Source organism: Benincasa hispida, chromosome 2 (assembly GCF_027475165.1).
Source record: "Benincasa hispida cultivar pf3 chromosome 2, pf3_genome.v1.1, whole genome shotgun sequence".
In the NCBI taxonomy this organism is placed as follows: Eukaryota; Viridiplantae; Streptophyta; class Magnoliopsida; order Cucurbitales; family Cucurbitaceae; genus Benincasa; species Benincasa hispida.
In genome coordinates, this window is record NC_143479.1 from 37,189,521 (window position 1) to 37,261,609 (window position 72,089).

The 72,089-nt window shown below is 33.8% G+C and overlaps 3 protein-coding genes across 4 annotated transcripts; all 3 read left to right on the forward strand.

Annotated features, from left to right (window-relative positions):
* The first annotated feature begins 39,809 nt into the window (after window positions 1-39,809).
* On the forward strand, window positions 39,810-40,875 carry LOC120072050 (uncharacterized). The gene is made up of 2 exons (XM_090311054.1): window positions 39,810-40,103; window positions 40,783-40,875. The coding sequence occupies exons 1-2, from the start codon at window positions 39,810-39,812 to the stop codon at window positions 40,873-40,875; spliced, it is 387 nt and encodes a 128-aa protein (XP_090167180.1).
* Window positions 40,226-54,023, forward strand: LOC120071737 (zinc finger CCCH domain-containing protein ZFN-like). Of its 2 annotated transcripts, none has more exons than XM_039024117.2 (8): window positions 40,226-41,026; window positions 44,378-44,535; window positions 45,369-45,431; window positions 46,859-46,978; window positions 47,751-48,038; window positions 52,625-52,669; window positions 52,788-52,952; window positions 53,315-54,023. In XM_039024117.2, exons 1-8 carry the CDS (start codon window positions 40,933-40,935, stop codon window positions 53,594-53,596), a joined length of 1,215 nt encoding a protein of 404 aa, XP_038880045.1. In that variant the 5' UTR covers window positions 40,226-40,932; the 3' UTR covers window positions 53,597-54,023. The 2 variants fall into 2 exon arrangements, with proteins under 2 accessions (XP_038880045.1, XP_090166823.1); XM_090310697.1 differs by having other exon boundaries at window positions 40,276-41,008.
* Window positions 54,024-57,879: 3,856 nt separating this feature from the next.
* LOC120071488 (uncharacterized) lies at window positions 57,880-59,027 on the forward strand. Its single transcript, XM_039023802.2, has 2 exons — window positions 57,880-58,339; window positions 58,440-59,027. Exons 1-2 carry the CDS (start codon window positions 58,247-58,249, stop codon window positions 58,689-58,691), a joined length of 345 nt encoding a protein of 114 aa, XP_038879730.1. The 5' UTR covers window positions 57,880-58,246; the 3' UTR covers window positions 58,692-59,027.
* Window positions 59,028-72,089: the final 13,062 nt, after the last annotated feature.

A 72,089-nucleotide genomic window follows, 5' to 3' on the forward strand; every position in this document is an offset into this window, starting at 1 on the left:
GTTACAAGTCTCACAACCAAGTAAAATAAGCCTCATCTTATCCCTGAGTTAGAGAAAACTTAATGTAGAAAATAACAATTTTTAAGTAGTTTTTTATTGGGTTTTTTGGAAATTTAAAGGCCCAATGGCATTATTGTAATTATTGAGCAGTGGTAAACTTGTAATTATCCCTATCTTCTCAAAAATTAAGGCATTTTCGTTTTGTCTTATTAGCTGAAGAGAAAATTGAGAAAGGCGACCGACTTGGACTTGAAGACAGACCTGTGGTCATCTGAAAGGGAGAGCCGAAAGCCGTCTGAAGCAATCCGTCCGCCGCTGTCCGTGGGTGACGAGTTCTGACGTCGGCGAGCGTCCGTGACGGTGGCGTGGGTGTAAGACAAGATTGTTGGGTGTCGGCTTCGTGGAAGTGCAACGGCCGGTCAAAGAGCCGCTTGGCTGGACGGTGGGAGCAGTAGCCAGTCAGATCTGGTTTAGCACGTGGGTGTGCTGGTCAGCTCCGGTTTAGCGTGTGAGTGGGCCAGTCAGTTCCGTTTTAGCGCGTGGGTTTGCTTACAGATCTAGTTTTGGTGGTTCGCTAGTCAGAGGCGGGTAGCACACTGTTTTGGGCTGTTTAGCAGCGGGTTGTTCTCAGTTTTCAGAGGCGACGTTGTGTACGGGTCTCTCTCGGTATCAGTTGATATTGAAATTACAGATTGGTGATTTCGTTGATTATCTATAATTTGAAATTCCTTTATTGATCACTAATAAATTAATTCAAGCTGGTTCTCAAAGTGGATGTAGACCAAACTGGTCGAACCACTATATATCTTGGCGTTCTTTACTGCTTTTAATTTATATCTGTTGATCGTTTGCGTCTTTTTGGCCATCTAAGTTAGGTTCAGAAACTCTCACAAGTGGTGTCAGAGCTCCAGTTGATCCAAAGAGGTTATGCGGTAGTGTGTTCTGACATATTCTTTGTTCAGGCTTTTTGTTGGAATTAATTTGACATATGGCTTCGATGTCTACACGGTTCGAAGTTGTTAAATTTGATGGGAAAGATGATTTCGGGTTATGGAGGAAAAAGATTAAGGTTATTCTGGTACAACAAAAGGTAGCCAAAATCTTAGATGAAGATACTTTCCACCAACAATTACAGAAGCTGAAAAAAAGGATATGGATGAGATGGCCTATTCAACAATAATTATGTATCTGCCAGATGGAGTGCTTAGGCTAGTAAATGAGGCCACTACTACAGTGGAGTTGTGGAAGAAATTGGAAAGTATTTATTTAACTAAGTCCTTGCCAAATAAATTATATTTAAAAGAAAAATCTTTGGATATAAGATGGACTCAAGTAAAGGCTTAGAAGAGAACCTAGATGAATTTCAGAAGATTATAGTTGATCTCAATAATATTAGTGAGAAGATGTCGGATGAAAATCAAGCAGTTATTCTTCTGAATTCTTTGCCAGAATCGTATCGAGAAGTTAAGGCAGCTATTAAATATGGACGGAATTCATTGTCCATGGATATAGTGTTAGATGCCTTGAGAACGAGAAATCTCGAGATTAAAAAGGAACGTAATGATGAAGAGTTACTCATGGCCAGAGGCTGAAATGAGAAAAAGAACGGAAAAGGAAAAGAGTCGAGATCCAGGTCGAAATCAAAGGGGAAAAGCAAAAAGTGTTTCCTATGTCATAAAGAAGGACACTTTAGAAAGAATTGCCCTTTGAATAAGAGCAAGAAAGCATCAAGTAGCAAGTATACAGGGGATTCTAATGCAGCAAATATTACTTATGGGTATGATTCAGCAGAGGTCTTGATGGTGTCCAGCAGGGACATTCAGAATGCTTGGATCATGGATTCAGGGTGCACGTATCACATGACTCCTAATCGGGATTTCTTGATTGACTTTCAGGAAAATGATGGGGGATCAGTTCTGCTTGGTGATAATGGTGCTTGTGATGTTAAAGGAATTGGGTCAGTTCGAATTACAACACATGATGGTATGATCAGAATTCTTACAAATGTAAGGTATGTTCCAGAACTCAAACGAAATCTAATTTCTCTGGGCGAATTAAACAGAGTAGGTTATTTTTATAAATCAGAGAATGGAGTTCTGAAGGTTATCAAGGGATCTTTGGTTAAGCTAAAGGGAACCTTGAGGAATGGTCTTTATGTGTTAGAAGGTACTGCAGTTTCAGGTAGTGCTGCTATTGCATCCGGGAAAGAAACAGATAAATCTATGTTATGGCATAACAGATTGGCTCATGTAAGTGAAAGAGGTCTGCAAGCTCTTTCAGAGCAAGGTTTTCTTGGAGGAGTTGACATTGAACTCCCATTTTGTGAACATTGCATAATGGGAAAGTCTACCAGAGTGAAGTTTGGGAAAGGAAAGCATTCTACTAAAGGAATTTTAGATTATATTCATTCAGATTTGTGGGGTCCTACAAAGGTACCTTCTATGGGAGGTTCGAGATACTTTATGTCAATCATTGATGATTTTTCAAGAAAGGTGTGGATGTACCCACTGAAACAGAAGGATGAAGCTTTTGGGAAATTTCTTGAATGGAAAAAGCAGGTTGAGAACCAGACAGGCAAGAAGGTAAAGTATCTGAGGACAGACAATGGTTTGGAATTTGTGAAACACAAATTTGATAAATTTTACAAATCTGAGAGAATTACGAGACATTACACTGTTACGTACACTCCACAGCAGAATGGTTTAGCTGAGAGATTCAACAGAACAATTATGGAGCGTACAAGATGTCTCTTGATGCTTCATTACCCTTGAAATTTTGGGGGGAAGCTACCCAAATAGCCTGTTATCTTATTAATAGGAGTCCATCTTCCGCTTTAGACCTAAAGACTCCTCAGAAGATATGGACAGGAAAAGCTCCAAGCTTGGATCATCTCAGAGTGTTTGGATGTTCAGCTTATGCTCATGTTAAGGAAGGGAAGCTGAACAAGAGGGCACTAAAATGTATGTTTATTGGCTATCCTCAGGGTGTTAAAGGATATAAACTTTGGTGCTCGGAAGAGGGCAGAAATAAATGCATTATCAGCAGAGATGTGACCTTTAATGAAACAGAGATGTCATTTCGTGTCAAAGAGCAGCAGAAATAGAAAACAGTTGATCAGATTGAGGCAGAGGTTAGAATTGACTCTAAAGCACAACCATCAGTTAATTCAGGTGATTTCAGTGATCAGTCATCCAGTTCTGATGGTAGACACCCTCAACTACAAAGAAATTTGATTGATGAGGGAGCTTTTGGTGAAGAAAGCTCAAGTGGCAGTGACCTACAGAACTATCAGCTTACACGTGACAGGCCTCAGCAGGTGAGGCAAGCTTCTACAAGGTATGGTTATGCTGATTTAGTTGCTTATGCTCTTACTTGTGCAGCTGACAGTATTAAAGCAGAGCCTCTTACTTTTGAGGAGGTTATTGTATCTGATTCGAAGGAACAGTGGAAGGATGCTATGGAAGCAGAATTGTTCTAATTGCAGAAGAATCAAACATGGTCATTGGTTCCGAGGCCTCCTAATCAGAAACTCATTCAGTCAAAGTGGATTTATAAAATCAAGCCAGGTACAGGAGGTGACAGCAAGCTTAGGTATAAGGCTAAACTGGTAGCCAAGGGCTACACTCAAAAGGAAGGAGTTGACTTTCATGAGATTTTCTCTCTGGTGATGAGGTATTCATCCATTCGATTAATTTTATCTATTGCTGTTCACTTTGATATGTTTGTTGAACAAATGGACGTCACCACAGCTTGTCTTCATGGTGAATTGGAGGAAGTGATCTACATGGCTCAACCTAAGGGCTATGAGGTGAAAGGAAAGGAAGACATGGTTTGTCGTCTTCACAGGTCCATCTATGGACTGAAGCAATCACCGAGATAATAGTATATCAGGTTTGACATCTTTATTCTGAAGCAGGGGTTTCACAAGAGCTCTTATGATGCCTGCGTGTACTGGAAACTATCTTAGAAAGGTACATATACTTATCTACTTCTGTATGTATATGATATGATTCTGGTGTCTAAGGATTATTCTGAAATCTGTGATCTCAAGAAACGATTGAGTAGTGAATTTGAGATGAAAGATTTAGATGAACTGAAAAGGATCCTAGGCATGGATATGAAAAGAGATAGGGAGAAAGGTTTGTTAACCATTTCGCAGGAGAGTTATGTGCATAAACTGCTTGAGAAGTATAATATGTCTAGTTGTCAGGCAGTTTCGACACCCTTAGCATCTCAATTCAGGCTTTCTTCATCTCAGTGTCCTGTTACTGAACAAGAAAGGTTAGAGATGGCGAATATTCCCTATTGTAATGTTGTTGGAAGTATTATGTATTTGATGATTTGTACTAGGCCTGACATGGGATATGCTATGAGTATGATAAGTAGGTTTATGTCAAATCCTGGGAAGGAGCATTGGAATGCAGTTAAATAGGTACTTCGATATTTGAAAGGTAATGCCAATATATCATTGTGTTTTAGCAGGGATTGTGATAAATCAGCACTGTTGGAAGGCTTCACAGACGCAGATTATGCTGTAGACCTTGACAAAAGAAGGTCTCTATCAGGTCACATTTTTCGTTTGCTTGGTAATGTGGTCAATTGAAAGGTTGCTCTACAGTCAGTTGTTGTCTTGTCTACTACTGAGTCAGAGTATATTTCAGTGGGTGAAGCTGTGAAAAAGGTAGTGTGATTGAAAAGAATAGTTGGTGAGTTGTTGTTGCAGGAGTTCATTCCTATCGTCCGTTGTGATAGCCAGAGTGCTATTCATCTTGCGAAGAATCCATCTCATCACGAACGGTCTAAGCATATCGATGTCAAATTTCATTTTATCAAAGAAGTTGTGGCTCAGAAAGATGTTGAACTGGTCAAGGTTCATACAGTTGAGAATTTGTCAGATATGTTAACCAAGGTTCTTCCAGCCCATAGGTTCAAATACCTATTAAATGGGCTGAATATTAAATCTGGATGATAGGAAGATTAGAAAATCAGCTTGACACTTAAATATTCTTGTTTTGAAGGAGATTTGTAGAAAATAACAAGTTTTTTAAGTGGTTTTTTATTGGATTTTTTGGAAATTTAAAGGCCCAATGGCATTATTGTAATTATTGAGCAGTGGCAAACTTGTAATTATCCCTATCTTCTCCAAAATTAAGGCATTTTCGTTTTGTCTTATTAGCTGAAGAGAAAATTGAGAAAGGCAACCGACTTGGACTTGAAGATAGACCTGTAGCCGTCTGAAAGGGAGAGCCGAAAGCCGTCTGAAGCAATCCGTCCGCTGCTGTCCGTGGGTGACGAGTTCTGATGTGGGCGAGCATCCGCGACGGTAGCGTGGGTGTCCGACAAGATTGTTGGGTGTCGGCTTCGTGGAAGTGCAGCGGCCGGTCGAAGAGCCGCTTGGCTGGACGGTGGGAGCAGTAGCCGGTCAAATTTGGTTTAGCACATGGGTGTGCTGGTCAACTCCGATTTAGCGTGTGGGTGCGCCAGTCAGTTCCGTTTTAGCGCGTGGGTTTCCTTATAGATCTAGTTTTGGTGGTCCGCCAGTTAGAGGCGGGTAGCACACTGTTTTGGGCTATTTAGCAGCAGGTTGTTCTCAGTTTTCAGAGGCGACGTTGTGTGCGGGTCTCTCTCGGTATCAGTTGATATTGAAATTACAGATTGGTGATTTCATTGATTATCTGTAATTTGTAAATTCCTTTATTGCTCACTAATAAATTAATTCAAGCTAGTTCTCAAAGTGGATGTAGACCAAACTGGTCGAGCCACTATATATCTTGGCGTTCTTTACTGTTTTCGATTTATTTCTGCTGACTGTTTGCATCTGTTTGGCCATCTAAGTTAGGTTCAGAAACTCTCACACTTACCTTGGCCACTCATAATGTGGTAAGATGAGCTTCAATGTTGACATAAATGCTAGGTATAAGAAGATAAAAATTGGGATTGAAAAATACAGAGAAAATAGTGTTGAAGGCGCACAAATTAAGGTCTGATCTAACGCAATAAGCCAAATGAATATTTATAAAAGTCTACTAGCGTCGCAGTGCTGATAGCCCTTGTCGAAGCACAGGCTTCCCGTAGGGTGAAGTGTTGTGATGCCTCGCGTGCAGCTCCTTTGTTCATCCATAAAAATCTAGTGTCGCGACACTAGCCCAAATGTTTGACTCTGGAAATTGTATCGGATGCAACAAAGCACGAACGCTACTACGCCAGCCACCTAAGGGAAAATCTATCATTTTGTTTCTTCTTTTCATTGTCCATGCTTTGGAGCTTCGTTTTGGTTCGTTTTCGTCTCGTTTCAACTTCGATGGTCAATTCTACCTCTTAGTTACTCAGTACTTGTTAGAAATGTGATAGCTAAATATATTTGTTTAAGATTTCTGGCATTGACTCTTTGGGCTTTTTGAAGTTGTCTTTGTTTTTTGTCTTTGGTGGATCTTGTCTCAGAGGATGTTCTTCTAGATGCCAAATCTACAAAATATTTCTTTCCTTATTTAACTTATTCTGTAAAATATTTTATTTGGAATGTTTTCCTTTTTGTTGAGCTGACGATTTTATAAAGGGATATTTTACATCATTCTACTGTGCTATTTCAGTTTAATAATCTCTCATGCTAGGGTTGTCGAACGTATTATGTAAGAGATCGTTGTGAGAATTCTATAGAATACATATTGCATTGCATTGATTTCAAGAAGAAGGTTTAATATTGTGTTCATGTTCTTCACTTACTTTTACACTAAGCATATCACAGCAACGAAGGTTGCTCGGTCTTAGGGGGAGTCCAATACTTTTTTGATCAAGAAGGATTTCTCAAACCTAATAAGGAGCCTAAGGTGTTATTCATCGAGAAGAGAGTTCTCAAGACTTAGTGCGAGCCTAAGTTCTCATGTGAAGGAAGTTCACAAGTAGAAGGAAAGATTGCATCAAGTGAGAGAGAATCTCACACACTTAGGGGTGCCTAAGTGTTTTAACATTAATATTCATATACTTAGGGGGAGCCTAAGTTTGAGAGAGAAGGAGTCTTACATCTAGGGAAACCTAGGTGATCAGCTAAGTCGAGTTGTACGGGTGTCACTGTAATTATTGTTATTTACAAATAAGTATAACGTTGTAATTACTTGACTTATGTATATTAGTGGAATCTCTTTCCCAGACATACTGCCTCCCAAAAGTAGGTGGTTTATCACCGAACTGGGTTACCAATCTCGTTGTATTTATTTTTTATTCATTCTCTGTTGTTTTACTGTTATTTCCAAAATTGCTAAGACGTCCTTGAGACAAGCATGTTGAGTTTGAATAACCAGTTTCCAAAATTTCAAATACCTACAAAATCATAGAATAAACGTGTAAAATCCTAAAATGAGTCCGAAGTACGTTAGAAAAAATAGTACTTTTACGGTGCTAACACATAGCCATTATGATTCCTAGGCTTCAGAGCTCCCTCCAATAAGCCTATAAATCATTTGATTCTCAGACTTTTGATTTTGCACCTGCACACCAAACGCCTTCCATAAGCCTTAACATTTACTTGTTTTGTAATTAAACACGTAACCATTGCACATGTTTATACTTCACTAACGGAACAGGAAAACAGCAAGTTGTTTTCAACCTTATAGTGGAAGTTTTTGTTCCGTCAATGAAAGATGTTGTCATTGCTGGGGGAAGCGATGTAAATAAAAATTGAAAAATACTAGCAAACTCAAGATCTTGTGGAAAGGTCAATTGATAGTTTAGGCACGCTTCTAATAAGTGTTGTTCTACAATAATTTACTTTACATGGGGCTGCAAGCATACTATAACGGTTGTCTCAGCAGGATACCACGACTAATTTTGATAGAATGGCAACCTCAAACTACATGGATCTGGCAGAATTTTTAGATAATTGCTCTCAGCTCAAGTCAATATCAAAAAGAAAGAAAGAGATAAGAGAAGAAGTATTCAAATTGGAATGAGATACTCTAAATGAAGAAACAAGTAGTTATTTATAGGCAAGCAACTTATTAACTCTCCAATAATCATTTATCTTCTAATTCCTCCGGTGAATCAAGACTAGGGGTGTTCAAATAACCTGACAACCCAAACAACCCGAACTACCCAACCCCAAATATAAGGGTTGGGTTGGGTTAGTATTGTTCTTGGGTTGGGTTGGGTTAAACTTTTTATATTTTTGTTGGTTTAGGTGGGTCGTGGGTTGGCTTAAAAAAAATTAAGTTGACCCAACTCAGCACGAATTATATATATGTGTGTATACATATCTTTGTTTAAAGTTTAATTACTTTGTATTGATTAATTTGTGAATTTTTTAATAATTTTTTAAAAAATTGTTATGATATTTGTCTTTGTTTAAAATTTGCAATAAATATCATACATATTTGGTATTTAGCATTTTAATTTTATGGGATTTTAGTTATTAGTCATGTGTTTTATATAAATTTACATATTTTTAATTTAAAAAAATAAGTTATAACCCGACAACTCAATCCAACCCGACCCGAATTTTAAGGGTTGAATTGGGTTTGGATGGAGACTTTATTTGGGTCATTTGAATTGTCAATCCAACCTACTCGAACTTTCAGAATGACCCTAAAATCACTATCAACCCAATCCAACTTATGTATATCCATAATCAGGACACTACTATAGTTCCCTAATAATCATAACCTTCATACCATAAAAAAAATGATCAACACCCGGAGGCAAAACTCCCTGAACAAGAGAATACTCCCAATTATAGGGACCCTTATTTAAGTTAGACGTTCAAGTATCAAAAGAAAAAAATATATGTGTGTGTGTGAAAATGCCTCAATGAATTGATCACCTAATTAATTTAGTTTTCATATTTAGATCTTTTAAATATTCGGTAGCTTTTTTAAATTATATGGTAGTTCACTCAAATTTCCATATAACTTCTACAATTTTTCAGATCTAATCATGTACGTTAGACATTTTTTGTTTGTTTTATATGGATCGCATCTATATTTGGATATATGCACCAATTCGATGTATAAATATCTACACTCGAATATGTATGTCTCATCAACATTAGTTACACTTATTGAACTTAAAAGAATGTCTATATTTGAATAACCATGTTCTATCGACGAAGAACAAAATATTTTAAAAACATGAACATTTAAACAGTCACATGTCATCGATAAAGGACATTTACTAATAGTAAGGGATAGAAAACCAAGGAAACGATTTTTGTCCTCTAGTCCCTTTTATATACCATTTTCATTTATGTAAGTAATAACTAAATTGTTTATTGAATTTCGGTGAGAGCTTTTAAGAAATACAAATAACCTTAGGTTTCTTTCTTTTCTAGATGTAGCAAGCCATGTAGAATAAATAGTGAATTACAACTTTACTTTATCGTAACGTTGTTTGTGTTGGTTTCGTAAGCATAAAGTTGTTCCAAAGTTCCAAGACATAGAATCTACGTTGAATAATCACTTTTTAGAGGGTCTACTAAGACTTTGGTCTTTCTCTACTCAAATATATTTATTGATTAAGCTTTACAAGCTTGCAATATAGTTCCATTAATACAAAGTTGTTGGTATATAATTAAATCATAAAAAATGTTAAAAGGAAAAAAAAAAAATACATGTATGCATGCGCTCTTTCTCAACATGCCATTTTTTTTCCTTTTTTTTTTTTAATCTCACTTTCTGCATAGTTAGGGATCACATACTATTTTATTTTAACAAGGCAATGCATTAAACAAAAAGTCACTAAAACAAATAATTTATTTCATCAATGCAATGCATTGAACAAAAGCCATTAAAAAACAATAATAATACTAATAAAAGATGGTTACCCATCATAAGCATAGTGAAATATATATTATAATGTAGAATTGACATCATTGTATATAATATTTCTCCTTTGGTTTGTTTATGGCATGTGATTTTGGCATATAAACTATAAAGTCAAGAAGTTGATTATAAAAGGAAACCTAAATGGTCCCATTGGACTATGGTGGGCACCAAAAAGTATGCTTTTTTAAAAAGAAAAAATATATATTATACACATGGAGTATTTCTTTATTATTCTTTATGTTTTTTTTATTCTCTTTTCTTTTGGAAATCACTAACAAAAGTTGAGATTAAATTTAGAGTCATGTTTGGTAGGTTTGGAAACATTCATTGAAACCATCCATTTTTAATTATGTTAGAAAGATATTTAATCTATGTTGTAAATGGTTTTTCTAGCACTAAAACTTTTTAAAATATTGGAAATACTTTTCTAATAATGTGTCATGTATCTTGGATATTGTTAAAAAAAATTAGATAGATGAATTTAAAGTATCGAATAGTTGGATTTATCTTGACTAATTCTTAAAACAATTAAAATATTGACTAGTGCGTTTTTTTTTTTTAGATCAAACCTTAGACTTTTAAGAGAAGGTATTATTGTTTTTAACCGGATTTGAAATGTTGATGTGACTAGAAAGTATGTCATGATTTTGATTTTATAGAAATGTCTATAATGATAGAAATTTCAAGAAATATATGTAAATTAAATTAATTATTTGAACATATAGCAAGAAGTGAGACTACAAATAGTGAATTAGTTGAACTATTATTAACCATTTTTAATCATTATATCTAAAAATATGTCGTATTTATATGAAAGGTATTCCATAAATGAAAACTTCTTTTGATTGGAAGATTTGTTTGAATTGAATTAATAAATGACAATTTAATCAAACAATTGTATTATTTTTCGTCATTTTCAATAATCATATTCGTATACTTATGTAATACAATATTTCTATCGTTATATAATCAAGAAAGATATGGATTTATATATATATATATATATATATATATATATATATTACTAAAAATCACAAGATTAAAATTGTAAACATGGATAAATGACAAACTTTTTTCTTAGAAAAGTTAATAATAAAATGCACAAACTTACGAAAAAAAAAATAATAATAATAATTTTATAATTTAAAAAAAAAAACTCACAGAAGCATGTACAACTTCACCATATATTTAACTTTAAAAATAGCTACATAATTGGTGGGGAGGTGGCCAGTCGAGATTTTGTAGAAATTATTTTAATATTTCTTTATATATTTCCTTGGTTTTTGTGAGAGCAACCATTAGGTACAATCTATGCTCCCATTTCTTTACCATACAAAAAAATAATTTTTTTAAAAAAATAAAAATGGTCGCCACATGACAGTATTTTGTTGGACTATACTTGGGATACATCAAGATAAGAGCATCCAAATTTTTCTCTGTTTGTAAACTAGTTAAAAAGCACTTGCCACGTAGGTGGTCAAAATTTTTTAAAACATAAGTTGAAGTTTGAATATTGAATAAATTATTTTTTATTTATTTTAAATAGTATATATTTAACATGGCAATAATAAAATAAATGGTAGATGGATTGTATATTTTTTCATATAGGTTAATTTACCATGTATATGAAAAGCGACAAAAATGAGTATAGCTTAATTGTTATAAAGTTTGTACTATTCGTGTTGAGGTTAGTGGATCAATTCTCCCACCTCACAAATTATTAAAAAATATATCACAAATGATTAAAACAACCAATATGAGATGCGTTGGATGTAGTCCAAAATCTATGTAACATAACTTGTATAGTTAAATATAAATTTTGAACGAATTTACATATTAAGTTTAAATTGTATATATTTTATATTAAATTTAAAAGTACGGAAAGAGAGATCTAAATGTAAGAAGAATAATAGAAAGATAGATTAATTAAATGTAAATACATATATCTGATATAATTAAAATAAAAGTTCAAGTTGTTTTCAAATATAGAAAATAAATTAAAATATTTATAAAAATAACAAAATCTCATTAACACAGATAGACTAGTTTATTGTGGTCTATTGCAAATAGACTGTGATATTTTGCTATTATTTATATATATTTTTAATAGTTTTATTATTTAAAATAATTTTCCTATAAAGTTATATATTAACTTGTATTATAAAAATGATATAATAAGATATATTATTGAGTAATTATTGTGTGCTTTCTTCGAATGAATTGATGTATGAAGAATAAAAAAAGAAATCAAAGAATAAATAAGTATTTTATATAAGAATGATAGACATTGACTTTTTCTACAGAAATGAATTAATATTTAATTAAAAAAATATTAAACATTCATAAAAAGGAACACAATAAAAGGAGAATAAATGTAATAAAATGAGATTATACATCACCATCAATGAAAAGAAGATGAAAAGAAATAGTTGGTTGGGATCTCAAATTAAGAATAAAACTAAAATTAAAAAAGATTTAAGTTTTATACTGAAGATGTTCCTAAAAACTTTAAGTCCCCTCCCCATATTTCTCTCTAACTTCTTAAAAAAAATTATATGAACATCTTCCAACCAAATAAAACAAACATACAAAAAAAAAAAAAAAACGATTGAACTTTGAAGTTATCGCTAATTAGTCAATTTTTATTTTCCTCTCAAGTTTCGATTATCATTTCAAGTAAAATTTATCACAAAACTTTGCACAAATCACAGGTCGGTTCAATATTCTCTTTCTTTATGTATTTGCACATGTTACTCTTCTTTTTTTCATTCTTATTTATTCATCGTATGACTCATACGATAGTGAAACAGTACATCTAGTCTATTTCTCATTCAAACTTAAATCTCATTCTAATTCTTCTATTTCTTTTTCCTTTTCAAATGAATTAACATCTTCAAGGAAAACTTTTCACTTAAAAAAACTTCTTAAAGTACACCACTAATTTAGCCATAAAGATAGATAACAATACATCCCGATCAACTAAACTGAGTTTCAAAATTTGCAAGGCCTCATTTTGATCGGGTTCAATGCTTTCCTTTTGAAACACAAAATTTGTTAACCCTCACTATTTTTTAAAAGATTTCTTCAATATAAGAACTTTTTATGGCATTATGTCAATATGAAAATTGGCAATAAGATTATCAATTTCTTTATTTTTATAGGTAAAAATCACACCCATACAATAGGTTGCATTGAGAAGTCGATTTTTTTTTCACCCACCTATTTAGTTGTAAACCATATGTAATTTTCATTTTTTTTCACAAAGATTATAAACAATTAAGAGGGCAAAATAACTATTATTGAAAAATGTAAAGACAAAAAGGAAAGGTAAAAATTATCCTTTATTGTCCCTAGTATTTAATTTAATATAGATAGATATTCTAAAGATAACTTTTTTTCGATATCTAACGAAAATGATATATCACCTCTCAAAGTGATTTCATATTAAACTCTCCAAACATCTTGAAATCTCGTTGGAAAAATTTGAAAACTTACTCGATATATTAAACATTAGTTTAAACCTATTGACCTATACTTAATTTGACATATCTATTAATTAAAAAATATATTACCAATTTAAATGTAGCTCAATTAGTTACGACAACATTACATACCTTCAACCAAGAAACAAAACAAAATGATTTTGTATGCTTATTAGAAAAATGAACTTGGGTTCTTTTAATATCAGACTTCTTAGTACAATCTTTTTTTAAATGGCTTTTACTGAATCAATGGTGGTATAGATTTTATAGATTTTCATGTGCCACATCCTAATTTTACCCTCTCTTTCTCAATTCATTTTTTATGCTCATAACACACTTGATTTAGGAGAACAGAAACTATCTAACTTTCTACAAAAATAGAAGAACATGTTAAAAAGAAATTTAAAAAAAAAAAAAAAAAAAAAAAACATCAAACAGCTAATGTTTGGACAAGAAATCACCTAATATGCAGTTTTAATAAATTATGTTGAAAATATATATATAAGCAACACATGCAATTCAAGTGATCCAACTGGTTAACTCGAGTACAATCCAACTAGTTAAGATATTTTATATATGTGTTTGAACATAATTCAATTAGTAAAGACATATTATTGACCAACAAATCAGAGATTCAAATTTCTCACTTCGACACATATTGAGTTCAAAAAAAAAAAATATGTACATGTGTTATGTTAAAGAGCATAGATATTCGTATCCTAACTCTCATTCTTATACTAAATAGAATCAAGTGATCCAAAACAAACTACAAATCTTTTATTAACATTTTGAGAAAATAAACATCATCGTTAAGAAAAATAAGTGATAATCAACCTGGATAATTCAACTAGTTAAAGCATATATCATTGACTAAGAAAATTAGATCTTCAAATTTCTAACCAAACATACTCAACTAAAAAGGAAAAAAATATAAGTGATGAGGTTGCCGTTAAAACTTAAAACACATTATTATTCTTTTTAAGTAATTAAAGTAAAAGTTCATATATATGTGTGTATGTCATATCCCCTCCCAAATTACCCTCTTAACCTAGGAAGGCATGTGAAGATAGTAAATGTCAATCCTCTTATGACATCCACTGTCCATTTGTTTTTTGTTAAACCTGATCACCTATTTGACCTAATAAGCATAATTATATTTACAATATGCATTCATTTCATTCTTAAAGTTCTTAGGCAACCAAAAGGTCAGCCCAACATACAAACACATTTACAGACCTATAAGTACATTTAGAAAGTTTCTCTCATCTTCAACTAATGTACAACAAACTAAGACAAAACAAGATACATGATTAAGATCTAGAAGAGGTTTAATCTATCTGACAACTGAGGAGGTGCTACAAAAGCATGTCAACCGTGCTTTCTTTTGTAGCAAAACTACACCCATGCTACAAAAGCATGTCATGCTCTTGTAGTCTTCTTAGCTAGAAAGCCCAGTATGCGACAAAGATCATACTTAATCATTTTTTAAGCTAAAAAATTCATAACACTCTTAAATAGACTCAAAATTTGCTCACCAACTCTAAATCCTCAAGTTAAGTCAATGTTAACATATGACAACTAGGTGCACAACCAGAGGTAGGATGACCATAGGTAAAGACCAGACCACGAAATGCTTAGTCTCATTATATAATGTCATTCATAATAGAGACTTTTATTTCACTAGGATGACCATAGATAACATGACCTTAATCCTGAGTGAGTTGTGAACTCCTACCTATGAGGGCGGTCCTTTGATTTGTATGGGTGGGAGTGGCCAAATTGCCAACTCAACAAGCCTACCATTTTGGGGATTCGTCTGATTGGGGAGCTGGGAACTCAGCTACACAAGATGGAATTCACTCCTTCCCCGTAGTAGAGGTAAGTAGATAAATTGCTCCCTTAAGGGTTGATTCCGGGTCTTGAACAATGTGGCGCCACACCCTCTCTTGGCCCAAGAGGGGTTTAGTCATAGTAGGACTATGATCTATTGTTCATTAGAGGAATCAGTGATACTTAAGGAGTTAGAGGCAACTACAGGGGCAAAACGGTAATTTGGCCTAACTATACTTACAAGCAATTTATGAAGGGTCATCGTACTGTTGATTGGTTATATCTAATGCACACATAAATATATTTGTAGAGTGTGAAGAGTGCAGTTGTCGATCTTTAGTGGAGTGCTCGACAGTTAACAGAGGGTGGATAATGTAATTAAAGAGTTTAATTAATTATTCACATACCCTTGGAGCTTCAAGCTACATGTCCATAAGGTCCATTTGGTAGCTCAAAAGGATTTAGTTGAGAATCAGTTTTTGGGTTAATTTGAATTGTTCAAATTAATAAGAGGGAATTTAATTATATATGATATAATTCAATTAATTCAATTATATATGATATAATTGACATAATGTATTTGATATATTATTGTTTAATTGGAGGAATAAATATTTGAATGTGGTTCAAATATATTTTCTATAAATGAGATTCATAGATGTTAAATTTAATAGAAATATGATTTATATTCAATGTCATAAAATAGAGAAAAAGAACTATATCTTATACTGTATATGATGTTATATTAAAACTATAGATTATAAACATAATATGATAAGTTAGTTATCATATTATTTATATTATTTATTTTTGGATAATAAACTTTTTTTTCTCTCTAACCACCTTAGTGGGTGGTTAAGCAGTTTTTTTATGGCAATAGAATAAATAAAATATGATTTTATTATTCCAGAATTGAGAGTTACATGATTTGTGAGAATGTACATGATTTCAACAGAGCCTATACGATAGACTTTGAGATCTACACGATTGGAGAAATTACTATTCGATAGTGTGTTCTTCTTCAATTGTCTTCCTCCACTAAACTCACAAACTCCCTTCTAACCAAAATAGTCAGAGTCCACCACTCCTAGGTTCTCACCCTAAAAATACTAAAGATACCAAGTGGTAGTGTCTTCTTTCTTTGGTTCGAGTTTTCTTGCTGTTCGAGGGATTTGTGAGTGTTCGAAGCGTTCGTGACAATTGAGGGATTTACACGAAGAAGAGTTTTTCAAAGGTATAATCACTTGAACCCTTTTTCTAGTTTAAAAGCATGTTGTAATTTTTATTAAGATGCATAATCTGTATGTTTGACTGTAAACTTGAGTTTTCAATCGAAATAGAATTTGGACGATCTGTTTCCACTCATGGATCTTGTAAATCGAGTTCCTTCATATACAAACACAATGATCCAACACATTCGTATAAATGACATACAAGTTGAGGTATTCTATGCAATGATTTTTCATAAGATTGGATCACGCAATAGTAACCATTAGATGTAACTTCGTTGACTTTTAAGTTTCTATTTCAATAGGATGACCTAGGCAACATAGTCTTAATCATAAGTGTATTATGAATTCCTGTTCACAATGGATTATCCTTTGATTTGTATGGGTGAGAGTGGGCAATTTACCGACTTAATATGCCTACCATTTTGAGGACAAGACTGAGTGGGGAGCTGGAAACATAATAACACGAGATGGATTTCTCTCCTTTCCAACTATGGGGTAAGTAGATTAGTGTTCCTTTAAGTGGTGTCTCTAGAACATAAACAAAGGCCCCTATCCTCTCACTGGCCTAAGAGGGTTTCTATTTAATGGTTGGACCATAAACAGGTTGTTCATTAGAAGGACACTGATACTTAAGGATAAAGAAGTAACCCAGAGATAAAATAGTAATTTTAACCTAATTGGTGTTAGGATCACTTGTGAAGGACTAACTTGTTGTTATTGGTCAATATCCATAGACACGGAAATATATCTGCAGTGAGAATAGTGCAGTTGTGGGTCTTTAGTGGAGTGTATCCACAATTAACGAATATTGATTAATGTGGTTAATGAGTTTAGCCAATTAATCTTATATCATTGGAGTTTCTGATCTATAGATAGGTCTATGAGATTCCCTTCCCTAGCTTCTAAAGAAAATTGAGGTAATTATGTCTTGAATACAGTTTGAAATGTTCAATTTCACTTAGGAAAATAATATATTATATAATGATACATTATAATATAAAGTTTATATTTTAATTAAACTTTATAATATAAACTTAATTTTGAATATGATTCAAAATTAATTAATTGGAGAATTAAATATTTAAAGGAGTTCAAATATTAATTTAATATAAATTAGATTAAGATTAAAACTATAGGTTAAAACTAATGAGTATTAGATGCACATTGTAACTATAGGTTATGAGAGAAATACAATTGAATGTGATTTAAATGTAGGCTAAATTAAATATTTGATATTTAATTTAGTAATTAACTAATTTGAGAATTATTTAATTATTACTTTAATTTAATTTAACTAATCTTCATTTAATAAAATTAATTGAATTAAACCTATAGGTTATGTGAGAGATAACTCATTTAAATATGTTTTAAATGAAATCGTTAATTAAATAGAATTTAATTAATTGTTAATTATTTTTAATTAATTTATTTGATTTTTTTTATTAAATCAAATGATAACTCACACATAGGGGAGTTATCTAAATCATGGGATAGCTCTCACATTTTCTCTCTCTTCTTTATTTAGTTAATATACCTACAAAACTTATGTCTAGGTGACATAGCTCTTCTCTACAGAGAATTGTTCTCCAAAAATTCTCTCCCTATCCTCCCATCATTCTTTTGGTTCCCACAAGCCAATATAAAAAAATCTTAGAGAATAGGGAGGTTGTCCATTAGTGGTGTTTGAGAAATCCAAAGGAGGTGATAATCATTCGAGTCCTATACGAAAGTAAGTAAATTTCTTTTCTCTATAAGATTTCTTTTAAAAGCATGTTTAACCTAGAATTTTACAGTAAGTTTATTTTTTTTTAGTCTATGTGATTTTCTGATTTTCCTAGTATACAGGGTATTTTGATTTCTAAATTAATTTCGAGAAAAGGTCCTGATTAATTCCATTGTGCTAGAGCTTTTATACTTATACTAAGATCCTACGTTATTTAATGTAGCTTAAACATGTATGCGTGACATACAAGTAGATCATGTTTAAGTAATAATCTAAATGGTCTGTAGAAGATGGATAAGGTTCGGTACCTTATCCTGGTGACACTACGGATACGACCAATTTTGTAATTGTTATAATTGTTTTAAAGTGTTACAAATAATCTGATCCTAATCATTCACACGAAGACATGTGAGTGGGAGTATCCTATATAAAGAGTTTGTATAAGACCAAACCACGAAATGATTAGTTTATAACACCGTTACTTGAAGAGATTTACATTTCACAATGATGACCATAGGTAACTTGACCTTAATCCTAAGTGAGTTGTGAACTCTTGAGTATAAGAGCGGTCCTTTGATCTGTATGTGTGGTCAGATTCACTGACTTAATATGTGTACTATTTTTGGGATTCCTCCGAGTAGGGAGCTGGGAACATAACTACACAAGACAAAACTCACTCTTTCCCGGTCATAGGTTAGGTAGATGAATTGCTCCCTTAAGGGTTGATTCCAAGTCTTAAACAATGTGGCGCCTCATCCTCTCATTGCCCCGAGAGAGGATTAGTTAATAGTTGGACCATAACTAATTGTTCATTAGAGGGATTAGTGGTACTTAAGAAGTTAGATGTAACTATAGGGTAAAACGATAATTTGACCCAACTATAGTTACAAGCAATTTGTGAATAGTTAATTAGTAGTTGATTGGTTATATCTATGGACACAAAAATATATCTACAGTGCGAAGAATGGAGTGATTGGGAGTTAATGAATGTTGATTATAATTTAATTAAAGAGTTTAATTAATTAATATTGTATTATTGGAGCTTCTAATCTGTAGGCCTATAAGGTCCCCTTGCTAGCTGAATAAGGGTTAAATGAAAAACAATTAAATTTGAATTGTTCAAACTAATTGAAGGGAAAATTGCATGAAATGCAATTTATATAATGTATATGGATACATTATAATAGAAAGTTTGATGAGAGAGATAAATATTTGAATATGGTTCAGATATTAACTATATGGATGTGATTCATATACAATAATAGGATAAGTTTAATATGAATATGATTCATATTAAAATTGTAGGTTATATGAGAGATTATTATTTGAATATGATCCAAATATTATTACATTTTTATTAAATATGATTTAATATATTGCCTTTAATTTAGTTATATTAAAATTTGTTTTAATTTACTTGAATTAAGAAATAACTCCCTTATTTCATCAAATAACTCATCCCTCCTCTCTGTAACATAACTTGGTAGGTGCATTTTTTATAGAAGAGAAGTACGTTGTTTTTGCTCTTTTCCTTTTGATACTTGCCCTAGAATTCTCTCAAGAAAACATCCTTCTCCCTCACCAAAATTAGTAAGAAGAGCCCAAAACTCCTTTTTGATTGCTTACCTTGAGAATAGCTAAGTAAGGTTTTGGTGGTGGTGTCCAAGAGAAAATCCTATATGTTGTTGTGTTCATGAGGAGGAGAAGAGTTTGTGATCTTCGGGAGAGGAGAATGTAAAGAAGTGTTTTTCATCAAGGGTAGGTTTCTCATCTTCCTTTTCCTCTTTGTACGATTTAGACAACATGCTTAGAATTATATTTATCTTTGTTCTATATTTATTTCTCTGTTTTTATGTGGTTTTCCAAAAAGAATTCACTAACACAAAGGCAATCACTCGCTTCCGCACTGAGGTTCTATCTCTACAGATATTTCAACAAGTCCAATAAAAATAGAAGAATATTTTTTTGGATTTTTAAAAGTTGAAGATACTACTGGAAAAGATTTATTTGATGTGCTTATAAACACAATTAAAGATCTTAAACTCGATATAACGAATATAAGAGGACAAGGATATGACAATGGATCTAATATGAAAGGAAAACAACAAGGTGTATAAAAAAGATTACTAGAAATAAATTCTAGAGCATTTTATACACCTTGTGGTTGTCTTAATCTCAATCTAGTACTTTTTGACATGACTAGCTCATGTCATAGAGCTATGACATTTTTTTGGAGTTGTGCAACATATTTATTCTTTATTTTCTTCGTCTATAAAATGGTGGAAACTTTTGCTATATCACATAACCAACTTGACTATCAAATCATTGCCACAAATATGATGGAAAAATACAATTGGAAGTGTTAAAGCAATAAGATTTCAAGTACCTCAAATGGGGGACGCTTTATTAAAATTAGGAGAAAGTGGTGAAGATACTAAAGTGAAAAGTGAAGCTAATTCTTTGACTACTTATGAAGTTTAAAATTTTAAATTCTTGTTAGGCATGGCTATATGGTATGATATCTTATTTGTTGTAAAATTCGTGAATAAAGTCTTACAACATAAAGATATGCATATTGATGTTGCTTTAGATCACTTGAAATGTTTAGTTTCATTTTTAGAAAAATATAGAGAAAATGAATTCACAGATGCTATGATTTCAGCTAAAGAAATTGCAAATGATATGGAAATACAACCAATATTTCGTGAAAAAAGAATGATTCAAAGACGAAAAAATAATTTGATGAGAAGGTTGACATTGAAGAAACAAGGTCACCTGAGATTTTTTTAGAATTGATTACTTTTACTATATTATAGATCAAGCAATTTCTTTACTTAAAAATAGATTTGAACAATTTCAAGTATACGAAAATATTAATAAATTCTTATTTGATATGAAATTTTAAAGTCATTAGATGATGATAATTGAAAAGATGTTGTATTAATATTGAAAATTCATTAAAACATGACACATTGACATTAATGGTTTAGATTTATTTTTTGAATTAAAAGTATTAAGAGAAGTCTTTCAAAATGAAATTGATTGTTCTATTAAAATATTAAATTAAATAAAAAATAGGTAAATATTTTTCCAAATGCATAATATTGCTTATAAAATATTATGAATAATACCAATAACGGTTGCTTCTGCTAAAAGAAGTTTTTCAAAATTAAATAATTAAATCTTATTTATGATAAACTATGTCACAAGAAAGATTAAATGGATTGACCAATATTATTATTTGAAAATGATATATTAATGAACTTAGATTATCAAAATTTAATACATAATTTTGCATTTCAATAAACAAGAAAAATAAATTAATATCTCTCTATCAAAGTTTTGCTTAAGGCTTCATATGATCTCGAACCGCTCTTGCAAAAATATATCCCATTTCCAACCGACGGTTGGAAAAGCTTACAAAAACCGATGCCAAATGTTGTAAAAAAGAAAAAAGAGAGTTAAAAAACCGTCCGAAAAAAAAAAGTTTTTTTTCGGTCTAAACAAGAGGGGAAAATATGTCAATGAATTTTTTAGTACATAATAATTTAGTTTTTCTTAATTCTAAAATTTGTAGCAATCTAGTCTTGATTGTAAAAATTATTATTAAAATATTTTGAAATTTCTTATATATACCATCAATAAATTGATTATAAACTAAATATGTTTATGTTCTACACAGGTTTAGTCATCACATAATAAAAATTGACATCTAATTTTGATAGAATTTATCATGATAGAAATTAAGTGTAGTTACTACAAAATTTTAAAGTAGAGGGATTAACTTATTGCATGCTAAAATTAGGGTGTACATTGTTAGAAATTTCAAAGTACATAGACAATACCGTCAAAACTAAAGTTCAATAATTAAATTATTACTTTTATGAAAATTTTGTTTAGGGATAAAACTATTCTTTAACCCCTAAAAAATTATCAGATGTTTAGAAGATTTGTCTTGAAATTTTAATTATCCTACAATGTGATATACTCCAAAAGATAACTTATTTGATGAGAATTATATGGTAAGTTGATAACTTGTAGATATACAAGTTATTATTGTTTCTTAATTAGAATAATTATAAAAATTCAAAGAAAAATGTATTAATTTAGAAAAAAATCAAGCAAAAAGATCATTCTTGCATTAACACTTGCAAAACTATTTATTCTAAAATATTACAATTCTAACCTCTATAAACATAGGAATTGGAATACAAAAGAATCAGAACTTAGTAGAAGCTTATGCAGGAACATGTGAATGCAAAAGAAGCCAGACAAATGCAACCATGCCATGGAAACAGAGTCGTGCATTGAAATGAAGTACACTACAAGAAGATGGCAAACGCATAGGCAGTGATATGTATAGTCAAAGCGCAAGTTGAGAGCTTATTTGAAAGAGATGCGTTAGAACGACCAATGAACTTATAACGCGAGGAAAGCGGCAGAGCTTTGAAAGACGATCAAGTGAAACTATAAATAGCTTAAGTCTCACATACTTTGGTTCTTCTTTTTCCCTTCTCTACTTCTCCATTAGTTTTCTCGGCTTTTTCGCTCTTCTTCTTCCTTCGATGCTAGAGGAGAAATTCTTGAGTTTGGAGAGGAGGAAGACAAGTGAGAAATCTATCGTTCGTTCTTCAGCACAAGTGCAGTGAACTAAGCATGATAGCAAAAGGAAGTAAGAGACTGTGATTGGCGGCTTAACACTTTCACTTCTCTAACCAAACTTTTTTCATCCATTTGTATGTTTTCCTTCGAATTTGTATTAAGACATTGATAGTGTATTTGTACTTCGTTCTTTATATAAATCATAATCTTTATCATCTCTCATCCATCACTTTCACTTCTCTAACCAAACTTTTTTCATCCATTTGTATGTTTTCCTTCGAATTTGTATTAAGACATTGATAGTGTATTTGTACTTCGTTCTTTATATAAATCATAATCTTTATCATCTCTCATCCATCCATGTACTTGTTTTTCTCCACAATGAGTAGATCAACATTTTAACGAGCTTTGCGTAAGTAGAAATTCATCTTGTTTAATGTATACATAATTTATTACTTAAATCCATCTGCAATCAGTTTAAGTAGAAATAGCTAACTACTTGAGAGAGTAAATAATTGTAGAAATCATTAAACAGGAAAAGTAGTGGTTTTAGAAATAAAGATAGTCTTTTGTTTGTTTAACTTAAGCATACATCTTAGAGATAAGATTAATGTGGCTTAAACACTAAGAAGTAGTTACCGTACTTTGCTAAGTTAAAGACATGAACGGATTCTTGTGTATAAACTCGAGTGAATGTTGATGAATCTTCTCAACCTTACTTTACCAATCGATTGTTATTCATTTAAATCAAGCCTACTATACTTGTGTTGCACTTCCAATATCAATGCACATCTATTTCCACGTTTAACGCATATCCACTTGCACCCTCAACACGCATTGCATTCTCATCATTACTCACTCCACTTAATCTTGTCTTTCTTTCCATTTGTCCTTAGATTGTCTTTCACCTTATTAGTTTAAATATACATCAGAATAATTGATTAACCTTGAAGTGTAAAATTATTCATTAAGTAACCAACCTTAATTAATTGCTATAGAAGTCTCTAAGTCGACCTGGTATTCATCAGAATACTCTAATCAAGTTTATATACTTCTTCATTAGGATAAACTTGTGTTTAATTAAAGATAACCTGAGCATTCAGTAGCAATAAAAATAATCATTCTCTCATCAAAGAACAAACAACATAAGTCAATACATAACATTACCTTTCATTGGATCATAAGTATATGGTAAAAGAAAGGGGAATTTTCAAAAATAGAAAAATAAATGAAACTATTTATAGAAAATATAAAAAATTTAATCTTCTTTTATAGATGCCAATAGAGATTGATAGAAGCCTATCAGTATCTATCAGTGTTTTTCTTTTACTATTTTTATAAATAGTTTGACATTTTTTCTATCGGTAAAAATTTTCCTCAAATAAATTAATTTAATGCCATTAGTAACTTGCGTGTATTCTAGATGTTAATTAGGGTAGATCTAATTATTTTAGATGCAAAATGATGGAGTTAGGTATATGTCAACTCTTAACTAAGTTAGATTTCAGGGTTAAAGTATTTTACCATATCTTGGTTTGACAACCAAGCTACCCTTCACAAAAAGACTAAATCTTATTTAATTGATTATCATTTGGTTCACGAGAAAATCTCATGAGATAATGTCTATCTAATATGTAAAATTGGGAGCGCAATTAAGAGATAAATTTTTAAGGACGGGTAAATAGAGTACATGTAGATTACCTTAAGAACAATTTGGATATGATTAACATAGATTTCCTAATTCAAGGATGAGTGTTATAATAGATCTTTATTTTTATTTTTACTATATTAAAACGTAGAATAATTAAGTCATTTTTGGACCTTCACTATATGATTTTAAAACGGGTTTGCCTAGTTATCCCCGATAATAATAATAATAATTTATAATATAATTATTTAGTTAACTTTAATTAAAATCAAAATAATATTTATGTATTTGCCTAAACTTCTTAGGATATCTATTTTTTTTTCACTATACTTTTAATTTTAGTTTCTATTTTACAAGCAAGAAGACCTTTATTACAAATTATATTGAATATACATCTAGAAATTTGAAAAGGGCAAGAAAAAAGGACAAAGGGGGCCTAAATAAAAAGTCCCTAAACTTTCATAAATATAATAATTTAGTCCTATAATTTAAGTTAATAATATTAACGATGTAGTTCCTATACTTTGAAATTATAACAATTTAGTCTCCTAATTATAATAAGTAATAATTTAGTTCCTATACTTTAAAATCTCATTGTAATTAACTACCCTACCAACTTTCATTACGTAATAACTGGGTTTTATTATTTATAAATAAATTTGATTTTTGATCGATTTATTCATCAACATGTGTTAGAAATTTCATTAAATCTTAATTAAAAAAATCATGATAAAGACTAAATCGTTACAAATGTAACGTACAAGAAACTTAATTGTTACTTATATATTAAAGTTTAAGGACTAAATTGTTATAATTTTTTTTAAAAAATGGGGCTAAATTATAGTTATAAACTAAAGTTGATTGACTAAATTATTATTTTCATGAAAGCTTAGAGAACAAAAATATTTTTTTAACTTTTATTTTAATATATGGCTACAACTTGATAAAAATTAGAAATAAGAAACTAAAATGAATAGTTTAAAAGGACACCGAGTAATTTATGAAAAGCTAATAGTATTATGACCAAATTGGATTCAATTTTTTTTTAATTTCAAACGAAGAGTGTTAGTGAAGACTTAAACTTTCAACACCTAAAAATGTTTATCAACATGAGCATAATTCAACCTGATAAATAATTCAATAGCTTATATTTAGTATTCCCAATAAATTTTGACTTATAGTTAAATAGTTTTTTTATTCGTGGTTAAATGAGTATAATGATTATATTACATAATACATTCTACAATATTATATTTAGGGAGAACTAATTTGAAACTATAAAAAATACTCATGTTAAATACTTGTATTATATATTAAATAAAATATTAATTATCTTTAAGAGTAAAACATGCATATACATAAATTTAATTAACCGTATTTAAAATACACACAATTTATAATTTTAGTTCTTTCGTATACAAATCTTTGTGATTGTGGTTATGAATATGACTCAACTGACATATTAAACTTTTAATATTAGTTTTGAGGTTCCATTCCTACTCTACATATTATCAAACGAATATTATATATATATATATATATATTCTTTTTTATTATTACTTTTACTCCAAAGTTAATGTGATTCATTGATTCCATGCACGATTGGTACAAAGTTCCACAAGACAAACTAAAGACGAGTAGGTAAAAAATTCAATGGTACAAAGCTTTTTATTTTACTAGTACTTAACCACGTGCAAGGCACGTGTGTTTAATAATTTTAAATAATTTGTGTAAAATATTGTTTAATATAATTATTTTTAGTTACTTATTAATTTTATATATTCCTATAATAGAATCTTATTAGTTATTCAATATTTGTATGATGTTACTGTATAAAGTGTATAACGTTTATGTTTTTATTTTCAATTTAATCTCTACTTTTTTTTTTATTTAAAAAGTTTTAATAGATGTCTATTATTGTTATCACTTATAGATACTGTCATTTTACTATATTTGCAAATAAGTTGGCCTATTTCCCTATATTTGAAAACAACTCTTCAAACTACTTATTTTAGTCGCTAAACTCATTAAAAAATTATGTTTGTTTTGTAGAATTCTTAAGGAATGTCTTGAATAACTGTGTAAGATTCTTCTTGGGAATGTTTTAAATTTACATAATGTTCCAAGATGCCCCTACAACTATTTATTAATTTATACTTGATTTGATATAATCTAAACTTATTCAACATATTTATTTTTATTATTTGGATTTATTATTTTATTTGTTTGATAAAATAATATATATTAATTTAATATTATTTTATAAAATAAATATTAATTTGAATTTGAATATCTCTAAAAAATAAAAACAACTACAATATAACCAAAGAGAGTGAAATATACCATTGACAATATTTTATTTAATTATAAAATGAAAATAAAGAAGAGTGATATTTATATATATGTGTGTATATATGGGGAAAAAAAAGAAAGGTCAAAAAATTAAAAAAGAGGATGCGCTCAACACGAAAATTTAGAAAAAAAAAATCATGTTTCAAAACAGTATCCAAAACACTCGAGATGACCTTCGTAAGTATATTCTAGGATGCACAAGAATCATCAAATGTTCGGACATTTTACATTATTGTAAAACAAATACAGTAATAATGGTCACTTCATTCCACGAAAATCTTGGATTCTCACGAAATAAACAATCCTTTAGAGTACTAAAAAATTATAAATATAAAGAAAAGAAATGTAACACCCTGATTTATTATGTGATTAAATATTATTTTATTTCGGACTATTTGGATAAATTGAAATTCAAGATTTAAGTATTTGACTAAGTTAAATTCAATTTGATTATTTTAAATTAGTTGAGATTTAATTTGGTCTGCAAATGGAGATTGGGTTATTTTATTAAGATAATTCGATTTGATTTGTGGTCTTTTGGGTTACACACTATAACTGATGCATGTCCCTTTGAGTTCATGCTGATTTGTGGACCTTCGAGATTCACACTATGACTGATACGTGTACCTTTGGGGTTGTGTTTATGACTGATAGGTGACCCTTTGAGATCACTACGACTGATATGATATGGGTGTAAATCGATGCCTAGATAAACTAGTTAATAGTTAACCTAGAGGGTCCAGTTCACTTGCTAAGTATTGTTATACTCACCCTTTCTTTCTTTATGTTTTTCAAACAACAATAGGAATAGACCGACGAGAGACAGGAGGACCCCGTGTATTGGGGTTGATGCCCTAAATCTCGTAGGGTCCTATAGTTTGTAAACATTGTATGAACAAACTCATTATGTATTTAATAAAATATTTGACATTTTATTCATTGTCTATAAATATATGTGATATTTTAGTTGCATTAACTATAAATCAATAAACTAACATCTGAGGCTATCTTTGTAACTTAAACATGTATGTGAAGACATACGAGTAGATCATGTTTAAATGATAACCTAAATGGTCTGTAGTAGTTGGATAAAGCTGGGTACCTTATCCTGGTGACACTACGAGTATGACCCACTTTGTAGGTGTTATAAATTTTGTAAAGTGCTGCAAATGATCTGATCTTGATCATTCATGTATTAGACATGTGAGCAAATATATTCTTAAGTTATGCATTTATTCTCATGCGTAGGTGGTCATACTACAAAAACTTGATGACGAAAATTAATGAACGCATATTTATGCGATGCATGTCTTAAGTTATGCATTTGCTCTCATGCATCAGTGGTCATGCGTTGGAATGAAAAATATGGTTGATCTCATATGCAATGACCATGCATTCCTACCACAAGTTTTCTTGTGCTCTCGCCAAGTATAACGAGAATGCAAATTTCTTGGATGATCCGAGGTCGAACTCATGGACTTGTAACTAAATGGTGTGTGGTGATGTGTATGCGGCAAATAAATAAAAGAATGATAAGGGTGATAAGCTATGCACTACTCCTACTCCTAACTAACAGATTATACGGTGGAAGTATGAATGAGAGGTAGAGACACGGCAACTGTTAACACGTATTAAATGCATGGAGAAATAGATGAAAAGGTGAGGATGTCTTCACTGCAACACTAAGCTAGACCGCAAGGGCAACCCCAGCCAACGCAAACTTATGCAATCATGCTATTAACACCCGACGCAGATGCACGCGATGTGTAATAATAAACGAAACTTATTCCTAAATGTCCATTCTTGCTTATGCGATCCAATCCGCTCTCCCGAGACTTAGATTTGGTTTTTAGACTACTCTCCCAAGTATGCCTAAATGATGAATGATGCGCTCATAAGACAAGATAATCGCATAAACCTGACTAACGTAAGATTATTCCTATCCCTAGTGAACACTTGCTTACATTACTTAATGCAACCAACCATTTACCCTCCCAGATAGTTAGTTGCTGCTGATTCTATTCATAGACAAACATTGTGTCCGCTTCTAGACAAGCGTTGCTACAACTTCACACTAAGCAAATAAGGTTTTCTCACAACACTCACGCAACGCACACCTCCCGATGGTTTGCTACATGCTTCATATTTCTATATCGCATGATTAAGTATGTGATACTCTAGCAATTTTACTCAATGAGGCAATGAAAGTAAATGATTCGAAGTAAATGAAGATGGAGATGGAGTCGAAGGAAAATACAGAAATGTATTGATCACAAAATGTATTAATTCCTTAAGCCAAAATGTAATACAATACAAGGAAAGAAGAGAAATGGAGGGCCAGCTGGAAGCAATATCTTGTTTCCAACAGATGTGATGGGTGGTGGAGCAGACTCTCTCGAGCTCTAACTCCGGCGAAGGCTTCGGTCGTCACTCGGAATGATTGAGGGGGATGAAGAACTCTCGAGCTATCTTCTCACGCTTTGGTCTGGATCACAAGAATCTGCCCTAAGGTAGGGAGCCTCAGGCGAAAAACCTTGGTGATTTGAAATTCTACTCAACGGCTTCTATTTATAGAGCTTAATCGTCGACAGCATTTATGGACCTGCTCTGAATCTGACACTCGCGGCGCGATGGTCCTTTTTTGAATCTCTGCTGCTAACGGCGTGGTAGGTGAAATGTCAACTTCATCTTTTGATACTCCCGAGGTATACATTCATGTTTGCATTCCACCAACTTTACGGTCATCCCTCTATTATGGTTATTATTATGTAGCTGTAATCTCTCTGCGATGACCGCATTCGCTTGATGGCCACAACTTCTATGCGATGGACGCATGCAGTTGATGGTCGCAACATCCATGCGATGGACGCATGAGGTAGATGGCGCAACATCCATGCATCGAGCGTATGCAATCGCGCATACGATCATCTCCTTGATAACCTAGATTCCGCGTATGCGATCGATTTCTGCGATTGCTACAAAAATAAACAATTGAACGCATAATAGTGGGTTAGCTGAGATTTTTAATGTCGATCGATGCAAACTCGTTTTCTTATGAATTCCTAACATATTCGTGCATATTTTATTTAGCAACCCTCATAATTCTAAATAAAAGGCCTATAATGACGTGCATTTCTGCCCGTCATCACACCCCCAAACTTAGAATCATGCTTGTCCTCAAGCATGCGTTATACTCAAGAAATTCAATATTCACCCTCTGGCTTTCCCTTGCGATGACTAACCTCTCAGAATATAATTTACTCATACCTCTAACCATGGCAGCAACGCTCTCCTCCACTTTGACTACTTCTTCAAAGAGATCTTTTCTAAGCTTAAATTCGGCAAGCCTTTGCTTAAAACTTTTTATTCATTCCCCGCAACTTTGCGTTCAGCTTTTAAGAATATATTCATTCAAAACAATTCAAAGCCTTGCGATTTCTTATTAGAATGCGGCGTTGAACCTGGTTACCCTCTTCGTTTTGGCTTGCCCCCACGTGTGTTATGCGGACAGCCAACTTCGGTTGCGTGCCATATTCAACTCAACTCTTGTCTTGCTAAATTTTGCTTGCGCCAGATAGAGAAGTTGCGCTTATGCGTTGATCCTGGCGACTTACTTTTATTTTGGCTTGCCCCCACGTGTGTCATGCGGACATCCAACCACGGGTAAGTGTCTTTCCCAACTTAAAACTCTTATCAACATGGGTTTCCCCATTGCGTTGACAGTGGAGTTGTTATTCCCATTTTTTTTTTTTAGAAAATGATCGCAATGTAGTGAACGCAATTCTCCGGGATCGCTGCCACCCCCAAACTTAGAGGTTGGCAACGCTCACCTTACTTTTAATAGCTTCTTCAAATTTTGACAGTTTAAGTTTTATTTTGTGCAAACCTTTTCTTAAACATTTAGCAGATGTAATGAATTATACGTACCATCATAAATGCATCGCAAAGGACGGCCATTCGGACAAAGAGAATTTCAAAAGTATAATGCATAAAAGATAACAAGAAAAGGACCTTGAGTAGGATAACACTTGCGATCATGCTTTAGAATTCATGTGGTCGAAGCCATGCGTTGAATGATGGGGAGGATTGTTGTAACTGCGCACCGAAGAGAATTATTGTCACATCTACAAGGAGCAAATGCACCACAACCAAGAAAGCAGTTGCATATCCCAAATAACAATAAAAATAAACTAAACTAAGAAAGCAAGGTAAAGATAGAGTAGAAGACGTCCCTGGAGAAATTGGAGTGATGTCACCGCAAGGAGTCTCCCATGCAGAAGATTTCTCTCAACTGCTTAGGTCAAGGGGCTCGCCCCAGCCATTGGAACTTCTGGCAATTGTTGAGCGCATGTTGGCCACCATGTGCTTAGAACTACCTTCAGCTCATACGATTGATGACCCTTCTATCTTGGGGTCAATAATAGTTTTTGGTATATCGCCTACACGTCAATATTGTTTGCAACTTGGTCGCACAAGCTACAATACTCCCAAGGTAAAAAGGTTGCTTGGGAAAACATAAAACTCAACAAACTATTAGCTGCCAAGTCCCCGGCAATGGCGCCAAAAACTTGATGACGAAAATTAATGAACGCATATTTATACGATGCATGTCTTAAGTTATGCGTTTGCTCTCATGCGTCGGTGGTCATGCGTTGGAATGAAAAATATGCGTTGATTTCATATGCAATGACCATGCGTTCCTGCCACAAGTTTTCTTGCGCTCTCGCCAAGTATAACGAGAATGCAAATTTCTCGGATGATCCGAGGTCGAACTCAAGGACTTGTAGCTAAATGGTATGTGGTGATGTGTATGCGGCAAATAAATAAAAGAATGATGAGGGTGATAAGCTATGCACTACTTCTACTCCTAACTAATAGATTAAGCGGGAGAAGTATGAATGAGAGGTAGAGACACGACAACTGTTAACACGTAGTAAATGCACGGAGAAATAGATGAAAAGGTGAAGATGTCTTCACTACAACACTAAGCTAGACCGCAAGGGCAACCCCAGCCAATGCAAACTTATGCGATCATGCTATACACACTCGACGTAGATGCACGCGATGTGTAATAATAAACGAAACTTATTCCTAAGTGTCCATTCTTGCTTATGCGATCCAATCTGCTCTCCCGAGATTTAGATTTGGTTTTTAGACTACTCTCCCAAGTATGCCTAAATGATGAATGATGCGCTCATAAGACAAGGTAATCGCATAAACCTGGCTGACGTAAGATTATTCCTATCCCAAGTGAACACTTGCTTACATTGCTTAATGCAACCAACCACTTACACTCCCAGGTAGTTAGTTGTTGCTGATTCTATTCATAGACAAACATTGCGTCCGCTTCTAGACAAGCGTTGTTACAGCTTCGCACTAAACAAATAAGGTTTTCTCACAACACTCACGCAACGCACACCTCCCGATGGTTTGCTACATGCTTCATATTCCTATATCGCATGATTAAGTATGTGATACTCTAGCAATCTTACTCAATGAGGCAATGAAAGTAAATGATACGAAGTAAATGAAGATGGAGATGGAGTCGAAGGAAAATATAGAAATGTATTGATCACAAAATGTATTAATTCCTTAAGCCAAAATGTAATACAATACAAGAAAAGAAGAGAAATGGAGAGCCAGCTGGAAGCAATGTCTTGCTTCCAGCAGATGTGTGTCAAGGCTGCCGATGGTGCCATGGGTGGGTGGTGGAGCAGACTCTCTCGAGCTCTAACTCCGGCGAAGGCTCCGGTCGTCACTCGGAATGATTGAAGGGGATGAGAACTCTCAAGCTATCTTCTCACACTTTGGTCTGGATCACAAGGATCCACCCTAAGGCAAGGAGCCTCAGACGAAAAACCTTGGATGATTTGAAATTCTGCTAAACGGCTTCTATTTATAGAGCTTGATTGCCGATAACATTTATGGATCTGCTCTGAATCCGACACTCGCAGCGCGATGGTCCTTTTCTGAATCTTTGCTGCTAACGGCGTGGCAGGTAAAATGTCAACATCATCTTTTGATACGCCCGAGGTATGCGTTCATGTTTGCATTCCACCAACCTTGTGGTCATCCCTCTATTATGTTTATTATTATGTAGCCGCAATCTTTCTACGATGACCGCATTCGCTTGACGGCCACAACTTCTATGCGATGGATGTATGTAGTTGATGGACGCATGCGGTAGATGGCGTAACATCCATGTGTCGAGCATATGCGATCGCGCATGCGATCATCTCCTTGATAACCTGGATCCCGCTATGCGATCGATTTCTGCGATTGCTACAAAAAATAAACAATTGAACGCATAATAGTGGGTTAGCTGAGATTCTTAATGTCGATCGATGCAAACTCGTTTTTTTATGAATTCTAACATATTCGCCACATATTTTATTTAGCAGCCCTCATAATTCTAAATAAAAGACCTATAATGACGTGCATTTCTGCCCGTCATCACATGCGAGCGGGGATATTTTATACAAAGGAGTTTGTATAAGACCAGACCACGAAATGTTTAGTCTCATTATATAAAATCGTTCATAATAGAGACTTACATTTCACCAAGATGACCACAGGTAACATGACCTGAATCATGAGTGAGTTGTGAACTCCTGCCTATGAGGGTGGTCCTTTGATTTGTATGGGTGAGAGTGGCCAGATTTCCGACTCAACAAGTCTACCATTTTGGGGATTCGTCTGATTGGGGAGCCGGGAACATAGCTACACAATATGAAGTTCACTCCTTCCCCGAAGCAGTAGTAAGTAAATAAATTGCTCCCTTAAGGGCTGATTTTGGGTCTTAAAAAATGTGGCGCCACACCCTCTTCTGACTCGAGAGAGGTTTGTCATAGTAAGACTATGATCTATTGCTCATTAGAGGGATTAGTGGTACTTAAGGAGTTAGATGTAATTATAGGGGCAAAATGGTAATTTGGCCTGGCTGTACTTATGAGCAATTTGTGAAGGTTCATCGTACTGTTCATTGGTTATATCCAATGGACACAGAAATATATCTTGTGTAAAGAGTACAGCTGTCGGTCTTTAGTGGAGTGTCCGACAGTTAACGGATGGTGTATAATGTAATTAAAGAGTTATTAATTATACCGTAGCAGCTTTAAGCTATAGGTCCATGAGGCCCCCTTGGTAGCTCAAAAGGATTTAATTGAGAATCAGTTTTTGGACTAATTTGGATTGTTCAAATTAATGGAAGGATTTAATTACATATGATATAATTAAATTGTTTCAATTATATGTGATATAATTGTCATAATGTATTTGATAGATTATAGCTTAATGGGAGAAAATAAATATTTGAATGAGATTCAAATATATTTTCTAGGAATGTGATTCATAATTGTTAAATTTAATATAAATATGATTTATATTAAATGTCATATAAAAGAGAAAAGTAACTATAGTTATATTGTATGTGATACAATATTAAAACTATAGGTTATATGTTATATTTGATATGACATATAATTTAATATAAATATAATATGATAAGTTAGTTATCATATTTATTTATATTATATTATTATTATTATTTGAATAATATGGAAGGGAGTTACAACTCCCTTCCCCATCTTTTCTCTCCACTTACTTTAGTGAGATGGTTATCTTTTCTGGCTAGAGGAATAAAAGAAAAATAGTTTTTCTTCTTCCTCTATGTTTTGCCAGTGTGTTGAACGATTGAGAGAAATTTTACAGAAGTGGTCTATGAGTTTGCCTTGTGTGAAATCTTTCTCAATCTTCTGCTTCCTCCACATTAATCTTCCCCTCTAAAACCAAAATAGTCAGAGCCCACCACTCCTTGGTTCTTGCACAAAGAATATCAAGGTAGCATTGTGGTAGTATTTGGGTTTTGGTTTGAGATTATTTCTTGAAGGTCTTCAAGTAGTTTGTGATCAGTTCGAGGGAAAGTCGTGAAGAAAAGGTTCTTCAAAGGTAATATTTCTTAAACTCTTTTCTTATAAAAGCATGTTGTAATTTAATTATAAATGCATATCTTCTTGTATGTTTATATATTCGATAATTTATGGAATTTGGTCGATCCGTTTCCACTCAAGGTTCTCCTCAGTCGAGTTCCTTCACCGTGATAAAGCCATATAGGGACAATAGAAATCTCTTCCACGCAGTTCATGTTTTGTTTTCATTTACTTATTTAGATATTTTATTTTCGTTTTATTTGAGTTTGTTGACAGATAATCGATTTTATTGTTTTGTTTTGGAATATTGTTTTTGGTTCAAACGTTTTTTTTTCTGAGATCCCAACTAAATGTGTTGGTCATTAGATTTGTTATTGAATTTACATTTCAGTTTAAAATGGTCATCCATGTTTTCACTGTATTTACATTATGTCGGTCAAAATGTTTTGAATGAAAATGAGTATTTCGACCTAACAGCCCATGTTAGAGTACTTGAAAGGTCGAGTCGTTACAGTTGGTACAGAGCCTAAGTTTTAGGTTCTATAGGCTGATTTACGATGTAAGTTTTGGTTTTGTGTCCCATATGGCTAACTACAGATCCCTCGTCCTCGCTAGGTATGTTTCTAGTTAAAGTGTTCTAGAACTTGTATATGCATGACATTACCTATTTTCTCTGAGGTTGGTAATAAATTATTTACTTTTACTGAAAAGTTAATTGAGGATTGACTGTGAATGATAGGAAATACCACCACGTCGAAGTACATGTAGGAGTGGTCGAGAATAGGGTTAGCAACGGGGCCGGGCTGGGGCAAGGGAGGGTCCCCTGTCCCCGACCCCGTGGGGGAAATTCCCCCCATCCTCGCCATTTGAAGGCGGGGACGGGGGTGGGGATTCCCTTACTAATTCCCCGTGGGGAATCCCTTATTAGATCCCCGCAGGTATTTCCCATTTTTTCTTTTAATTTTTTAAGTTTGAGCTTGACTTTTGGGCTTAAATTTAGAATTTATATATTCAATATTGGGCTTACATCATAAGTCTATAGTATATATTATAAACATACATATAAATAAGTTATTTTATATATTATAAATATATATTTATAAAATATTAAAAATATAACTATATAAAATCGGGGTTGGGGTCAGGGTCGAGGTAGGGATACTATCCCCGTCCTCGGACAGGGCCCCGAAAATTTTTTTCGATTTGACCCCATCCCCGATCAAACCAGGGATTCCCCGCCCTGATCGGGGTGGGGCCCCGTGGGGACCTGACCCCGCAGGGAATTTTACTAACCCTAGTCGAGGAAAAAGGACGGGTGGTAAGAGAGGTGGACATAACCCATCCGTCGAAAACATTGCAAATAATGAGGAATAAATATCGATACACCCACCTTTTAATGCACCCGTTACCCCGACGAAACTTGCTGTAATGTCGGTTCAGCTAGAGGAAAGATTTAAGAAGATAGTGGAGGAGGTGTTAGCTCGACGAGAACTGCCTCAGGAGGTTCCTACTCCTCAAGACACTACTCCATGGCAGAATTTGTAGGATCTGTTCGTTGAAGCTAAGCATCTGACAGATTTTCAAAAGTATAATTCCCGCACGTTTAATGGGTCATTAAAGGATCCTACCAAGACAGAGTTGTGGTTGTTTTCCATAGAGACGATCTTTCGATATATGAAGTGCCCAGACGACCAGAAGGTAAAGTGTGCAGTTTTTTTGCTTACAGATAATGTTGCCATCTGGTGGCAGTCCGTTGAAAGGATGATTGGTGCTAAAGCTGGAGCAATAACTTCAGAGCATTTCAAAGAATGATTTTATCTAAAGTATTTCTCTATCAATCTGAGGAACGCTAAAAATCAAGAGTTCTTAGATCTGAAGTAGGTTTGGATGTCGGTCGAAGAGTATGATCAAGAGTTTGACAGATTGGCTCATTTTGCTCTGGAATTGGTTGCCATGGAGGTGAAGAGAGTTGAAAAGTTTGTCCAGAGCCTAAAAAGTGAGATATGTGGTCTTGTACAGCCTTCAAGCTGACTACTCATGTGGAGGCACTCCGTTTGGCGGTAAAGATGGACTCTCTAAAGGAGGGGGAATGCCCAAGACCTCAAGGGTCAGGACCCTTATAGGACAAAAGAGAAAAGAAGAGCAGAAGGCTCCTGAGGCCCCACAAAAAGGCTCAGGAACGTTTAGACCATTACGACAGTATTAGCAACGAAATCCTGAGACAGGAGAAGCTTGGAAAGATAATCCTGTATGTAGATCATGTGGGAAGTCCATGTGGGGAGTTGTCTAGTCGGCACGAGAGTATGTTTTGAGTGCAAGTAGGAGGGATATAAGGCAGACAGATGCCCTAGCGTTTCTGTTGGAGGTGGTCAGAATCAGCCACAGAATGCCCAACACAATACAAATAGACAACAACAACAACACGGACAAGTTTATACCATCAATCGTCGTGAGGCCGGGCAGTTTGGAATAGTAGTGACATGTACACTCTCAATCTTTGGACATTATACCTTGCTATTATTTGACTCTGGATCATCCCCTTCTTTCATATCATCATCGTTTGTAAAGCATGCCATGTTAGCTCTAGAGCCTTTGAATTATGTCTTATCAGTTTCTACTAAGTCTGGAGAAATGCGAACGAGAGTATTCTATACAAAGAGTTTGTATAAGATCGGACCGCCAAATGAATAGCTCTATATAACACCGTTGCTAGAAGAGACTTACATTTCACTTGGATGACCATAGGTGACTCAACCTTAATTTGGAGTGCATTGTGAACTCCTATCTATGAGGACAATCCTTTGATTTGTATGGGTGAGAGTGGCCTTGTTAGCCGACTCAACAAGCCTACCATTTTGGGGACTTGTCCGAGTAGATAGTTGGGAATAAAACTACATAAGATGAAATTCACTCATTCCCTAACCTTAGGAAAAATAGATAAATTGCTCCCTTAATAGCTAATTCTAGGTCTTGAACATTGAGGTCTCAACCTTTTACTGGCCCCAGAGGTGTTAGTTTATAGTTGGACTATAAACTATTCGTTCATTAGAGGGATCAATGGTATTTAATTTTGATCCAGCTATAGTTATGAGTAATTTGTGAAGGGTCGAATCACTTTTGATTGGTTATATCCGTAGACACAAAAATAAATCTATAGTGCAAAGAGTGCAATTATCAGTCTTTAGTAGAGTGACTGGTAGTTAATGAAAATTGATTAATTTAATTATAGAGTTTATTAATTTTATATCATTGGAACTTCTAATCTGTAGGTCTATAAGGTCCCTTTGTTAACTCACTAAAGGATATATAAGAGGAATTGTTTGAATTATTCAAATCAATTGCATATTAATGAGATTAATATAATATGGTGAATTATAGATGTGATCTATAATTAAGAGAGAAAAATATTTGAATAAGATTCAAATATTAAAGAGATGTATAAATATAAATATGTGATAATTATATGTTGATTAATTCTATATTAAATATGATTTAATATAGTCGTTTAATTGATTAATTAATGGTTAATTAATTAATTAATTAATTTTTTAGAAGTAGAGATAAATAAACATGTGATGTTTATTTATTTATTTATTTATTATATATATTAAATTGGATTTAATATATATGTTTATTTAATTATTGGACTAATTAATTAAATAAAAGTTATTTAATTAAATTAGAACCAGAGTAAGAATAGGCAAGACTAGTAGAAGGGGGTCACCCTCTTCTCTATAAATAGGTCTCCGTGGCCCATGTTTATGACATAGTTGAATTGGGAATTTTGATTCCTAGTCTCCCACTACTTCTCTCAAAATTTCTCTTTTTTTCTCTACTACTTTTTCTTCCTCTTCCAAGCCTTAGAGACCACATATCCAATTCTTTGGATCCTAGAGAATAATAAGGTTTCACTTACAGTGGTGTCCCTTGATCATTGAAGAGACATTATGGAGAAGACGCGGAGGGAATCGGGAAGAATTTAGGAATCTATAAAGGTAAGTTTTAGCTCTTATCCATTTTTTCTCTTAAATGCATGCTAATCTTGATTATTTATCCATTATGTTATTATTTTTGTACTGTATTTTGTTTTTGTAAAATCGAAAACAAAATTTCAAGGCGAAACATGCTTCTGCTTGGGATTCAATCCTTTCACAGCCAACTTTGAGACAGAGGATTATTGATGCTCAATGGGGTGATCCGTACCTTATTGAGAGATTTTGTCAGGTGGAGCTAGGGCGGGATAATGAGTTCTCGGTATCCCAAGATCATGGTCTCTTGTACGAGGGACGCTTATATTTACATGCAGACAATGACATTAAGAATGGACTATTGATAGAGGCCCATAGCTCGCCATTTTCGATACATCCTAACAACATTAAGATGTATCAAAACCCGAAACGATGCTACTGGTGGAATTATATAAAAAGGGAAATTGTTGAGTTTATTAGTAAGTGTTTGGTGTGCCAACAGGTTAAGGCCCCAAGACAGAAGCCAGCGGGCTTGTTGTAGCCCTTAAGTGTACTAGAGTAGAAGTGGGAGGATGTGTCCATGGATTTTATCGTGGGCTTGCCAAAGACAGCTAAAGGCTATACAGTGATATAGGTTATAGTGGAAATACTCACTAAGTTGACACATTTTGTTCCAGGTAAGTCTACGTATTCCGTAAATAGGTGGGTGTAGTTGTATATGAAAGAGGTGGTGAGATTGCATGTGGTGTCTGTGTCCATCGTGTCTGATAGGGACCCTCGTTTTACATCCAACTTTTGGAAGAGTTTTCGGACAACATTGGGTACTCTTGGATTTCATTACATCTTTACACCAACAAATTGATGGTCAAACTGATTGTTTGAATTAGACCTTGGAGGATATGTTACATGCATGCACACTGAAATTTTCAGGGACTTGGGATTCTCACTTGCACTTAATGGAGTTTGCTTATAATAACGACTACCAGGCTACCATTGACATGGTGCCATTTAAGGCCTTGTATGGGAGGAGTTGCAGGTTTCCTATTTGTTGGGGCGAGGTTGGTCAATTGAAATTGTTGGGTCCGGAGTTGGTGTAGACCACCAATGAGACGATACAGATTATTAGAGCCCGAATGTTGACAACTCAAAGTAGGCAGAAAAGTTACACTGATGTTAGGCCTAAAGATTTGGAGTTTGAAGTAAGTGATAAAGTATTTCTAAAAGTGGCACACATGGGGGAAGTTTTGACATTTGGCAGGAAAGGTAAGTTAAGCCCTCGGTTTATTGGGCCATTTGAGATCTTGGAACGGATCGATCCTGTAGCTTATCACCTGACTTTGCCATCGTCTCTTTTTGCAGTTCATGATGTTTTCAATGTTTCTATGTTGGGGATGTACATAGTGGATCCATCTCATGTTGTGGATTATGAGCATTTGCAATTGTATGAGAACCTGAGTTACGAAGAGAAGCCTATTCAAATCCTAGCCAAGAAAGTGAAAGTTTTGCACAATAAAAAGATAGTATTGGTAAATGTTTTTTGGCGGAATCATTAGTGTGAAGAAACAACGAAGGAATAAGAGGACGAGATGAAATCGCATTATCCCAAACTTTTTTCAGGATTAAAACTTTGGAAGACTACAGGAAAAGAAAAGTGTGAAAGTAAAGAAATAATTGGAAAATTATAATAATGGTATAACTGTTGGAAGAAGGGGTCCGTAGGTGAGGGTAAAGGGAATGACCACGCGCAAGGAGAGGCGTGAGAAACAGTCGGTTGGGTCATCCACCCACTTTGTTCTTACAGATTCACTTCTCTTTGCACTTCCACCACTGAAAAAGAAAAAGGCTAAAATGTTAGCAGGAATCTGTTGAACGTGGCGGAACCAAAGCGAGAGTTAACTCCAAATCCTTTAATCGCGAGAGTCTTTCAAATCTTCGTCGTCCGTTTTTCCTCTCCAAAAATCGTCAGCAACAATGGAGGGACGGATGTTTTGGTTGGTTTCGTTACTCTTTTCTCTCTCTTTTTAGTTTTTTTGTGTGGAGAGGAGAAGACAACGCCCTTTTCTCTCTCTCTTTCTTTCTTTCTCTATCTCTCTCTCTCTTTCTAAAAAACCCACTTACACAAATCTTCATTCAATCTCGTATACATAAACTTCTCCTTTCTCTTTCTCTGCTTTTCCCCCTTTTGTGTTTTTGGTTCTGGGAAAGGTATTTGGATGGTGGGTTTTTGATTTGATCCAAATTGCTGCTCTGCAACTGCTGGGTTGTGGTGGAAATGGGGATTTGGGTGGTGGGTTGTGATGGGATGAGTTCTTCGCCGGCGATGGCGCGGTGATTTCAGGACGATGTTCCTCTGCGATGGAGTACGATTCTGGAATTCCGATGTCTGTGACGGAGGGGCACTCCTCTGCCCTCACACCATCTTTGCGCGAAGGTTCTCTTGCTAATTTCGGTATCGTTTATTTGTTTCTTCTTCCCTTTTCCCTTTCGCAGATTCCAATTTCTTTTTAATAATTTTGTTGTTTGTTCATGTGGGTTTTTGTGGTGTGTATTCGAGTGATCGATTTCCATATGCAAATGCTCTCTCTGATTGTCTTTTACGTAAATTCTATGATTTGCCCATAGCTTGTATCGAATTTCCATTTCGATCCGTGGTGTATGGTTTTGTTTTGCTAGTTTTTTGTTTGGTTTTCTTAGTTTCTAATGATACTCAGGAAGAGATTGAATTAAATTTCTGGAAAAAATTCCGGTTCATATGTTTGTCGCCCCCCTCTTCCACCTTGCAATCTCCACTGAAGGCTCGATAGTTGCTCTCATGATGGCTTATTCCATATAAAAAGTTATTTCGTAAGTTTTTAGCCATTCACCTTTTGCAATGCTTACGAAATTTATGTGGAATATAACGTGGCGGATCCATCTTATACCCCGTTGTTTTTCCGTTTCTGGTTTTTGTGGCGAAATTTTTGGGTTCTAGAGTTTGATAGTCGAGATTGAAGTTGTTATGAGTATCATTTTATGATGAATGTAACTGAAAAAAAAGAACAAATAAGTACTATAGCATTGCCCATGCCTGTTGAGGTCAAAGGTTTCAACTGGCAAAAAAAAATTTCTCGTCAAATTCTAGACCTCACCATCCTTCTGCTCATGGTGTTTAACAATCAGTATTGGAAATGAACGGAGAAGTGCTGGAACATGCGGAACCACATATTGGATTACTCAACTACTGCACGAATTTGCTGACGCTGAGTTGGCTTGCACATTTGCTTGGGGGTGGAAATAATAAACGTTTTATTGGAGAGAGAAAAAAAATGTATAAAACAAGAAAATGGTACATCTTTCTAGACAATAATTCTTAAAAGTGATAGTTAGTTCATATATCTGCAACCCCAATGTATATTGTATGTGATGAGATGGGAAAGGTTCAGATCATTTATTTGTTCATTGCGCCCTTTGGTTTATTTCGTTGAATGTAGATTTTTTCATTTATCTGACATGGCTCTAGTCCCCGACTGTGGAGAGGTAGGTTTCTGTGGCAGGGCCACCGCCTAATTGAAGAATTTTGAGAACAAATGCTTACTCCGATAGTAAATGTGGAGTTCAATTCTCTTAAAGGGGAGGGGGCTTGAGGTTTGCCCATTTGGTGCTAAAGCCATTGCAGCCTCTTTATAGTTTCACTCTGAATAAAAGATGCATGCATGTCTTGTTACAGAAAGAAAAATATAAAAAAAGAAAAAAATATACAAGATAAAGAAATAAAATAAAATAGAAACCACTTGGAAGCTATGAAACTTATAATCTCTACCTATTCATAAACGTCTCTGTTCTCTTCTTATAATAGTTTATTTCAAGCTATGGCTTCCAAGATTTTTATATATATAGAAACAGTTAATTTCATTGTAAAAAAAATGAAAGAATACTAGGGCATACAAAAAACCAAGTCTGTAAATACCCTTCTAAGGGGAACCAACTAAGTAAGATATTGCTTAAAGAATAATTACAAAAAGTCTTTGAAATTGAAGTCCAAAGAGAAACATGAAAATTTAACAAGGACCAAGTGTCACTTGGGTCCCTTCCCACACTTCTCTCTGTTATTTGTCTCACCCCAAAGGTCCCATAATAGAGCAAACACCCGGTAACCATAAGAAATATGACCCTTCTCTCTAAAAGGATAGATGGAGGGGGAACTCCCCGATCACATTGCCAACTTCCCTTTGGTGAGCCAATGTTAAACCAAACTCTTAGATGAAGTGATTCCACACCTACCTCACAAACTCGCAACTCCAGAGTTGAGACACCATATGATAGCATAGTGCATACACTAACTTATATTAAGAAGTAGGACCACTGGATGGAATTTAAGAATAGATTAGATGATTGTTCTTTTTTCCAAGTGAGAATAAGATGAGAAAGAACAAGTGATGGCAATATCCACAATTATGAAACTTGAGAATTTATCATCTGTTGCCTCTCTCGTAGTGAACTTTCTCTTAATGACTGTAGCTCTTAGAACACAGCTTGGTTGATACCTAACACTATGATTCCAAATGTATTTCCTACCTCTGTTATTTCTGGAATTGTACCATAATTGAACCACCTCAAAGGTTTGTTGGATGTCTAGCCTATGCTCATGGACAAGACATTACTTATTGAGATACCACATGGGTTCGTTACTGAATTACGTCAATACTGATCGTCTCATCCATGAGCCTGAATAAATGCCTTACCTTTCAACTTCTACAAAGTTGAGTTCTGAAGTGACATAGCAGCCCATCAAGCTATATCAATCTGCTAACTGCTGAGCAACACTTGTTTGGAAACGTTTCCAAGCATTAATATCTAGTTCTTGAGAATACAGAAGTGTCCACAAACTTGTGTTCATTGTCCATGTTGAGGTCCTAATAGACAGACAGACAGGTTTTTCTACTTCCAAAAAAGATGATCAGTGACACCCTAGGCCCTTTTTCTTCTTGCCCACCATAGACCCTATGGATGGTGAAAACTGGCAGCTGCCTGTGAGAGTACAGACATTTTTTCGGAAATATTAGTAGGATAGTAGTAAGGGCATAGTGATAATTTGTTCGTGTTGTCTTGGTTATAAATAAGGGGAGTTGGACACCTTAGAGGGGAGATCATTTTGGTAAGTCAGTCCCCAGTGGATTGTTTGTTGGAGAGACAGTCCTCTCGATAGACTATTCATATTGTAATTTCTTTATTGATATTGTAAAATAGTTATCTTTATTGCTTTCTTATATTTTCTGTGTTTGATTACCTAACACTATGTTGAAACATGTGTTAACATTCTTTTGTGCACTCTTCTCTCTAATCATGATCAAAATGGAATGTGTTCTGACCAAAGAAGTCAATGAGCTGGGGGAAGTGGGCAAAAGAGAGTTTTAAATTCAAAATTTTTAGGCATTAAAAGAAAGGGTTTTGATATATTAGTCTGTTTTACTCTGTATTATTGCCTCACAAGGATGCTTTTGTACTCATGTATTATTCTGTTCTAGGACTTTGATGTCTCATGCACTTTTCCGTCCAGGGGCTTGTATCTATTTATCATTTTCAATTCCATTTGGAAATGTGAATTTTCTCCATTCCTTCCCCGAACCATATCCATCCACATTTTAGTTTTTGTATGTAAGTGAGCTTCATGTATTTAGAATACTAGAATGGTATAGCTCTGAAGTTTTAAAGGTTGATTTTTCTTTGCTATTTTAGGTTCTTTATATTTCATCTCTCTTCGGTTTTCTTATCTATTTTTCTTCTTTATAATGGGAGATTTACTTATCTAATATCTTACCAGATGCACTGTGGCAAATGAACTTGGGATCAGGTGAAATAATGGGATCTGGATCTTATCCTGTGCGACCTGGAGAGCCAGACTGTTCTTATTACATCAGAACTGGCCTATGTAGATTTGGAGCTACGTGTAGATTTAATCATCCACCTAATAGAGAGCTGGTAATAAGCAGAAATTTGGTCTTTTCAGGTTTTTATTTTATTGATTTTTTTTTCAAGGTAGAGTAGATGCTAAACAGTATTTGGTTAATTCATATTCAAAATTCAAATATACAATCAGATTAAATATTTTTCAATTCCTTTTGCTCCTTGGAAACAATTCCTTCTATTTGACTTGGAGCATGTACCGTGGGATAACTATTTTCTCTTCTAGTTGTTAATGAGCAGCAGGTTAGGCACTAGGTAATATTATGCCGGCACAATCAATTAATCTCTCTGCACAAAATTTTCGTGTTTGTGATTGTGGAGGCAAGCTTGTGTGGTACATAGTTGTGAAGATACTATGTTCAGGTTCTTATAGAATTGTATTGTCATATGATGTTCTAAGCATGTTAACTGAACTGCTTCAGAGCTCCCCCTGAAGTTAATTATACTTAGCGGATAGAGCTATGAGAAGGAAATTGAAAATGGTGAAATTTCGTTGTAACCTTAATTGATAAACCTAATTGTCTCTCCTTTCATTCACTCACCTCACCCTGTACAAACCTGAAAGCTAAATATGGGGAATCATTTTATTTGCAGAATAGTTTTGTCCTTGCACACACGGTCCTTTTTCTTTTTTTCTTTTACTTGATTATGTGCTGAACGAAGGACATCTGAAATTTCTCCCAGAAATAATGTGCTTGCTTCATTTAATCTCGAAAAGAACAGATTACTTTTTCATGTTAATTCCAATTATTATCTGAAGATAACATGGAGTCATCTATAGTAGTTTAGAGTCTCATACATGGAAGTTTTACAAGTGTCTTCCGTGATTTAGTACACTTTACTTTCAGGCTATTGCCACTGCAAGAATGAAGGGGGAGTTCCCGGAAAGAATTGGACAACCAGAATGTCAGGCATGTTCTTATTTCATTATCTTTACTTATGTAAAATTAACATATTATATCATGCCTCATAGAGTTTCTCTTGACATTTTATTCATTACTAATCTCTATGTCAATTCTGATTGTATCGATTACTGATGTCTTCTGTGACATTATATTCTTATTGTACTTGAGATTTTTGACTGGTTTGGGGATTCAGGTCGTTTGTTTGAATTTGTGATATGATAAGTTTCTGTAATCCACCCCCAACCCCCCAAAGTTTTGGGAACTTCTTCTGCGGCCTTTTTTATACTATATCAATTAAAAGTTTTGTTAGAAGAAAAAACGGAAATTTAAACCTGCATATCATCATTAAGCTCCTAGCTCCACCCATAAGAAAACTGTAACATGTACAAGTTAATGTGAATATACTTTGACAGGAGGAAAGAAGGGAAAATTTGGGTGACCTTGTTTTCTGCTAGATGGTTTCTTGTAATTTTATGGTGTGTAGAGTTTGTAAGAACCTGAAAGCTCGTAGGCACTAAATTTTGTTTCACTTTGCTTTTCTTTCTTCTTTTTCGTCTTCTTCTTCTTCTTCTCTATTTATTTTATTATTATTATTATTATTTTTTTAATGTATTATCGTGGAAACAAAGTTAAGGTTTCTTTGTAGAATAATTTTATTTTAACGAGAGAGGGGGAAAATATTTTTCATTCAGGAAATGAGGGAAATTAAAGATAAGGCATCCTTGTACCCTTAAATTCAAAGAAAACTACAAAAGGACTTATATTTATTTTTAGCTAAGGAGATAAATTACCAAAATTCTTATCTAAGGGGGGTATATAAGACAAAGAGTATCCTTCCAGCTTTCATCCCCTTGAAAAATCCTTCCACTTGTTTTTCCGTTTTCCTCCTTTTCAATTATGATAGAAAACAATTTCCATATAACTCCCCCACACCAAAGAAAGAAAAATATGTTACTCCACATAGACTTCACTTTGTTTTTTTGGAGGATCATTGCATAACATGGAAAGCCATATACTTGTTAAATCACCTTCAAAACTTCCTCCAAGACTCCAAGAGACAGCTGAGAGTCCTTATTCAAAGATTACTTGGTTTGAGAATATAATTAGTTCTTTAGCTTATTCCATATATCTGGTATAAATGAATTATGGGATGAGCTTATTTTCTTAATCAGATTCAGTGATGAAATTTGGTTTAGTTTATACAAAACCCATCTTATATGTATCAGGAATATTATTTTTCATGGTATAGTTTTGGTTTAGAATAACGAGGTCTCTTGTTTATAATTATCCTTCAAATTTGATTTGCTTAGGTGTTATATTGTTATGCTGTCTTGATTGACTCTTGACAATTTAACTTTCAGATCAATTTAAAGCTTAGGATGTTTCCTTAATATTTTTACTATGATAATGACATTTTCATATGCATAATCCAGTACTACCTGAAGACAGGAACTTGCAAGTTTGGGGCTACGTGCAAGTTTCATCATCCTAGAGACAAGGCCGGGATTGCTGGAAGAGTGGCCTTAAATATTTTAGGCTATCCACTTCGCCCGGTTAGGATACTGCTCCCTTTTATTTATTGCACACTTTTTGCAATCCGTAAGTTTCTGTATATTCTTGACTCTCATGTTTATGTATAGACGAGAAGCACTTATGTTGATGAAAAGGTAAAAGGAAAGGGAACACTAGAAGGCCACCTCCGTTGTTCTAAGCTTAAGAGAATTTAACAACCTCAATCAGTCATAAATAATGATAAAAAAAGTGAAAATCAAAGAACTCGTTGGTGAAAATTTATATGCCTTTACCACGAATGAATGTAGGAAATTGGTACCTAAACACAGTTTATTGACGGGCTAATAGAAAATAACTATTGAGAGATAAGACTGGAGACCATCCCATTGTGCTGCTTAAGAGAATTTTTTTTTAAAAAAAAAAAAAAAAAAATCTACCACAATCAGTCATGACTCGTAACTGTGATAAAAAGGGAAAGTCGGAGAACTCTTGGGGTATCATTGTTGTCTTTAACTACAAAGGAATGTAGGAAATTCGTACAAAAACGCGCTAAACAATGAAGAAGGCATTTGACATGCTAACTTGCTAAGCTCAGATCTTACTTTGTCAATTTACCTATTCTTTTATGCTAAAAATATTTATTTATCCATTACCTATCTCACTCTGTCTTGGTGCAAATGTACATCTTTCTTTAATGCTTTTAATCTCACATCTCTTTTGACCGATTGGATAAGTCTCTTTAGCCCTCCTTTTGTAAATTTCATACATCAATAAAATTTGTTTCTTATCCCAAAAAAACTCTCAATTATGCAGAGTGAAACAGAATGTGCTTATTATTTAAGAACTGGACAGTGCAAGTTTGGAAATACGTGTAAATTCCACCATCCTCAACCAACTAATATGATGGTCTCACTGCGTGGCTCTCCTATTTATCCAACCGTACAATCACCAACTCCTGGTCAGCAATCGTATCCAGGAGGAAGTACAAATTGGTCAAGGCCTTCATTTATTCCCAGTCCACGATGGCAAGGTCCTTCCAGTTATGCATCTTTAATATTACCTCAGGGAGTTCTTTCTGTTCCAGGTTGGAATGCATTTAATGTAAGTCCTATTCCTTACCCATGTTTGACATAAATATGGTATATGTTATTCATGTTTGTTTACTTTATTCTTATTCAAGGTGTGAGTGTTGTGGAAAACGAGTCAATGCAAATGTTTGTTTTATTAAAGAAAATTGTTCTTTTAACTTTTCCCCACTCAAATTGGGGTGCTTGTGTTCCAAGTTAACATTCATATTTTGAATTGTTTATATGATTAATTTTCTTCCCAGACATCTTCTTCTGTGTTAAAGTTGCATTGGAGTTGAAATACCTGAAGTCGTTCTCCTGTGTTAAAGTTGCATTATTTCATGGGCAACTTGTGAGCGTATTGATGCAGGATGGGTTGAATAGTGAGCAAGTATTTCTTTCAGAAACCCAAAGAATGGGGGGAAAAGGTGGAAAGAGAGAGAAGTAAATAGATAGAGGCAAGAAATATTAGCGTTTCCAATGCAAATTAATTTTCTATTGTCCAAAGTAAAATAACGCTAAAAGTTGCATCCCAGTTATAAAGGTCAATCGAGATAAAGATAAGTAAAGCAAATATTATATCGTGTTAGTAGAAGTCTACTATTATTTTTTCTTTATGATAAGAATTTGACTTGAAAAAAAATGAAAGAATACACAAGCATATAAAAACGAGCCAAACAGCAAGAAGAGACTCCAGTCAAGAGAAATACACCATGCTAATAGTTACAAAAAAGCTTATAAATAGAGGCCTAAATAGAAACAAAGAATCTAACAAGGGATCAATCATGGGCATAAGAGTTCTCATGCCCTCTGAAGATTATGTTGTTTCTCTCTACCCAAAGTCCCCACAAAATAGCACACTCCAACCTGCTGCCAAAACTGTCCTTTATCACGAATAGCTGGAGGGAGGAACAACTCCTTGCAACTCCACTTGAAACTGAACTACCGAAAGAAGTTGCTCCAAAATGCATGACCAAAATCACAACTCCACATAGATATGATTCAGGTCTGCAACTCTTGCATCAAATACAACAAAGTGGCCCAACACTAAAGGCCTTCTAGTCAAAACTTGATCGAAGGTGTTAATTCTTCCATGCAACCCCTGCCATGTGAAGAGATCTTAACCTTGTTGGAAAATTTCACCTTCCAAACTGAGGAGAAACTAGAAACCTCCGTGGAGGAAGGGTTGGTCAAGCACTGGTGGAAAAGAACAGCAAAAAACACCTTTGGAAGAACAAATTCCAAGTGTGGGGATCTCTCCTCTTAGGCCTAAAAGGAAAAAAGGAGAGGGAGGATAGAAGGGCCACCAGCCAAGCATCTGACGTTTCCTTATCAATCAATGAAGATTGGAAACCTAGAAAGGAGATGGTGGCAAATCTGTCTGATCAAGGATTGATGCTCTCAAGTGGTTTCGAAGGAGGATAATCAATATAAATGAGGGTATAAGGAGACGAGGCGTCTATCCCCCAACCACTTGTCCTCCCAGAAATAGATATCCTACTTGTCCTCAATGTCATTATGAATAAACTGGGAAAGTAGAGGAAGACTCGACATAATTGCTTTACACAGGTTTCTATAAGCTTCTCTCAAGTCCTCATTGATCCACTCAAAGGGATGTGGCCCATACTTGCTTACATTAACCTTGTACCATAAGGTATCAGCTTTATGATAGAATCACTAGAGCCATTTAGCCAACAATGTTGTGTTTCTCGTCCTTTCCCCAGTCGAGGGGCATAGAGACCACCTCCCAACACACCAGGTCCAAACCCTTTCCCCTCTTCCACCCCTTTTCATTAGAAAGATTCTATAAGTTTCTCCATCTCCTTTCCAATCAAACTCGGAACTCTAAAAAGAGACATAAAGTAAATAGGAGTACCACTCAAGACTGATTGAATAGGTCTTCTCCCTAGGATAGGGTCCCAAAGGGAATGATGTCTAGGGGATTGGCCTAGGAGGACACCCAAGTAGGATGAAGGGAAGACTGCTAGCTCACAGTTACAACCTAGAAAGTTAGCGCACCTTCGGAGCTTGAAAGAGTAGCAATTAATGCTCAAAATTTGCATTTTCCTTCATCAATCCTAAGGCCAGAGATCATCTCATAATAGGCTAACATACGATTTAGATTGAGAAAGGATTCCTTTTTATTCATAGTAGAAGATGGTAGTGTCATTAGCGAAATTGGAGGTTAGAGAGGTGTACCTTGTCCTTTCCGATTTGAAAATCCTCAAGAATATTATCTTTCACCACCCCTTTCGAGACCATTTACTCAAAATGTCTACCACCAAGAGAAAAAGAAAAGGAGAGAGGATTGCTTTGTCGAATACTTGTAGAGACACAAATCCTGCCCTTCGACTTCCATTGAGCAAAATGGAATTGTTCATATTCTTGAATCAAGTCCTCATCCAACATCTCCATTTAGGTCCAAAACCCTTATTTGCCATCACCTTGTGATAAAAATCTCATTCCACGTGACCATAGGCTTTCTCAAAGTCAATCTTGAAGATGAATCCTCAATGGCTTCATTCGCAATCAAGGCTTGGTCTAAGATCTGTTTGCCCACTAGAAGGTTCCCTTGAGTATTGAAGATCATCTATAGGAGGACCTTTTTAAGCATGTTCATCATGACCTTGGAGATAATCTTATACACATTGGTATGGTATAAAGTCTTTACCTTTGTGACCTTTTCCTTTGGGATTAAGAAAACGAAGGTTTCGTTTAGTGCATCATTGAAGATTCCTCTCGTAAAAGTCGCTTAAGATTTCCTAAATATCCTCCTTGATAACATCTCAGTTGTAGCGCCTCAGGCCTAGGATTCGGACCAGGATTTGGCACTTGATGGCCTCGTCATTCTCCTGCATACCCTACAACCTGGCAACGTCATCATTGCTTGTTTTGATGATTCTAAGAGTGAAAATTATCCCCACAAACCAACACAGGTCGTTTCAGCATGCTTTTTCCTCTCACTCACGTGCATCCTAGGAAAATTCCCAGGAGATCACTTAACATAGGATTGTCCCAGGCTAAGCATGCTTGACTTTGGAATTCTTATGATTGAGCCACTGAAAAGGATGGTGCATCTTATTGGTATAGGTAGTAACTTTCAATTCTTTTTAAGCCTTTCTTAATCATACTTTTCATATCCTTAGGATTTTTCTCATTTAGACGTGATTTCAGTTCATTCATATCCCCTTTCTAAACTCGGGGTGTCACATCAGTTGTCTTGGAAAATGTCAGGGAAAATTGTTATATTTGTAAATATTACTTGAGTGATTAAGACTTTCTGTGATTTGTATTATTTATGGTGTTATAGACCATTGACATTTAGATCTCTTAACTACCATTTTCAAAATCAAATTGCGATTAATTAAAATTTAAAAGATGTTATCTTTGCAACTAATTCTTACAGAATGTTATGTTTGTAGTTACTTCTATGAAATTGTATTTCTATGTACTTCAGAAAATGAAGCTATCAGTTTAAATTCTCCTATATTTTGTGATCTAATAAGTGAAGAAAAGTTAAGGGCTACCGACAAGACAATCCAAAGGGGAAAGAGATCAGACAAAGAAAAGGTTGTGTAGTGGGGTTGAATGGGATGAGGAAAAGTTGTGTATTTTATATTCTAATAAGGGAAGAAAGTATCTATAAATCCATCTTCTCAAAATAGAAATTGTCTGGTCGTCAAATCAATATGTGGAAAATGTTTTAAGTAGTCTGCTCATCATATTTTAAGATTTATCACCACTGGTTATTTAAATTTATTTATGTACAGCTGAATTCAACCATAGTTCAATAGATATAGGTACAAATTACAATTTTAAAGGTCGAATGGTTCAATCTTCTACTTTGCAACTATTAAGCTCAAAAAAGGAAAAAAAAAACTATTGATGTTCAGGCATTTTTGGTGGGGCCTTTTTCTTTGTCCACTGCTGAATATGTTTTAAAAGGGTTCAAAGTTGGCTGCTACTCTCTTTAGTGCGTTGAGTGTTCGGCAGTTTTGTAGGGAGTTGTAGCGGCCTCTTTTGCAGATTCTTCTTGGCTTTGATGTTTCACTTGTGGGATAATTTTACTACTTGTCTTGTCTTGTTTATCAAGAAAGCGAAAAGCTTTTGCCTTATTGGAGTTTGGGATTTAGGGTTGAAGTCCTCGAATTTTCAGCTTTCATTGGCTGCAGCTTTTGCAATTCGTAGTGCAGGTTTTGGTTGATTTTATTTAAAATTATGATGAGAAATTTGCGTAAAAGCAGTTTAGAAATGTTAAATAATTGGCTCATTCTACAGGGTTTAGCCTCTCCTTTTCTGATTTTGGAGACAGAAATCGTGGTTTATCTTCATGACAGTACTATAATATTTAATTATCTCTGAGCTCTCGTTGTCATTCTATCTCATGTAGATGTTCTATTGAAATTTCATATTCTGATTAATTATTTATATATGTTGGTTGCTGTGGAAGTAGGATAAATGTTCAGTTTTTATACTTATCTATATTATATACTATATTCATCGTTTGGCTATATGGAATCCTTATATTGCTGTTTTTTTTCACCCTCAAGTTTTTTTCTTTCTTGAAATTCTTGAGCAATACACAGCCAAAGTTTACACATAAAATGGTGATTTTTACAGGATCAGCTAGGATCGGTCTCGTCTTCAGAAAGCCCACAACAAACGGTGGGACATAGTCAGATTTATGAAGCTTAATACCAGAGTGAATGAATTGATGCAGCATCTGTAGCACTCTTCTCTAATATGTTCTAACTATCCTTTTTGGGGGTTCTTGGCATTGCAGAGGGAGAATGTATTTCCTGAGAGGCCTGGCCAGCCTGAATGTCAGTTTTACATGAAGACTGGAGATTGCAAGTTTGGTGCTGTTTGTCGATTTCATCATCCCAGAGAAAGAGTACTTCCTGCCCCAGATTGCGTCTTGAGTCCAATAGGCCTGCCATTACGTCCGGTGAGTTAACTGTGATGAAATGGCTAATTTGATGTTCTAATTTTCCAGGTGATATGGGGATCTGCAAGATTAGAGACCCTTTTCCAGCTTTTTGATTCAAGTATGTTTTAAGAATAACAACATATTGTCACTTGAGCCTTGCAGATTGGGTAGTGGAGTTTATGATGGTTTTTTAAGAGCTGCATTAATCCTAATCAAATGCTGGATGAAACATTACATAATTTAAACTTCGCTATGGTTTTTGTACATATGTCATAGTTTTCTGTTGCTATTATCTTGTATTTCTCAACCAAAAAAAGGACCTCCTGATTTCTTAATATGAGGAAAGCTGTAGAGTTACCAATTTTGTTTTCCATGAACAGGGAGAACCTTTGTGCATCTTTTATTCTCGTTATGGGATCTGTAAGTTTGGTCCAAGCTGCAAGTTTGATCATCCTATGGGAATCTTCACATACAATCTCTCTGGAGCATCATCAGCCAATGCCCCGGTTCAGCATTTGTTTGGGACGTCTTCGGGAACAACTGCACTGAACCTATCATCTGAGGGGCTAGTCGAATCAGGACCTGCAAAGCCGAGGCGGCTATCAATCTCTGAGACTCGAGAGATGCCATCTGACGATGAAAATATTGACGCCGAGGGCTGAATGTTGCAGCAGCTCCATTTTATTACCCCTTTTACAATCTTTTGGAAGATAAAAAGATGGAAGAGCTATTTGTAAATTCATTATGCCTTGCCTTGCTGGAAGGAAAAAGATGTACAGGAGGGTTCATGTAAAGTTGATCCTGTTTTTTCTGAAAACGCATTTCAGATGGCAGCAGATTAATTCCTCTGAATTTTACTTTTTATTTTTTTCTTTAATGTTTCTGCATTGTATAAAAAGATCTGCAGATGATGTCAGTTTCACCTTTGGTAAAACAACAATTCATGAACTACTCATTTGTCCCCAAATCTTTCTGATATTTGGGATTTTAAATTCTTGTAAAGAAAAACCCTTGCTATTTCCCCCAAATTTTGATGGCCTGTTTGGCTCTTCAATGAATGAATAACCATGTTCATGATGCTTTCAGATATTTTAAACACCCCCACCAATGCTTGTGGATGATATTCCTGTGGTTTCTTCTTCCTTTCTACATTTTGCTCGACTCTATTGAAAAGTACTGAAACAGCTTAATGCCATAGCTCGTCTTCTATGGCGGGGTTCTAGTAGAATCTATCGAGCCTAATCTCCGACTTTGAATTGGCATTTCTATCAAGTGATCATCATGGTTATGCAAGTTTTGCTGTTACAATTGCTCTAAATTAGAAGATCTAAATTCATCCAGTCATTTCCATTGAAGGAGAAAGAGTTTTAAGTAGAAAGGCAAATTGTTATTGTGTTTTGAAGTTATTATTAGAATAGTATTATTCTCCAACTGGACGTTTTGGATGGTCTCATGTGTACTCATTATGACTACTATTTTTATACACATCTAATCATATCATATTCTCCACTTTATTAGATCAATATTTCATCTCCCATTCCATAATTATTTCATTTTTTCTTAATAATAATTGTAATTGTTTTCTTTCAATTTTTTTACAACATTATTCATTTTTCTCAAAGCTAAATTATAAATGCAAAAATCAACTTTTGAAAAATTAATTTATGCTTTTCAAAATTTGGCTTTGAAAATAGAAACTCACTAATAGAAATAGTGTTTATAGACTTAATTTTTAAAGATAAAACGATTAAAATATTGGTTAAAAATATCATTTTGGTATTTATATTTTAGGTTTCTTTCAATTTTAATTTATATACTTTTAAATGTCCAAAATAGTCTATATACTTCCATTGAATCTTAATATTGGTTCTTACAACTTAATTAGGTCAAAATTGGTTAATTAATAATAATTATCATGGAAGCAAAGACACAATGAGAAAACGTTTCAAAATTAAAGAGGGAATGCTAATAGAGAATTATTGCCTGTTTTTTATTTAAAAAAATAGTATATTGATTAAATTTGGATATTTGAAAGTATGTGGACTAAAATTGAATAAGTTTAAAGTATCCAAACTAAAATATTATTTAACTAAATATATTAGTATCCTTCTTTATAAGTTAAACGTTCATTTCCGTTCTTGCACTTTGGAATTTATTCAATCTTAGCTTCAATACATTCAAATTTTCAATTTTAATCCATATACTTTATGTATAAATTTAGTCTCTACTACTAGTTTATTATTGATTTTTCTAAAAGTTTTTTATTCTATATGAGTCTTTCCACTATTAATTTACAAAGCATATATACGTAATATATTTTCTTACTTGAGAATTATTATAATTATTTAACTAAATTTGATAAAAAAAAATAATTTTGAAAGATTAAATTTAAGATCTATTGAAAGTATAAGAATTAAAATTAGACATTTAAAAATAAGAAATCAAAATTCAATAAATTCTGAAATGAACGAGAATATAATGGAATTTTAATCTTAAAATTTGAATTTCAACCTACAATTATATAATGGTTTATAAGAATAATATTTAAAACGTCATAAAAGAGAAAATTGTTGCCATAATTTGAAGGATGTACATTTAAGGTAAAATAATCAATGACTTGCCTTAAAAATTGAAATTTTATTGAGAAAGAACCAAAGCATTTAACTTTATAGACATCAAAATGGAAAGAAGTTAAACATAACTACACAACATTAATTGAAGATTCTGACAAAAATCCTTTTTGGATACAACAAATGAAGATTTAAAGTTGGGGTTAAAAGAATGGGATCTCTTAACATTGAGAATAATAATACAAATACTATGTTAGTTCAATTATTTTCATCTTCAACAAACTGATAACTTTTGAATCATACTATTTTTAAAGTTAAATAATAGCAATAACTCTGATTTTAAGAAACTTGATATATAAAATGATAGTAAAAAGTTTATATAATATTTTTTGTCTATAAAACTTTTTTTTCTTTAGTTCCAACTTTAAGTAGTAAAATTGAAGTTCTAAAAGTTGGGAATTGAAAATATTATGATAAGAAACTCAAAAGATCTAGATTATGATTTAAATTAATATTGAAAAAAAAAGAGGCTAAATCAATATTCAGACGAACCATGAACTTTGACATGATGTATTCAATTTTTACCATAAATTTTTAACTTTATCCAATTAAACCTAAGAGTTGGATAAATGTGGTTGATTTTTCCTTTAATTCAAATTAATTTACAATAGCTACCTTTTGAAAGATTCATTAGAAGAATTATTAAAATAATCATGCTTACTCATGTTGACACAAAACTAATAGGACAATAGAGAAAAAAAGAAAAACATAGGACTTTAAAGAAAGACAACATTAGAGTTTAATTTTAGTTGAAGTTTACAAATGTTAGAAGACTTTCCCAATAGTAATCTTAATCCAACTTAATTAGGAAAATAAACGATAAGAAATCAATTTTTAACTTTTAAATTTGAATAAGTGTTGTAATTTTCACCTTTGGATAAATTTTCGTTTATAAATTTGTTAACAAAAAAAGTATAAGAAATTTTCGTCTATAAATTTGTTAACAAAAAAGTATTCTTATAATAAAACATATGTATGATATAGAAATGTTAAGATAACTACATTAAAACTAAACTTTCAGTAAAATTTGTAAGTTTTGAAAAAAATTATTTAAGGGTTAATTTTTGCATCAATTCAATTTAAATTTGTATAAAAATTAATAGAATTTAAATTAGCGAGCTTCCAAATATTCTTACATTGTTTTTTTTTTTTTTTGGTTAAAATTAGTAGGTGAATTATGGTGAAAATTTATTTTTTAAATGAAGGAAAAGAAAAGTTTTATATTGGAGAATCGCACATTAGTCGGGATAACAAGAAAATGTCTCTTCATTTACCCATACCTTTCTTTGTGAGTTTGGGCTTGAAGGGGTACCTAAGTTTTAGAAGATGGAGGGGGTAAGCCGCATTGTTGCCTTTTGGTTGGGCATGGCGAGGCTATGGAATCATATTTTTTATTACCCATTTTTTTTAACAATGTCGTTTTAGCCCGTTCGATGGTCATCCGTTATAGTCGTTCGTTTTACATGTACGCACGAACGTTACCTCATTTTGCGCATTCTCCGTTGGCCTTCAAAGCCTATAAATTGCGTTTAGTTCTTTAGAAGGGAGATGAAAAAAATCTCCATTTGCTCTGGTTTTTTCTTTCTCATCTGCATCATTTTTTACGTTTTTCGAGCATATCCTAGAAAGGAGTTAGCATTTCTGATTCGCTTCCAGTGCAATTCCGATCGACATGGAATTCATCTAGGCTATTTTATCCTTGAGACGACATGACATTCTTTCCGAACTACTTGCACAAAGAGTAGAACCGCGAAACGTTTTAACGAGAGGGTGATCCGCGACTCAGCCTACATGAGTTTCTATTTTACAAGTTTTTTTCATTGCATTCCTATCACTATTTGTCGAGTGGCTATTCCAACAACTAACAAACATTAAATGATAGTTAGAACAAATTCAACCATATTTAACTAAATAAATGGATAAATTTGATAAAATTAAAAATTTAGGGTGAAAATCGATATAGTGCGACAAGTTCAACAATATGTAAGATGAAATATTCAAACCTTCGATTTTGAGGTCAATAATACAAATTTTAATTGTTCCTTTTAATTTAAAGGTCGATAGTTCAAACCTGATGTCGATTGAAGCCTCTGACAACAAAGTACAATCTTCATATTGGCCTCACACATACACTTTTGTCAGCTAAGGGGTAAAAAATTGTTTTTTTAAATTCCAATTGTTATTTAATTAGTCTGTTGCAATTTAAGTATTTTCTTACAAGTCACAGGGTAACAGTTGCAGCTGATTAATGATGTCGGATGACTTTATTTTAAAGCAAACAAATCTACTGAATCAGATTTTTCACATAATCACATTTCTTACATTTATTCTCAGCCGAAAGCCCATAACAAAGATTTACCAATTTTTTTTTTCAATTTTTTATTTTTTTGATCTCTAACAATAAATCGAAAGACATTCCCCCAGTTCCAGCAATGGGCTTTGTGGTTCACTCACTATCAACATCAACATCAAAATCTCTTCTATAAACCCTTCATTTCCATAAATTTTCTCCCAAAATCCAAGACCCCATCTCAAATTTCTCTGTGAAAACATACACTTCTTCCAAATCTATATTCCCAATTCAATCCTCTCTCTCAAAACCCCTTTCATTTTCTGAATCGATCTAAAACCCCCTCATTTCACTGTTGTTCTTCAACAGTTGGAATTCCTCTTTGGAGTTGCATGATGATGTCTAGTTATGGTGCTGGATTCTTCCTCGTTTTTCTGCTTTTTCTCGCTGGTTTAGCTACTGGAAATGAATTAAGTTTCACTCAAGTGAGTACCCTTTTCACCATTTCGCTTAATTCATCGATCCCATTTGGTCTTTTTCTGAGTTTAATTTGATGGGGTTTTCTTTGATTGTTTTGTGTTTCAGTCAAATGGGTCTGTAGCAGAGATGGTGCCACTGATTGAGGAAGGGAAAATGAAGATTATAGAGATGAATGAGACTAGAAGGAAACTGGGGAGCTTCCAAATATGTGCTCCTTGCACTTGCTGTGGTGGAGCTAAGGGCTTGTGTTTGCCTTCTCCTTGTTGCTATGCCATCAATTGCAACATCCCCAATAGGCCATTTGGTTTTTGCTCATTCACTCCCAAATCTTGTAATTGCTTTGGATGCAATCTCTAGCCTATATATATATATATCTATAGATATACATCTCTCTCTGAAATTTCTTTGGATATATATGATATTATTGGTTAGATTTGGAGTTAGGGTCATTTGTCATCTCTGTTGCTCTGTTCCGAAAAGGATTGATTTCAAGAAATCTCTCCTAATATTTAATTTTTTTTGTCTATAGTTGAATGGAATTACGTTTCTCTCAGACCTTCTTAGTTCCAGGATTTATCCTAGAGTTATGAAATTAGTCGTTCCTGAAGATAGGATTGTGATGTTTGGTCACCATTTTTTCTTTTCTTTTTTTGCTGTATTTCATTTGTTAATGGAGTTGTTGCTTTTTGTTTATTCTGTTGTAATTGAGTGCAAATTGCAGTACAAATTCGGATGATAGAGTATGTTTAGAAGATGAATGATATGGAAGACCTTGATGTTGTAAGATGATGTATAGATTTCCGTGAAGTGACGTGTTTGTTCTCGTTGTAAAAATTGTTAGCTTATTCAAATTTCCATGTTACTTTTTCTTTCTAAAGTTATTTGATGATTGATTTGTTGCTCGTTGCAAGTTGTTTACTTGATGAATTTGGGGTGTTCTGTTCACAAACCAAACGTTTGATCCATACCTCTTCTTTCTTGTTTTAATCACAAACTCTAAAAGGTTGAAAAAGATTGTTCATATTGCCCTTGAAGTTTGCTTTCTTTTGTTGCTTAAGAAAAAAGAAGAGAAGAACATAAGTAATCAAGGTTTGATTAGACAACCAATCAACTCCTCTCCATTTCTTTAAAAAATGGAATAAGAATATGCTTATTTTCTTTTGTGTTTATCCAAATCTTTTGTTTTGTGGGGACTGAGTTGAGTGTGGTTTAACTTTATCTATGTGCAACTTTTTTAAGATATGTGGAACTAATCTATAGCTATTCTATTCATCTTCTGTTACTTAATTCAGTCGGGCATCTTCTTCGAGACTCCGAGCATGAAGTATTCATAATGTTACAAAGTTTTTGGTTTCGTTTTCGGGTAGGAAAAGAACGGGAAATGATATATTTTTTTTTCCTGCACATTTGTGGGTTGATGTAGGAAAGAGACAAGGATGTACAACTTAGAAATTATATCAACATTAACTGCATTGAGAAGAGTGTTTTGAAGAATCTAATTCACCTCTTTCTTTGATGCAACATCCCATGTGATGCCTTGAGGACAAATTACTATTAACTTATTGCTCTTTCTTATTCTTGTTTCCCTTATTTTCTTCTGTGCTTGATTTATGCCCTACATACCCTTATTTGTTATACTACTATTCCAAGATGCCTCATTTCCATATGTACATACGAATTTGTATGGTATTTGGTACGAACATGGTACTTGGTTGATGATTACCCTACAACCCATTGACCACTCTAGGCCACAGATCCTTGTACCTGTTGTTTTTCCCTAGTCCCGAGCCTGGTTGCCTCGACCCTTTTGAGTATTTTTTTCTACATGGTGCTTATTATGTACTTCTATGAAGCCTTGTATGTGAGTTTGTGACTCTCATACGACTAAACTACAACCAGTTTGTTGAGTTTGTGATTGTTTGTATGTAGACCTGTGAACGAAAACTGTGCTATATAGAAGCATATGAGATGTTCATAGATAGAAGAAATGTGATGCAGGAAACACAAGAGAGGACACGTTGAGTCGTCGACACACATTCAACTTGGTTGAGAGAGAATGGAAAAATAGTGAAGAGGGTTGTAATGAGAGGCTTGACTGATTAGAGTTTTGAATTTCTTACGCTAGTTTTTGCCATTTCTATAAGTGGACCTGTTTGTTTGAAGAGTACGATTAACACGGCTTTTTCTTCTCTCTGTTCTATCCATCAACTTCGAGACACGAGTTTATTGAGTTGATACATCTACTTTCAAACCTAACAAGTGTCTAACACAAATCTGATTCATCTACTTTCAAACCTAACAAGTGTCTAACACAAATCTGATGTGATTACTAACAAATATTTGGTACTTATCTAGTGCGTTTAATAAGTGTTTGACACGCTTCAAAGACGAATACGCCCTTTTGAGCTAACGTGTCTGTGCTTCATAGATGCGCTTTTGAATAGTGGATGATTTTTAGTCTTATTTCTTGCACAGAAGTGCTAGTCTTAAAGTTCATGTAGTTTTCTAATATAGGAACTGATGGGAAACATCCAAAGTTGTTTCTGTTGAAAATGGACAGAAGAATCCTTTTTTCTTTATTATTATTTTGCTTGCTTACCTACCCTTTGTTCAGATTTGAAAATACAATTTTGTTTCATTCATCTCTTTTCATAATTTTTTTCTAAAAAGCAATATATATATTTTTAAGTTGAAAATAATTTTTATATTAATTTGAATGGATGATATAAAGATGGTGATGCTCTTCTTTCTATCTTTTGGTATTAGAGTGGGAACCAGTTGTAAAGGTTCAAAAGGAATAAATTTGAATTTGGAGGGCAGAAAAGGAAGAAAATAAAAGAAAATTTTAAAAAAGAAGGTTTGACTGCTGGAACTAAGAAAACCATTGTCACATATGCCCTGGCTTCTCACAATCAAATTGGTAAATTAAACCATTAAAATCATTGGGATATTCTCATTTTTTATATAACTAAAAGCTTCGTTTTATAACTATTTAGGAAGCGTATGGGGACAAAGAGTTGGTTATTATAGTCCTATGTTATTATAGTTAGTTTATTATAGTGTGTTTTAGGCGTAGATTATTTTAGTTTGGGTTATAATAATATGTGTTTGAAGTCTAAACTATTTTAGTTTGAGAAGCAAATAATAAACACTGTAGCAAAAAATAAAAAATTATGAATATAAAATAGTAAATACTGTAGCAAATGAGGGTATTGAAATAGTATTGACTGTAGTTAATTGGGAAATACAAAATAGTATTTGAGTAGGTTATTATAGTCTTAGGGGCGTTTGAGACAAGAAGTTAGTTATTATAGTTCTAGATTATTATAATTGTATTATAATAGTTTGTGTTTAGGGTATAGATCATTTTAGTTTGGGTTATAATAGTATATGTTTGAAGTGTAAACTATTTTAGTTTGAGTTGGAAATAGTAAACACTGTAGCAAAGAATAAAAAAATGATGAATATAAAATAGTAAAAAATGTAGCAAATAGTAAATACTGTAGCAAATGAAGATTTTGAAATAGTGTTGACAGTTGCTAATTGGGGGTTTTGAAATAATATTTATTGTAGCAAGAGATGGTTATTATAGTCTTAGGATAGTCCTCGTCTCAAATTGGGGTTTTAAGTCTATAAACAATTCTATCACTCCATAGTTGCTACAGTTTGTTTTCAACATGTTAAAGAATATTTTCAAAATTCAACAAAAATATAAAAACTAAGAAAAATAGTTTTTAAAATTTCGCTTTTGTTTTTAGAACTTGGCAAAGAATTCAAATGTATGAATGATAAAAGCCATAGTTAAGAAATTGTGAAAAGACAAATCCAATTTTCAAAAATTGAAAATTTAAAAAACCTAATAATTATTAAGTGGGCTTAAATTATACGGTTTAGTTATCTCCTTTTTACCCATGAGTTAAAAAACCAATTCAAATTTCGAAAACTAAAAAAAATCGCTTTTAAAAACTTGTTTTTGTTTTTAAAATTTATCTTAGGATTCTACTTTTGTATTCAAGAAAGATGCAAATCATGGTAAGAAATGAAAAGAAAATAGACTTAATTTTCAAAAATTGAACATGAAAAATAAAATAATTACCAAAGTTAAAATTGAGTGATAATGAATTGACCATAATATATTAGTGAAACTGTTGAAACAGGCCAACTAAAAGAAGGAGGAAGTAAGCTACATGAGAAAGAGAAGGTCCAAATTTCTGTTCATTTATTAAGATTTTGTGGAAATTAAAAAACTTTCCTTTGATTTCTTAATTCTTCATTTAAATTTTATTTTTATTTTGATTAGTTTTTTACATTAACATGATTACTTAAATATTTATGTGGCACATAATATATAAGAGAGGTTGTTGATGGAAATGTCAAAAAACTTTAAATCCATAAATTTAAATTCACTGATTTATTCGTCATTTCAAACTCAAAAAATTAAACTTTAAAAGCATAACTATATCCATTACAAAATGTGAAATAATAGGTAAATGATATATCACATATTTCTTTTTATACTTTATCTCCTTAAGTTATCCCTCCTTTTATAGGAAGAAGAAGCAATTTTTCCTAAAAGGGATGACAGAAAAACACACATAAAATCTATCTGCTATTGAGGATCGTAAATTATTTCTGATTGATTAAACTAAATGAAATAAAAAACTATTTGTCGACTTGTTATAATTTGATTCTAATTTGGTCCCTCATGAAATTAGAATCAATAGAGTAAAAATATCTATACGTTTTTGTCCATTGTTCACTAATAAACATTCTTCTGTATAGATGTATGTAATTAGTTAACTTAGACTTACCTTACATTAATTGAGATGAAAAAATAAAATAAATAAAACACATTATTTAATAGACATGTGCGGCCCCATAGTAAAGAAATTTCTAACAATCTCCCACTTTGTAACATTTGTCAATTAACAATGTATTTGACCTTATGAGTTAAAAAATTGCTAATCTAAAAAGATTTAACTTAAACAATCTAGTCCATCAGTTATATTAGTAAGGATCAATGAGGTTTTCGTTACAATTAAAAGCAACTAAACCTATTAGTGGTCACAATACCAACATAACTAAATGACATATATCAAACCATGGATGTATAGTATGTACGTGCGTATTTCCAACTGGTTCATCATTACTTGAGTGGGATCAAAACTTTTAACATAATGAGACATATTAATCGGAACTTAATTTATGATCATAATAATTATCTAAAATTACATGATAGATATGTCCAAATCAAATACAAAGCAATACAAACTCTCACTAAAACATGATATCTTCGCGTAAAACAACTCCCATATGAATAGTATGCTCATGGAAGACCTTGAGTGGTAATCGCTTTGTTTGTGAACTGCTAGCATTGGGTTTATATCAATGTGCTCTATGAATTTGTGTCCATTATGGATTCTTTCCTTGACAACTAGGAACTTAATGTTCATATGTTTAGCCTTAGTCAACCTTCTATTGTTATTCGAATAAAGTACCACTGATTTATTGTCATGATAAATTTTGAGTGGTCTTTCAACACCTTTTTAGAATATGGAGACCTATTACAAAATTTTGTAGCCATATTCTATGATTAGATGCTACAAAATTTGTTGCCATTGTGGAAGAAGTTATACTTGTCTGCTTAATACTTCTCCAAGATATAACTCCACTAGCCGACATATAAATATAGCCTAAAATGTATCTTCTTGTGTCATGACATCCAATATAATTAGAGTAGAGTACCTAATGATTTGTAATTGGTTTGATCTTTTATATGTGAGCATGTAATATTTTGTCCTTTACAAATACCCCTTAACCTGTTCAGTTATTTTCCAATATTCCATACTAGCATTACTCAAGTATCGGCCTAAGATTCCAATAATATATGCAATATTTGGACATGTACATACTTGAACATTCATCATACTCCCAATTGTAGATGAATAAGGAATCTTTTACATTACTTTAACTTCTAGATTGTTTTTATGACATTGATTTAGACTGAATTTGTCTCCTTTAGCGATGGAGGTGTCACAAGATTTTCGATGTTGCATCCTAAATAGTTTAATTAGTACTTTATCAATATAGCTTATTTGTAGTAGTCCAAGAACACCCAAAAACGATCTCAATTTATTTAGCTTCTAATACAAAAAAGCTTCACTAAGATCTTGTTGGATTTAGTGTTCTAAATCTCGTGGATCTTGTATTTTGTAATTTATAAATACAAATTATTTATTTAATAAAATCAGCAGTATTTTATTCAACATTTAGAACACATTAACTCAATCCAATAAACTAAGATCCATGGTTATTTTATGTAGTTTGAACAGTATGTGGTAAACATACAAGTGGATCATGTTCAAGTAATAACCTAAAAGGTTTGCAATATATGGATAAGCTTGGATGTCTTATTCTGGTAACATTACATATACAATTCACTTTGTAAATGTTACAAACGATTTTATCCTATACAAAGAGTTTGTATAAGACCGAACCACGATATGTTTTGTTCTCTCTTTATAATACCGTTAATTGAAGAGACTAACATTTCATAGGATGATCATAAGTAACTCGATTTCAATCCTGAATGGGTTATGAACTCTTGTCTATGAATGCAACGACTCGAGTTCAAGTAGGATACATGATCGAACCAATATCACATCCGAATGAGAGGGATTTTGAGAACATGAAAGTATATTTTGAAAGAAACCAAAACAGAGATCCTTTGAGTAGCGGAAGTGGATTGTTCCAAATTCCGTTCAGAATGAACATAAAACAATTACAGTCTTAAACGAAAACGAACAGATTATGCATAAACAGAAATTACAGCATACTACAAGAGGATACAAGGGATAGAGTATGCGTGCCTTTGAAGAACTAGTTTTCAAATATCCCTCGATCAGTTTCCAATGCATCCAAAGCAACACTTGAACGCAACGAACAAAACACCACCTCCACGAATGTCTGAATGAGCCTCGACCCCAATCGAGTCCAACTCGATCCACGAACTGAATAGGAACACCACCACAAGTGTTATTTTGGTATTCTCGGTAGGAGATCCAGGAGTTGTGGGCTCTGTATGATCTTGGATTGAGGAAATCAGGAGGTAAACGATCGAGTAAGTGGGAGATGAAGATTGTCTATCGTATAGACGACGTACTCGATCGTTTTAAAGGTGAAGCCTATCGTGCTACTCGATCGTGTAGAAATGATCAACGAGTAACTATCGTTTAGTCAACTTGTAGCTCGATCGTGTATGCTCTCAATGACCATCGCTTAGTAAAAACATTTTTTACTTGATAGCCTTTTTTCGTGAGATTTTTCCGAATGAATCAACTACTAAAATTGGAAACCAATTTTCCTTTTATCTCACGGTTACCATAAAACTTCCAATAACCTCTCACTCAAAACGATTATTAGAGAAAAGGAATTAATTATCATATAATTAATATGTTATAAATAAATATGATAACCAACTTATCATATTATATTTATAACCTATAGTTTTAATATTTCATCATATGAAACATATAAACCATAATTCTTTTTCTATTTTGTGGTACTTAATATAAATCATATATTAATTCCTCCAATTAATGCATCTAATATATCATATCAATTATATCACATATAATTGAATTTCCTTTTGTTAATTTGAACACTTCAAACTAACCCAAAATCTGATTCTCAATTTGAACCCATTGAGCTACTAAGTGGACCTCATGGACCTGTAGCTTGAAGCTCCAACGGTATGTGAATAACTGACTAAACTCTTTAGTAACGAGATCCACTATCCGTTAACTATTGGTCACTCCATTAAAGACCGACAACTGTACTTTTCGCACTACAGATATATTTATGTGTCCATATAACCAATTAACAGTGTGATGACCCTTTACAAATCTCTTATAAGTACAACTAAGCCAATTTACCATTTTGCCCATTGAAGGAAATCTAAACCGAGATCTCCATGAACGGAAGCAAGATCTTTCCAAGCTAATTGTGCAAGAATATAAAGCATTAAAAAACATACAGAATAGTTAGGCATCTTAGAACAAATTATAACATGCTATCTTAAACAAATAAACAAGGAGAGAGACATACCCTTGAAGAACTCTTCTTCTGGAAATCTCTCGCCCTCGCTGTCTAGCCAAACCTTTCGCTCTTGTGAGCAATGGAACAATGATCTCTTGTTGTCACTCCAATCGTCTGGCCAGCAATCTCTCGTTGTCGCTTGCAATCACAAACAATCTGCTCCTTGAACAAGCACCCTTAGACACTACCACTTGGCAACGTTGGTATTCTCGGAGTGAGAATCCAGGAGGTGTGGGCTCTGTGTGAATTTGGTAGAAGGAAGGAGGAAACCATGATCAAACTACACAATCAAGCAAGTGGGATACGGGTTCTGTCTATCGCATAGACTGAGAATGCTCGATCGTTTAGTAAATCTCACTCTCGTGAGAATCGTATAGTCGATCGCTTAGCAAATATCACTTGATCGTTTACACGATCGTTTAGTAAATCTCGTTAGCAATACGATCGTATAGTAAATCTCGCTTACCGATTATTTAGTAAATCTCACTAGCAACACGATCATTTAGTAAATCTCGCTTACACGATCATTTAGTAAATCTCGCTTACACGATCATTTAGTAAAACTCACTTGATCGCTTAGAATCTCGCTTACGCGATCGTTTAGCAAATATCTTGTTGTCGTTTAGTCTCTCGTAAGGGTTATCATGTAGGCTCTCGTGAGTAAATGATTAGTGATTTACTATAATGAAGCAATGTCTTGTAAAATGAAAACTCTTTTCATTTTATCCTTTAGTTATCAAAAACTAAAATTAACCTCCCATTTGTATGGTTAATGGAGAAAAGAATAACCAATTCAACAATTGTCTCATCATTGTTTAATTATAAATAAATATAGTAACTAACTTATCATATTATTATAACCTATAGTTTTAATACCACATCATATGTAATATTTAAAACATAGTCTTTTTCTCCATTATTTAATATAAATCATATTTATATTAATTTCCTCCAATTAATGTATCTCATACATCAAATCAATTATATCTCATATAATTGAACCAATTTAATTATATCATATATAATCAAATTCCCTCTTGTTAATTTGAACACTTCAAACTAACCCAAAAACTTATTCTCAACTTGAATCCATTGAGCTACCAAGGGGACCTTAAGGACCTGTAGCTTGAAGCTCCAACTGTACGTGAATAACTGATTAAACTCTTTAGTCACGAGATCCACCATCCGTTAACTGCCGGACACTCCACTAAAGATCGACAGCCGCATTCTACTCACTACAGTCAATCTGTATGGAGGAAGAAATTTCAAAGCAGTCCACAAAACATAAGGAAAAACAGAGATACATGCATTTTTTTTTTCTAAATATTGAAATGAAATAAAATTAAATAAGAAATCATATTTATGTGTCCATATAACCAATCAATAGTGCAAAACCCTTCACAAATCGCTCGTAAGTACAACTGGGCCAATTTACCGTTTTGCCCCTATAATTACATCCAACACCTTAAGTACCACTAATTCCACTAATGAATAATAAGTCATAGTCCTACCATGATTGAGTCCTCTCTTCTAAAGAGAGGGTATGGCCACTATGTTCAAGACCCGGAGTCAGCCCTTAAGGGAGCAATTTATCTACTTACCCCTGCTTTGGGAAAGGAGTAAATTCTGTCTTGTGTAGCTGAGTTCCCAGCTCCCCAATCAAACGAATCCCCAAAAAGGTAGGTTTGTTGAGTTGGCAATCTGACCACTCTCACCCATACTAATCAAAGGATTGCCTTCATAGGCAGGAGTTCCTAACTCACTCAGGATTAAGGTCATGTCACCTATGGTCGTTTTAGTGAAATGTAAGTCTCAATTGTCAACGACGTTATATAAAAAGACTAATCATCTCGTAGTTTGGTTTTATAGAAACTTTTTGTATAGGATATCCCTGCTCACATGTCTCTACATGAACGGTCAGGATCAGACCATTTGTAACACTTTACAACACTTGTAACATCTACAAAGCGGGTCGTATCCGTAGTGTCACCATGATAAGGTATCCCTCCTTTATCTTTATACTACAGAACATTTAGGTTATTACTTAAGGCATGATCCACTTGTTTGTCTCACATACATGCTTAAGTTACAATTATAAATGACGTTATATAAAAAAACTAATCATCTCATAGTCCGGTTTTATACAAACTTTTTGTATAGGATACTCCCACTCGCATGTCTCCACATGAACGGTCAGAATCAGATCATTTGTAGCATTTTACAACATTTGTAACATGTACAAAGCGGGCCGTATCCGTAGTGTCACCAGGATAAGGTATTCCTCCTTTATCCTTATACTACAGACCATTTAGGTTGTTACTTAAGGCATGATCTACTTGTTTGTCTCACATACATGCTTAAGTTACATGAAATAACCATGGATCTTAGTTTATTGGATATGAGTAAATCCATATAAAATCACATTTATTTTATTTATGACAATGTGTTTACAGAGGTGTTTACAAACTACGAGACCACTGGGAGAATTAGGACACCAATCCCAACAATCTCCCACTTGTCCTTATGCCTCGGGAGACTAATGTACAATACATAAAAAAATAGTACAATATACAATAAACTAGGACATACTCTATATCCCAGTATCACTGCCCTAGACAAGGTGTGCATGTCCCGTAGACCCAGATTCTCCAGATGACCCTCGAACACTTTAGCCATGAGAATCTTTGTAACGGATCAACAACGTTGTGCTTTGACATGATCTTCGTGACTATCACATCACTGTGATGCACAATCTCCCTGATTAAATGTACTTCCGTTCGATATGCTTGCCTCTACGATAACTCCAAGGTTCCTTTGAATTTGCCACAGCCTCACTGTTATCACAATAGAGAGTGATCGACAAAGACATATTTTGAACCACTTCCAAATCTATAAGGAACTTCCTAAGCTAAACAACCTCTTTAGCAGCTCCACAAGCAGCTTCGGCTTCCATAGTGGAGTCTGCAATGCATTCTTGCTTGATGCTTTGCCAAACTACCGCCCCTCCATTCAGAGTGAACATTGACCCTGATGTCAATTTTCGAGAATCTCTATCAGTTTGAAAGTCAGAGTTTGTGTATCCTGTAAGGATCAAATCCTTATCTCTATACACGAGCATATCGTCCCTTGTTCTCCGAAGATACTTGAGGTCATTTTGACCACCGTCCAGTGATCTAATCCTAGATTGGACTGATAATGACTGACAATCCCTACTGCATAGCAAATGTTAGGTCTAGTACATAACATTGCATACATAAGGCTTCCAACAGCCGAAGCATAGAGAATCCGTCTCATTTCCTCAACCTCTTGAGGTGTCTTAGGACATTGTTCCTTAGATAAAACAATTCCATGCCTGAAGGGTAATAAACCCCTCATAGAATTCTGCATCGAGTACCTAATCAATATCTTGTCAATGTACAATGTCTGAGACAAGGCTAACCTCTTGTTCTTACGATCCCAAATGATTTGGATCCCTAGAACATACTACGCCTCTCCCAAATATTTCATTTGGAATTGGGCGGCCACTTCTTAATTTCAGTTAGAAAACCTACATCATTCCCAATGGGTAGAATATCATCCACATACAGTACCAGGAAAGCTACTGAGTTGTTGATGATTTTCTTGTAAACACAAGGCTCATCAACGTTTTGATCAAAGCCAAATGATTTGATCGCACTATAAAATCTAATGTTCTATGATCTGATGCTTGTTTTAGCCCATAAATGGACCTATTAAGCTTGCAAACCCTTTGCTCTTGATCTGGAACAATGAATCCCTCTGATTGAACCATGTAGATGTTCTCCTTAAGATTACCATTCAGAAAAGCAGTCTTGATGTCCATTTGCCATATCTTATAATCATAAAATGTGGCTATAGATAGAAGAATCCTGATAGACTTCAACATGACAACAGGCGAGACAGTTTTCTTATAGTCCACTCCCTCGACCTAGGTATAACCCTTTGCCACGAGTCTAGCCTTAAAGGTCTGCACCTTTCCATCTATACCTCATTTTCTCTTGTAGATCCACTTACACCCTATAGGTTTTACCCTATCACGCTATCCACAGTTTCCAAACAGAATTGAAGTACATAGACTCCATTTCTTGATTCATGGCTTTAATCCACTCATATTTGTCAACATTCTCCATTACTTTCTTAAAAGACAATGGATCCTCAACTCCATCATCAGACATGATGTTTTGGGCTTCAGTCAAACCCATATAGCATTTCGGTGGGTTTGCAACCCTCCCACTACATCGAGGCAGGCTCAACTCTTGAGATGGTTGACTAGATGAACCGACATCAACAACTCTTGTTGATTTGTCAGTCTGTTCAACAACTCTTGTTGAACCTTTAGTAGTCTCACTAGAATTCTCATGTAAAACAAGCTTGCTTCATGGTTTATGATCTCTAATATGGTCTTCTTCTAAGAAGATGGCATTTGTCGACATAAACACCTTATTCTCACTCGCATCATAAAAGTATTCACCCCTTGTTTCCTTGGGGTAGCCTACAAAGAGGCAAACTTTCAAAGGCAATTCCAAATTCTTAAGGTTAGCCACTAGCACGTGGGTCGTTCATCCCCAAATCCTGAAGTGGCGTAAACTACCTTTATGGCCTCTCCACAACTCAAAAGGTGTTTCAAAAAAACTCTTTGAGGGAACATTGTTCAAAATATAAAATTCAGTTTCCACTGCAAATCCCCAAAACGAGTCTGGAAGATGAGTATAACTCATCATAGACTGAACCATGTTCAATCGGGTTCTTTTTCTCCTTTTTGATACATCATTTTGCTGAGGTGTACCTGGGGTTGAGAGTTGGGACGTGATTCCATGTTCTATCATATAGTTCTGGAACTTTAAGTCCATATACTTTCTACCATGATCAGACCGTAGTTTTTTTATCTTCTTACCTAACAAGTTTTCAACTTCAGCCTTATACTCCTTGAACTTTTCAAGTTTCAAGAGCTTCAGACTTATGTTGCATTAGGTATAGATACCCGTATCTTGAATAATCATCTATGAAAGAGATGAAATATTCATACCCACCTCGAGCTTTAACACTCATTGGACCACAGAGGTCTGAATGTATAAGCTCCAAGGTTTCCTTGGCTCTATAACCTTTTCTAGTAAAAGGTTGTTTGGTCATCTTGCCTTCAAGGCATGATTCACATACCAGAGAGGAGTTTTCTTCTAAACCTTTTAAAAGTCCACATTTCACCAACTTCTCAATCCTATTGAGGTTGATGTGACCTAACCTTAGATGCCAAAGATGGGTGTTTTCCTTAGGAGAAACCTTTGATTTTTTTTGCAGTTGTCGTTGTTTTGAACATTTTAGTATTAAACAAGGCTTTTATGACTAACGACCTTAGTACATATAAGTTATTTTCCATTGAACCAAAACCAATCTCCATACAATTCTTGAAAATAAACACTTTACTCTCAGAAAAGGAGACGGTATAACCTTGTTCAATCAGACAAGAAACCAAGATTAAGTTCCTCTTTATATAAGGAACTACAAAAACATTATCCAGTAACAGATAACGTTTTTTGTCCAAAAATAACTTCAGCTTGCCTACAACAACAACTGAAATAACCTCAATAGTATCGACTCGAAGAGCATCCATGAGCGGTTTGGATCTTTCCGATTTAATTGTGA

Excerpts from the sequence above, each read along its gene's own strand:
- LOC120072050 (XM_090311054.1), top strand. The coding sequence starts at position 39,810 with ATGGGGGAAGTTTTGACATTTGGCAGGAAAGGTAAGTTAAGCCCTCGG. Across the intron at positions 40,104-40,782 it reads ACAATAAAAAGATAGTATTG|GTATTTGGATGGTGGGTTTT; the intron begins GTAAATGTTTTT and ends GTTCTGGGAAAG.
- LOC120071737 (XM_039024117.2), top strand. The coding sequence starts at position 40,933 with ATGGAGTACGATTCTGGAATTCCGATGTCTGTGACGGAGGGGCACTCC. Across the intron at positions 45,432-46,858 it reads TTGGACAACCAGAATGTCAG|TACTACCTGAAGACAGGAAC; the intron begins GCATGTTCTTAT and ends TGCATAATCCAG. Across the intron at positions 46,979-47,750 it reads TAGGCTATCCACTTCGCCCG|AGTGAAACAGAATGTGCTTA; the intron begins GTTAGGATACTG and ends TCAATTATGCAG.
- LOC120071488 (XM_039023802.2), top strand. The coding sequence starts at position 58,247 with ATGATGATGTCTAGTTATGGTGCTGGATTCTTCCTCGTTTTTCTGCTT. Across the intron at positions 58,340-58,439 it reads ATGAATTAAGTTTCACTCAA|TCAAATGGGTCTGTAGCAGA; the intron begins GTGAGTACCCTT and ends TTTGTGTTTCAG.